At 34.0% G+C, this 72,089-nt stretch overlaps 2 protein-coding genes and 1 long non-coding RNA gene across 3 annotated transcripts; all 3 read left to right on the top strand.

The window, feature by feature from the left end:
* Positions 1-32,151: 32,151 nt before the first annotated feature.
* On the top strand, positions 32,152-35,224 carry LOC132615959 (uncharacterized). The gene is made up of 2 exons (XR_009572911.1): positions 32,152-33,843; positions 34,779-35,224. It is a non-coding gene; the product is annotated as an uncharacterized LOC132615959 (long non-coding RNA).
* A 7,833-nt stretch (positions 35,225-43,057) lies between these two features.
* Positions 43,058-44,638, top strand: LOC132615204 (F-box/kelch-repeat protein At3g23880-like). Its single transcript, XM_060329767.1, has 2 exons — positions 43,058-43,109; positions 43,261-44,638. Exon 2 carries the CDS (start codon positions 43,272-43,274, stop codon positions 44,328-44,330), a length of 1,059 nt encoding a protein of 352 aa, XP_060185750.1. The 5' UTR covers positions 43,058-43,109; positions 43,261-43,271; the 3' UTR covers positions 44,331-44,638.
* Positions 44,639-70,961: 26,323 nt separating this feature from the next.
* LOC132615203 (uncharacterized protein At1g43920, Chloroplastic-like) lies at positions 70,962-71,434 on the top strand. The gene is made up of 2 exons (XM_060329766.1): positions 70,962-71,081; positions 71,168-71,434. Exons 1-2 carry the CDS (start codon positions 70,962-70,964, stop codon positions 71,432-71,434), a joined length of 387 nt encoding a protein of 128 aa, XP_060185749.1.
* Positions 71,435-72,089: the final 655 nt, after the last annotated feature.

Raw genomic sequence — 72,089 nt, 5'->3', positions numbered from 1 at the left:
TGTGTATATAGAATCATATTTTTGTTTTATGCGTCTATATTAAAGCTAAACCCCCTTAACACAAAGTAAAATCTTAGTTCAATGTAAAAGAGGTGCAAATATTCACAAAGCTCGCTCATGATAGTTTCGTTAATTTTCTGAATTCTCTTAGCAAACATTTTATCTGTGTCACTAGAGCCAGTGTTCTCATTTGGGTTGGGGGTCAAGATATAAAAAAATAATCACGCGAAAAGTTTAAGAAAATTTAACATGTAGTATATATGCATAAAAATAAAATTTACCTATCTAAACATTGCAACTTTTCAGGTAAAGAAGATTGTTTTCGTTAGATTACTTTATTATGGATTTATAGTACAAAAGAAAAAGAAAGCGTCAGGACCCATCTAAATTTATCATCCAACGTCAGGTATAATGATGACCAAATCACCATCTTTTGATTAGAGTCCGAAACCAAAATGCCCAAAAAACTCATTTTAAATCAAAATATCTCAACAAATACAAAATTACTTTTAGCGCAGTATCTTAACCGTAACGATCCCGTTAAGTGCTTTAGCGTAGTAAAATACTATGTTATAGGACTCAACATTAAACCCGTCGGGTTCCACCACTGGTCCCTCCAGTGGCAAAAAAAAAAGTTGAAAAACGCCATTGGAGGCGAAACCGAGGTGGTCCCCCATCCAAAAACGTCATTTTCTATTAAATTTCTTCGGGAAAGTTTAGATTCTCGGTATATTCAAGTCAAGGAGCAAGATTCTAAGTTCGAATTTTGGGAAAAAGCGGCGTACAACTCGATTAAAATAACTCTACAAAAAATCTTCGATTAAAGTTTTCTACTATGAACTTTGTTATTATTTTGTTATATATATTATATTCTAAGCATGGTTAACATTTAATCCTTGCTCTTTTTCAAAAAAAAAAAAAAATCATTTTTGTTTTTGTTCTTGTTCGGACTAGACAGTGGCTTTTGCCACTGTTCCGAATTTTTTATTTTTTTTGTTTAATTCATTATTTGTTAAATGTTTATGAATTGTTAATTTATTAAATGCTTATGAATTGTTAATTTGTTATATGTTTATGAGTTGTTAATTTGTCAATTATTTATGAATTGTTAATGAATTATCATTTTGTTAATTGATTATTTGTTAAATATTGATTATAAATTTATTAGTTGTTAAATATTGTTTATGAATTGAAATAAGTTGATTGGTAATGAATTATTATTTTGTTAACACTTTGTTTGGATGATTGTTATGTATTGTTTCATAATGTATCGTATTGTGTTTGTTGTATTGTATAAGACCAAATCAGTGGTTACATAAAATAGGACCTTTCGTCGTTACATAACAATAAAATTAAAATAACAATCAAAGCAAACATTGTATTTAAACTAACAACATAATATAATACAATAGGTAATAACCATCCAAACAAGTTGTAAATGATTATGAATTGTTAATCTATATTATTTTAAAAGCATGAATATATATGTTAAATAAAAAAATATTATCTAAAAAAGAATAGTTAAAGTTCTTCTTTTCATAAATACATAAGTTAACGGAAAAATGTAAAGTTTGTAGGAAAATACGTGGTCGACGAATATACTCTTTTAGTCTAATTTTATCGTAGTTGTGTTGGCTATTTGGTCAACTAAAAATATATCACATATTCAAAATAGAGTTCTAAACAAATATTACTGCTGAATTTCGATTCCCAAACTAATTAACTTAAAAGTCTTTGTCATCACATATGTGTCCTTACTATCACATATTAAATTTACTGCATATCCCGTGTTAATTATTCACAAGATATAATACTATATAATTCGCATATTCCCTACAAATTATTAATTAGTTAATATAATTTATCTTTCATTTCAAGAATAATGACCAATTTATTTTGTACAGACCGGACTCTTTCATGGATCCGAATGTTCCCCCTGGGCCCGATGTTTCCCTGGGGCCCGATGATTACCCAGGGCCCGATGATCACCCGGGGCCTGCTGTTCACTCGGGGCCCGCTGATACATCAGTATTGTCTTTGCAAGGCAATCATAGGTCAAAGTTATTATGGGCCGGTACTATAGGGATATCTACTAGGCTCCGTCCCCGTAGGCTGCAGAGAGCGTGGACTCTTTTTCGGGAGCACCCCCCACACCTTCGCGTCTTGGAGATATTGTTTCGGGGCGGCATCTACCGTTGCGTGTCCGTTGGTTGGGTACAACATGATTGGGCGCTCATCACGGCCATGGTTGAGCGGTGGAGGCCAGAGACACATACCTTCCATCTTCGCACTCGTGAGGCCACAATTACACTTCAGGATGTGGAGGTCCTCTTTGGATTGCGGGTAGATAGAGAGCCACTATACACTCGGTACGAGCCTCCTCCTGGTCAGACGTGGGCGACAGAGTTGACTAGGCTCACCCACTTCGTGCCTGATGCCGAGGGCCAGATTTCGGGACAGAGTCGAGTTCAGATTAGTGCACTCTGCACTTATTTGGAGGGTCTGCATCCGATTGTGGACGACACCCCGCAGGACGATGTTGATCATCATTCCTGTTTGTACCTGCTTATTATATTCGGGGGCATCTTGTTCCCGAACTCATCGGGTGCCTTTGTCAGTTTACCTTATTTGGGTTTCTTGGAGCATCTGGACCGCTTGGGAGACTACAGCTGGGGCGGTGCTGTTTTGGCATATCTTTACAGATGCTTGTGCTGAGCGTCTATTGGTGTTGTCAGATTTGTATTTATATGGACGCCGTACGCTGCTATATTAGATGGTTTGCCGGCCTTTTGCAGGGCAGGTCAGGGGGTTTGGAGGTCGCGGTGTCCATTGATACACCTGGACATCGTAGGGGACCACATGCCCGAGCGTGTCTTACGACAGTTTGGGCATACATAGAGTATACCCCCTGACGTCCGTTATGAGCTCCGACACTACCAGCGGGACGATCGGGCTGCCGTTGATGATGATTTTCTGGCTTTCATGGATGTCTAGCTCCGCCGTTGGAAGAATAGGTTGGGCACTTTAGCGGTGGTCGGCCATTTGACTCCCATTGAGGATTACATGCGCTGGTATCATCAGATCACACGCCGATTGATCGGCAACCCAGCTTTGTGTCGCCCTAAGGATGTAGGATACTCTGCACTCGCGGGGCAGTACGAGGCATTGGTAAGTTTATCATATTTAGATTTATTTAATTGCATTAATTGTTACGTTTTTTTTTTTTTTTTACTGTTAAACACAAATGCAGCTGGTGGCCGTACGACGTTTACGCATCTTAGGGTTAGAGCATATGCCTTACCCTGGGCTTACGGGGCTTGTGTCGGAGATGGTACAGATATTCGAGGTTGGTATCCGGCAGGCAGGAGAGATTAGGCGCAGGGAGGAGCTTGTTCCGGAAGCTGAGTATCAAGCAGCGCCAGGAGGAGGATCGGGTGCTCCCAGAGGAGGAGGCCGTGCTGGCAGAGGATGCCGTGCTGCCAAAGGATGCCGTACGCGTAGAGGACGCAGTGTTGCTGCTAGAGGACCTGGTGGTGGAGGACACCATCTGGTAGAGGGAGCCAGAATTCTTGACTTCGATGAGTTTTTGATCCCGGTTAGTATTTAAAATACTTATTTGTTCATTTAAATTATTTATTTTAAATGTATATGTTACTCATTATTTAGTAATATTTTATATTTTAGGATTCGGCGCCAGCGGGTCCATCAGAGCCACCCACTCAGGCGTTTTCTCGTGGGTCTGCCGAGCCAGCGGTGTCTTCCCATGTGACTGTCGAGCCACAGGTAAGCTTTTTATTAAAATTTGTTTTATTCAATATAAGGCCAATATTTAATTTATATATTTGATTATTTAAAGTACTTATTTTAAATATGTATGTTACCTATTATTTCGTTTTTTTTTTCTTCATATTTTAGGATTCGGCGCCAGTGGGTCCACAGGAGCGACCCATTCAGGAGCATTCTCATCAGCCTGTCGAGGCAGAGGTGCCTTCTCATGGGACTACCGAGGCGCATGTAAGTTTTTTACTTAAAATTAATTTTATTCAATATAAGTTAAATATTTATTTAATTTTTATAACTTTTACTTGGACTTCGAACAACATCTCGTCCAGGAGACTGCCTCATATTCACCACCAGAACTATCCCAGGAGCCTCCAGACCCATCTCAGGAGCCTACTCAGGCGCCCGTTGACACACAGGTTTGATTATTCAACAAATGCTAATGTATTCAATATAAATAAGAAATGGTACTAATATTTATATACTTTTTAGGTTCATCCTTCGGTGCTTGCGGTGGTGACTCCCGACGAGGAAGAGTCTGAGTTTCCAGACCCAGGTCATGATGAGGTTCTGCCCGTGCTAGCGGGACTAGATCCCAAGAAGAAGCACATTCTAATCAAGGGCGCACGGGCCAGGGGAAGAGGAGATGATCATGACTTGGAGCGCTCGGTTATTAAGAGGAAAAAAGGCGATGGAGACGATGGCGAGGGCGGTGGGGATGGTATGAGCCTTAGGCCTAGGGATAGTCTCCGGCATACTACATGTGGGACCCATCCTCGATAGTGTATATACATTAGTGTTGTACAATTTATCGTAAATATTATATATTTTTTGCATATTTATAAATATTATCTTAGTCTTTATTATTTTTTATAGTGTCACATCCTAAATTGATAATAAAAAAAAACATGACACATTCGAAATAAAGTTAAGCATTAATTTAAAAATAAGACGGAACCCTAAAAGATAAATAACGTAAAGCTAATGACTACAAGTCTTCAAACAAAAAAGGACTTTGAGCACTTTTCAACCACTAAAGCGACAATCCAAAGTATTGCGTATTCTTGATGTATTGAGCCTATCTTATTAATTGTACAAATATAAGTAGGGTTATATATAAAATATTGAAGTTCCGGAGTCTCAAAGCATGATTAATATACGGCTAAACTACGTAAAAGGAGTGAAAATGTAATAAGAGGCTGTTTTTGGAAAATGGTGGTGTCCTATAGCGCAGTATTTTACTGCGCTATAAGTGAGAGAAAAATTCCTTTAGCGCAGTAAAATACTGCGCTAAAGCACTTAACGGCACCGTTACGGTTAAGTGCTTTGGCGCAGTATTTTACTACGCTAAAGGTAGTTTTGTAACATTTTTTTTTATTAGGATATTTTGATTCAAAATTTTTTTTTTTGGTCATTTTGGTTCCGGACTCTTTTGACTATTACTACCATCTTATCATTAACCTATAATAGTGAATTTAATTAATATTAGCACGTAATTGTCATCTCAAGTGCCATCACTTTCACCTTTATTTATTTTTCTTCCTTTTGTGGACGTGCAGAACACTTCCTTTTTTTCTTTTGTAATTTTGAGTCGTTCTTTTTTCTACTTTCACCTTTATTTATTTTTTCCTCCTTTTGTGGACGTGCAGAACAATCCTCCTTTTTTTCTTTTGTAATTTTGAGTCGTTCTTTTTTCTCCTTTTTACTTTTCAAGACCCTACGAGAATAATAATGAATATAAAAATGAAGCACAACTTGGTGTGATATGTCTGGTTTTCAACATTAAAGGATATAATTTATCAAATATTTGTTAGTTGAATTAGAACCACTAAGGGTGTGACGGGATGAACATGATGCTCTTAATAATCAGATATTTCGAGCTTGAGTTTTGAATATGGAGAAAATAGAGAGTGTTTCCCCCTTAAATGAACAATCCAGATTAGTCAGAGCTGCAATATAAATATCAAATACTGAATAGCGAATCAAACAAAAAATTAAGAAATGTTATTCAAGTTTGTTTACATTTGAAACTAAAACATGATATGATGAGATGGTCATGTTTGGATGTGCGCTAATGAACAACCCACTCTTATAAGATATTTTTGTTCCATATTAGCGTGACATCTTATAAAAAGTCTGTTTTACTTTTTAAACGTGCAGAAGACCATTTACTTCTCGGTCGGGAGCAGGGGCGGATGTAGATCATTTTATGGGAATTTCTGGGAACTCTGGTATATTCGCATGATTTACTATTTGTATTGAAAAATCCAATAAATAAATAAAAATCCAACTTGATAATTCATTAACAAAGTGTGATATTGATCTAGTGGCAAAGAAGGAACCCTTTAAGCTTTGCTGCTCTTGGTCAAGGGTTTTAGTCCCTTTGGTCACCATGTATGCCTTTGTTTTCACTCTTTTTACTTTTTAATTTGAGATGGACGAGAACTCACAAATTTCAAATTCTGGATCCGCCTCTAGTGGGGAGACCTTTAAGATGTAATATTCTCAAATTATACTTTACGTGAAATTATTTTGAACTGTTCAAATATAATATTGGTTAATTGCTTTATGAGCCATAACTAAATTGCATCTAATGCTCACTAGTCTTACTAATCGGGATTCGCGTTGTGCAGATATCACTAATTATAGGGCCAAGCGCACTTACAAAGAAATTATCTTTTTTTTCGGTGTGACCCGACTAATCGGGATTCACGTTGTGTAGCTTGTAGGGGTCATTTTATAGGGGCAAGCGCACTTACAAATAATTTCTTTTTGTTTTTGGTATGACCCGACTAGCTAATCGAAATTCACATTGTATAGGAGCGATTAAATGGGGAAGCTCTCCTATCATGAATTTCTCTTTCTTTTTCTTGTGTAGCCATCAGGTATCCGACACCTAATGACCTAAAAAACTTGTCATTTTAGGTCATCTAATCGAGATTCGTTCAAATGTTTGGTGCAAATGCTTATTACCTGGTAATACGTTCAAATTTTGTTGGGCCAAACAAGGATCATATCTTGGGCTCCTGTTTTGGGCCAGTTAAACAACAAAATGTAAATCAAAAGATCAGTACACATAACATATTTTGTTTTTCCTTTATAGTCTGAAAGCATTGATGATTTAAGATGCATATAGTATACACTAGATGGCATATGCCCGTGCTGCGCACGGGCCAGCACTTCGGATTATAGTGTATCTATATATATTTAATTGTATTTAGATAGTGATAATATATATATATATATATATATATATATATATATACTATGTTCAAAATACGATTAATATAACATTGTACTTTGTGCTTTGCATCTAAAACTTTATTATATTCGTGTTTGCTATGAAAATTTATTAATACTTTTTAAAAGAGAGGACTTGTTTAAAAGAAAACTATTTTCCTCTCTTTGAGATAAAATAATAGCAATATTTAAGCATCAGTTGATATTTTCAATTTTAATTCGATTAATTTAAAGGTGTAAAATACTTAGTATTTTTTATCAAATTTTGATTTGGATAATTCTAATTCAAATTATTAAATTAATTTTACATGTTTAAAACGAAACAAAGTAGAAATTAGTTTTCTATTTAAACGAAGAAATGCTATTTTTTAATTTTTGGTAAATATTCTCGGTTTAGCTCATTTTACTCGTCATGTTGTCTTTTGCATGATTTTTTAAAGGAAACGTGAATTAGAATTATAATTTGACTAATTTACCTTATTCATTATTTGATCTTCATTTGATATTAATCTCTTTTCACATTTATTAAAGTAAGAATAAAAATAAAAAAGTAATTAAATTGTATCATATTTTTTAAATATATATATTTTAAGTATATTTATTTTATAAGTATAACAAATAAATGACATGGCGGAATAGCAAATACATCAATTAAATATTTTGAAGAAAAGTAGTAATATGGGGTCCATGTTTTTTGCTGTGCAAATGAAATTATTGCACAACAAAAAATATGGACCCCATATTATTACTTTTCTTCAAAATATTTATTTGCTGTATTTGCTATTCCGTCATGTCATTTATTTGTTATGTTTACTAAAATAAATATACTTAAAATATATATATTTAACAAATAAGATACAATTTAATATATACTTAAAATATATTGTTTGATTTTTTAATATATGGGATGCAACTTTTTTTTTTTGACGTTGCTTTTTTTTTTTTGAAAATATGGGGTCCACTTTTTTTTCATGAGTTTAGAGAGGGTGGGGTCCACCTTTTTTTGGGTTAATATTGCTTGGCATTTTTAGTGTGGGTCCACTTTTTTTTTTTTTAAACAGTGACTGACGACGAAGCATGGGTAAACCGATGCTTCTATATAGTAGAAAAATAGAAATATAATAAAGAATTTCTGTCTACTTTTTAGAAGAGGTGGTAATATAAAGTATAAAACGTCTTTTTTTTGCCCTTAAATAAAAAAGTGGGACCGAACACGGACGACGATCTTGCCTCTATAAACCGGCTCTTCTATATGGTAGTAATAGTAAAGTAATACATATAATTTTTATCAAATTTTGATTTGGATAATTCTAATTCAAATTATTATATTAATTTTACATGTTTAAAATGAAATAAAGTAGAAATTTGATTTTCTATTTAAATGAAGAACTTCTATTTTTTAATTTTTAGTAAATATTTTTTGTTTAACTCATTTTACTTGTCATGTTGTTTTTTACACGGTTTTTTAAGGAAACGTCAATTAGAATTATAATTTCACTAATTTACCTTATTAATTATTTGATCTCCATTTAATATTATTTTTTCTTTTATGACATTAATCTCTTTTCACATTTATTAGAGTAAGGAAAAAAATGAAAAAGTAATTAAATTCTATCTTATTTTAATATATAAGTATTTTAAGTATGTTGCTGTGCAATAATTTCATTTGCTCGCACTAATGGGTTGATACGCATGTGACAATGAATCTATCATTATTGATTTCATTGCTTGATTTTTTTAATATAGGATGCACTTTTTTTTTAATCATTGTTTTTTTTTAAATATGGGATTCATTTTTTTTAATATTGCTTGATTTTGTTAATATGAGGTCCACTTTTTTTTTCCCGTGAGTTTGGAGATGGTGGGTTCCACTTGTTTTTTTTAATACTGGTTGGTGTTTAATATGGGGCCCACATTTTTTTAAATATTAGTTGTTGTTTAACATATATGGGGCCCTCAATTTAAAAAAAAAATTGGAATGGACTAGGAAAAAGTTGAGCCAATCGGCTCTTCTATATAGTACAAATATTACACAGAAGAACAACAACCCCCCCCCCCCCCCAACCCCAACCTACCAAAATAAAAAAAGCCAAGGCTCTTATGGTTTGGTTGGAAAAAGAAAATTTCAAAAACATTCTTATGTTTGATTACATTTGGTTTTAAAGTATACAGAGTTTGGACCATAATAAGTTGAAGTTGAAAAAAATAGTATTTGAATTTTAAAGTCAAAATGGAACTTGTCTATGCAGCCCTCTTTTGCAGAAATTTCACTTAGAAAAAAAAAAAGTTGGAGAGAGTTGAATATTTATGAGGAGAGTATTTCACTTGAAATATACCTTGAAATTAAGCACCTATAATCATTTTTATATATATTAGCACTTTCCCCCCTTTTTCATATAAAAATCTCCTTTTCTTTCTATTATTACTAGTTCATATGATGAATATTTACTAATTGAATACTAGCAACAAATTGTTAGAAATGATTTATACCATTTTCTAGTTTCATGCATTACTAATTGCATAGCGGGAGCTTAATGAATTGGCTTACCCTTTATGCATTACTAATTGCATGATAATAATGCCTATCCACCGTGGTTGGGCTAAATTTTTTAAAAATTGCATGATAATAAATTTCAACCTGTAGTAAAAGGTGATATAATTAACATAGCATGAGTTAAATATGTTATGCGTCTCATGATTTGACTAGTTATATAAGCACGAGCTGGCTTTCACCATATCGGAGGACATAATATTTGATGTTACGTCCATCAAATATATATCCTTTTTCTTAATTTCTATGTTCATGTCCACAAGCGCTTTCCTTTTTAATCTGTTTTAAAATAAAATGGTAACTTTCTATATTTAAAAATAATTTAATTTTACATAAATTGGAATGGAGGGAGTAAAAAGAAAAATCAAATAGCGGGGAAAGATTTTTCCATGGTGATGCATGAACCTTATTATACTAATTATTAGGTCATAAATTTGCTATTATCAAAAGACTTGACGCCAGACATGTATATGATTTCAGAACCCATTCATACATATACCTCCTAAGAGAAATATATAGCACTTGACAACTTTTCCAAGATATACATATAGAAGCATACAATTCCCCTTTTTTCTTTAATTTAAAAAAAAAAAAACATCTTCTCTAACAACTTATAATCAAGCTTTCAGATAAGATGATCGCATACACTTTATCAGCTGCCATATACAAAACTCTCTCTCTCTCTCACTCCATCTTTTTTTGGTTCAAAGATGAAGAGAAGTATCAACATCTGAATGTGAACCATCAAATTTGATCTTCATCAAGCTAGTAGTATTACAGACCCGCGACTTGTCCAAAGTTCGTGAATGAATTTCTGGCCAAAGGGAGAGAGAAAGTTGGGAAGATGATTCGGGAATTTGTGGGGATAATAATTTGTTATTATTGAGTACTGGCTGGTGATGATGATCATGATCAATGCTATGCTTTTGCATAGTAGTAGTATGATGGTATTGATCATAACTATGTGATAGCATTTTCAAGAGCTCTTTCTCTTGCCTCATCTCTTTCACTCTTTCCAATTGTTTAAACCTTTCTTGCAACAAAGCAATAGAGGAACAAACGGCCATTGTTGATTGTTAAAGAAAATCAAGATTATATTTGTGCTAGACTCAAAAAATATGGTAAGATGGGATATATTTTGTACGTGGGATGAAGTTTTAAGCTTGCATGGGTATTTATTTGGAAAGTGGGTAGGGATATTTTGGTCTTTTTACGAGTTGTTTTAGAGCCTAGTGTATGATTTAAATGAAGAAATTAAAAGAAGAATCATCAAAGAAAGCACAACGTCCAAAAGGAAAAAGATGTGAATCCAATCTAAGAAGTAATGCTTTTTCTTATGAGAGGCCAAAGTGGGAGCTAAAGAGGAAAAGAGTAAAAAGAAAACTCCAAAAAAACAGATAGAAAGTAGCACATGGAATTGTGTGTTTGGAGGAATATTAATAGGTTGTGTTGATGCTCTGTGTACATTGTCCCCCCAAAGGCCCCTCTTTTAGCTTTAGGAGAAGATGGTGCCCTCTTTTAGTGCCCTTTAATTTGGGCGCTCATCAAACCTTTACCCCCCCCCCCCCACCTCTCCCCCATACCCCACCAGCCACGTCTCGACGATGATGTAGATGTAGTTATAGTAGTCCTCTGATGAGAAATTTATCAAGATTAGTCCATGGTCTATGGGAGTGTTCGTTGTGTAATTTAGAATTCGTGCTATTGCTATTATTTAGGGGCGTTACGATTCATGCTAGTGCTATTGTTTAGGGGTTTTAGGATTGGTTTCTGTCTTTTTCTTTTAGAGAAAGAAGAGGTTACTGCTTGGTTCAATTTTATTTTTATTTTTTATTTTATTTCTATAGATGAAAACAATTTAGTTTTAAAATTTTTAGTTTGACTTTAAAAAAATAGTCTGATGCACAAAGCATCCTGCATTCATACGTACATGATATGTATACATAGAAGGGCCACACCCCAAAGGTGTCGATGTAAGCCTACTTACCATGATACAAGCATCAATAGTTGATTGCGTAGACCTATAGATTACACGGAGACGATTTCATCATTGCTCCAAGACTTCGCTTCACAAGTAATATTTTTTTTTTTCTAATTCCGCGTTTAATCAAACACTCCGCTCCATTATGAAAAAGGAAATGTACATGTATTATTATTTTTTTCTCTATGAAACTCTTTCTCGTTGTTGTTAGGTTGGAAGGTAGCGTTTGGATAGGAGGATGAGAGAAAAAGAAACCAAAAGAGGACAATCACATAGAAGTGGGAATAATCTTAGGAGGTCATGATTCTTTGATTGAACTATGACATAATCTTTTTCTTAAAAAAAAAAAAAATCTACCCCAAACATTCTCCTATATCTAGCGCTCCTCGATTTAACACAAAACCAAACCAACATTCTTTTGAATGTTAATAAATTTGTCTTCAAGTTATTGGATGAGAGTGGCATGCATATATAGATGAAAGCTGCAGATGCTGGTCATGTTGATGATAGAATGTTACTTAAAAACTTTTTGGTTTTTTATTTTCCTGTTCAATTGTCACGTTAGAAATGGCTCCATTATTAACGCTATTTTCTTGGAGCCTTTTGGCCTTGAAGAAAGTGTTCTGAAAAGTGTGTTGAGATAGACAACAATGAGGGTGTTTGAATTGACTTATTTTAAGTGTTTATTGACTTTTAAACTTTTTTCTACTTTTTATGGTGTTTGAGAAAAATAAAAATATTTTTACATACTTACTTTTAAGTAAAAAAGTGTACCAAAATAAGCCAAAAGCCAAAATTGGATATTCCCAATTTATGACTTTTAGTTTTTGGTTGATAAGCTATTTTTAAAAATTTAATCCAAACACCCTCTGTATGTATGTGCATTATCCGAGAAAATATATAATCAATTCCAACTTTATATGTAAAATTCTTTGTTGATAGAGAAATTCTCTAAATACATAGAAAATATAAATAGTAGTATAGGTAAAAAAAAAAATTACATATTGAAAATGTATATAGGGAGTGAAACAAAATTATGAATAAAGTCTTAACAATATTTATAAAATCATAATAAACAAACCATGGAATTTTTCAAATGGTAGAATATCATACTTATATATAACCATCCGACAGAATTTCATAATATTGCAAAAAATTTGAATTCGAAAAGATAATTTAGTTCACTATTTCTCACTTTATACATCTATCATTAATAAATTACTCATTTTTCTCGGTGTTGCAGCAACTTTGTTTTGATCGAGCAAAATCTCAAATAAATATACAATATATAATTTTTTTTTGGCTCATCAACTTTGGTTTGATCTAGTGTAATATGAGCAAAATATCAGATAAATATAAAATATATAATCTTTATTTTGCTCATCAATTTTGGTTTGATCTAGTGTAATGTTAGATAATTATACAATATATGTTGCTATATTCAAACGTCAAACGAAATAAATGAGAATTTCAAACTTACGTGAAGCTATTTAAATGAAATAAGGTAAATAAGAGAGATTATCGTTTGCACCGGAAAAAAATCACTCACCTATGCTATTATTGTTGGGTTAGCAACGCTTGAAGAGTTTGAAATGCAATGATTTAATTTTCAAGGTCGAAAGAATTGTGAACATATATACTTACAGAAAAGAATTCGTGATGATGTGAAGAGTAGTTATAAAATATCTGGCCAGAATAATTGAAAAAAAAGAAGTTGAAGAAAATATTCACACATAGATAAAAAGAAAGTTAAATTCAGAACAAAGACAATAATCACATAGGAAAGAGATACTTGAAGAAACTTAAAAGACTTAAGTCCAAAAAAAAGACAATATATGCAATCAAATATTCAGGTAATTCGGAAACAAACTATCTTGCCAATCTTTAAAACTCACCGGCGCTTTTCAAGTCAGTAGTACAATTTCTCAATTACAACTATTACCGGTCCAAAGTACTTTCTAATCCACCAACACAAGCTGAAAGCATCTCCTAAAATCATCTTAAACTGGGAAGACATTTAGAGAGAACAATTCTAGTGTAATATGAGCAAAATATCAGATAAATATACAATATCTAATCTTTTTTTTTGCTCATCAATTTTGATTTGATCTAGTGTAATGTCAGATAATTATACAATATATGTTGCTATATTCAAACGTCAAACGAAATAAATGAGAATTTCAAAATTACGTGAAGCTATTATTAAACGAAATAAGGTAAATAAGAGAGATTATCGTTTGCACCGGAAAAAAATCACTCACATATGCTATTATTGTTGGGTTAGCAACGCTTGATTTAATTTTCAAGGGTGAAAGAATTGTAAACATATATACCTGCAAAAAAGAATTTCCTAATAATGTGAAGAGTAGTTATAAAATATCTGGCCAGAATAATTGAAAAATAAAGAAGTTGAAGAAAATATTCACACATGTATAAAAAGAAAGTTAAATTCAGAACAAAGTCAATAGTCACATAGGAAAGAGATATTTGAAGAAACTTACAAGACTTAAGTCCAAAAAGAAGACAATATATATAATCAAATATTCAGGTAATTTGGAAACAAACTATCTTGCCAATCTTTAAAACTCACCAACGCTTTTCAAGTCTGTAGTACAATTTCTCAATTACAACAATTACCGGCCCAAAGTACTTTCTAATCCACCAACTCAAGGTGAAAGCATCTCCTAAAATCATCTTAAACTGGGAAGACATTTAGAGAGGACAATTCAAATTTTCACAGCACAAAAAACGTACAAATACATATATTTATAGCTAGATGGTAAGGGGAAGTTAAAACTGATAATTGGGGAATGCGAAAATGGTGGAAAACGTAAGTTCTTGGGGACAAAAGTTTTACTGCTAACTTATTATTGCTTGGATTTCAGGTAATTAAAATATTTACACGCATTAATGTAAATTTATTGTAGGGGAAAGGGTACCATTCCTTGCCTTTCTCGGTGCTTTTAGCCATTTGGAGTTCTTGACTCTCCAAATTCCTTGTAAACGGCAATAATATTATATCTTGATGTCAAGAAGAAGCAATTATTAAGTTAATAAACCAGCTATAATCTTCATTGTCTTCAGTTTCTTAATACATGGTTAAGGAAGAGTAATGTGTAATTAATGTAGCACATAAAATAAATGAATAAGAAAGAGAAAAATAGGAAAAAATGATGGGAAAAGGCCAAAAAAGGGAGAAAAATGATAAATAAGAATGGTGGCCATAGAGAGGTGTCACATCACTTTGTTTATGCCTAACTTTATATTAGATATAGATTGACAGCAATGAAGAGTCGGAAATTTAAATAAAAGAGATTCAAAAACTAATAAAAAAGTAAAAGGTATGTCACAATGAGATTTGAACCTTTGAGCGGAAACTTTTAACCCTCTTTGTCACTTCAGTCGGCTTTTCCTTACATCAAGGGATTTCAATAACTTTATCACATACATAATTAACATAATTAGCTTTCTATCTTGGTTCACCTTCATTATTATCTAACAAAATCATCGTTACGATACCGCTATAAGTAGGATGCATAGCGAAATGGATTGGGGCACGAGTATGTGGTAATATGGATAAAATAATCATAAGGGTCAAGATCATCATCAGCTTTGAAAAGCACTTAGATGCTAGAACATGGACATGAGTATAAAAGCATGATAGATACGTGAGACCTGAATGCGGTTTTTAACTTTAGACATGAGCACACCTGATGTGTGAAACATGAAAGGACATTCCCTTGCATAGCTTACTATCGTTTGAAGTCTTAATTCTTGTATCTTAAACGTGTAGTGTAAATCTCTAACATGGGCATGATATGGGTACAAAAGGCACGAGTAGAGTACGCCTAGGCATTAGTACCACATAATGCATGAATTACTCTGGAATTGGAACCGTTACACCCTTAAAACCCGCTATTCGATCTAGAACTTTATCTCATAATATAAGTACCTAGTACTTGATCTCAACGGGCATAACAAAAATCGCCTTTTTACGCACCTTATCTTGGCTACATGAAACTGTGATCCTCTGACATAATCTCCTTAACACCTATCAACTTACGCAACACATAATCTATATCGGCACCTTATCACACGATCTCCCCCTTAGTTCAAAAGCTAACGTTTAAAGCCTGTGGATCCCTTGAGTTAGCGATAAGTGGTCATTTAGTGGTTTCGTTAATTTCTTCTAGCATACTGACGACCCATTTGTTCGGCTTACTTTAAGCAAGTCTTACTTACTGGGAAAACTGGATTACTTAAATGAACGGGTTTCTAATGTACATAACTGGCATACTAGCTTTGTCAGTCTTGGGGAAAACTCTTTTCTAATAACTCTTAAAGACTCTTCTTCTGTAGCTTGCTCTCTTACTGGTTAGATGGTTTTCTTCTTTCACCAAATTCTATACCTCAAATTTAACTTAAACCCTTTGGGTTCTAACATGCCTTCGGTGTATTCAGACAGTTACCTTAGTAGTGCTAACTTGACTAAGTAACTCAAATCGTACTTCTACTAACTCTGCTGAAAATTTCTAATTCATTGTGTCTATTCAAACTTACTCACTATGCTTCTGTTAACCACTTGCTAGCATCATATTCTCTAATTCTTCTCTGAGTACTAAAGTGAAGCATAAGGTTATTTCTAACTTTTCCTCCTTATCTGACTCTATTCTGGGGTTGTATACTATCTTTCTGAACTATAGACATGAATCACACTTAGGAAACTTCATCTGTCTTAAACAAGGAATTGGAACAACTAACCCCAAACTCCCTATACACTTTCAAAATTATATCATACTATACACATGAGGGATAAATACTTAATCACATAACCTAAGAGGGAATTATCATATCTTTCATCTCATAGTAATACCTGCTTCTTGTAGTAACTTACTCACGTCATACTCTCTAGGTCTGATCTGAATAAGCTGAAATAATTTGAAACTAATACTTAAAAAAAAAATTCAATATCGTCTGCTTATGGTTTTCTTACCGCATCAGTCCCTTCCTAGTAATGTGCACAAATCATATGGAAAAAATATATATATATCCTTGAAAAAGTCGAGACTTTCTATTATTACAAGTGGTTGGCTCTTAGGCTATTCCCTTGCTCAAAACTACCGTGGACAATTTATGCCTGCTGCGGTTAACTTCGTAACATGCTACCTCGTGGGGACTTAAATATGAACCATCACCCTTATACTATAGCTTCATGATCAAAGAGTCCAAATAAACTTACCCTATAGGGTATATAACCTACGTGTGCTACCATACCGAAATTTGTCTTTCAAATGGTACTAACACCTGATAAGCACACCATGCACTATTTGGCAAGTCTTGGGTCTCGAATTTCCTTCTTGCCGCTTATACATTTGATACGTTCAGCATTCGATGGAAAAAGAATGTTACTTACTGCTCTAAGCTTCATGGCACGAATTAGAATAATTCCCGATGACTCCATTTGAAAGAAACACATCGATAATGATTAGATTTATATCTTCCTCATCCATTGAGATGAGGCGTATTCGGTAGAACGGGAAACAACACACAATTACGAGTGATTTCTGAGAACATAGCTCTATTGCACGATCTAGAGTTGGAAGAAGTAAGACAATCTTAAATGTCTTGGTGGTCAACTATGTATATGTGTGGACGCCACACACATATAAAAGTGACCCCACTGGACACGGTTTCATATACTCCCTAAGACACTTGAACCTAGGGCTCTGATACCAAGCTTTGTCACGCCCCGAACCATGACCTGGGTGAAACACGGCACTCGGTGCCTTACTGCATGTGACCGAGCGAACCACATGGCTTGCTGAATCATCACGAGGCATAACATGAGCGGAATATAACGTGAATGCATGATGAGCCTTTATAAAACGTAGTAAGTCATAATACTTAATAAAAATACTTGTTTAAACATGAGTGCAGAAATAACATAAATGAGCCAAAATGGCTATACGACTCCGAATGTCTGACATAACATAACTGACTTGTCTAGTCTATGAAACCTCTATCATAAGTCTGACTGGAAAACATACTTACTGGGACAAGGCTCCCAGCATACCTTAGATGTATAACTAATCATAAAACAAAAGTTGACTAAACCCCGAATGAGATGAGGCTCACCAATAAGCTGATACGAATGCTGTCCTATTGAACAGATGTGTCGTCCTGTATATCAGTACCTGCATCGTGAAATGCAGGCCCCCGGGCAATAAAAGGGGACGTCAGCACATTGAATGTACTGGTATGTAAAACAACTGGAAGAAATAACATGGGACATGGAATAACATGATAAGAACTGAAACTGGAAACCAGGACATGAACATGAGCATGAGCATAAGTACATATATATATATATATATATGACATAAGTAAAACATGATAAGTAGGGAGAGCATTTCATAAACCGACATGTGATATCACCACGTGGGTACGTGGAGTCTGGTACCTCGCCGGACCAGCAGAGCCCTTATATCTTGCCAGGGTATAAGGTGGTAACGTGCCTGATGGATCCATTCAGTGTAAAATTAAGGTATCGTCCTATCTAGGCGGAGCGATCCTTGTCCTACGGTGGCTACGTAGTTTCAGACTATTTGAGCCTTCTCGGTAATTCGTGCAACTCCCAAAAACATGAACATAATATAGTTGGCTAAGAAGCTCATGATTTTCGTGCATTAACTTGTACTTGTCTTATAATGATGATTTCACGAAATAACTTGTAAACATGGTTTCATGAAATAACTTGTAAATATGGTTTCATGAAATAACTTGTATTTAGTATGTATGTATCTTGTATCATAGCATGAAAATAATTATATAATATAGTTGCATGAAAACTTGTAGACATATAGGATATTCATGAAATAATCATTTTATTTAAAAACATGCATGCAAGAACCCATGGAATACAAGATATGGGTTTTCACGGATTATGGACGGATTCTCAATAATCATAAAGAAATATTAAGAATTCAATGATGGAATTATAACAATTCATACATAATATAATCATGGACATGGACCTAGGGTTATCATGAGCATGGTATAGAAACCGTAGTTTTAGTAGAGAATCATAATTTATGGATTATGAGGCGTGGGGAAGAACAATGATGTTCCCACACGTAGATAGTAACTCTACATACCTTAGTCGCTCCAAAACTTGAATTAAAGACTTGAACTTTGAAGAAGATTTCCAAAATCTAAGCAATAATTTCTTGCTTAGATTATTAGAGTATATGTTAGAATTGAGTTGGAATAATTAGAGTAGGCTTATCTTGGTGTTCTTGATGACGGAGGAGGGTAGGAGGTCATTCTAGGGCTTGAAGGAATGAAAAATAATGATGTGAACTGATACGGATGAATATATACTGTTCTGAAAAATTAAAATTTCCGCCCAGTTAAATATTGGCCGTATTTTGAAATACGGTCCGTACTTTAAAATACGGACTGCATTGCGTCTCTTCAGTAAAATGGCCATAATTCTTTGCACAGATGTCCGTTTGACCCCCATAATATACCGTTGGAAAGGTATTTTAAAGCTCTACAACTTTAATCTAGGAAGTTTTCCCAAATTTCAAATACGTTTTGAAATACTGGCCATATTTTGAAATACGATCCGTATTTAACGATGTAACCTCTAAGTGTCAAATTCCAGAATGCTCAGAAATCTTTGGTACCAGTTTATGACTTGAAATACGGGCCGTATACTGAAATACAGTCACAGTTCATGGGCGTAAACCACCATCTTACAACTGAAGAGGAAATCTCAAATTCCCACATTCTTTATCTGATTTTCTAAGTCTAGGATGATGGTCAATCCTTAGGTTAAAGGTACGGGGCGTTACACAGTTCAAGCAAGTCTTGGAGTCTATTGATGAAGAAAATTTGGCTGATTTTGTCTAAGATACTTATGAAAATGTTAAGGGAATTGGAGTTCCAGTCAAAGAGATATTCCAGCAAGTTGCTGTTGGAGAACCATCTGAGGTGGTCCAACCTGCACTCTCTACCATTGAGGACTTGGCTTTCAGCACCAAACTTGGATTCAGCAGGCTTGGCAACAACAACAGCAGGCATGGAAACAACAACAACAATCTTGGCAGATTTCCCTTGCCCAGCCTTGAGTTTATTTCTCAACAGCTCATTAGCATTCTTTTTTAGTTCATTAGCCGCCAACTCATAATGGATGGCTGCGACTGAGGCTTTGATAATATTAGCACTCAATTCATTCAACAAGGTCTGAGCCTGTTGAATGATAATATCAATGGTTTAAGGATGTGAATAGTAATTACCATGACAAAAAGAGAGAAGAAAAAATAACATATACACATCAAAAGTATTGCTTAATGAGGCTCACCTTAGGGGGTCGGGTTGGGCCTCAATACATGGAACTAGAGTCTCAACTAGGCCTGTCAAAGGGGTCGAGTCGAGTCTAACTCGACTTCCAAAGTTACATTGTTCGCATAGACCTTAGAATAATTATATTTAGAAATAAAATGTTGTACAAATAAATGTAACTTAATTTCTTTTAAAAACTATTCCTTATGTCACCTATTTTAATCTTTTCTGAATTGTTACTAAAACAACGGAAAAAGGTAAAAAATGCCCTTAACCAATGCGAAACTGAACAAAAATGTCATCAATTACTAGTTGAGATAATGGTTAAAAACACACCTCAAGTATCACATATTTTTTTAGTTTCATACCTGAACAATCAGGCGTTGAAAATTTGTGGTATCTCAAAAGATTATTTATATCAACTACAGATAGGATGCGGTATGGTAATAGGAATGAGTTTTCTTGATATGTATTTATCGTTTATAACTGAAGCTAGAAGATAATTCTAACAAGTTCATGTAGAAATAAGGTTTCAATACCTCGAATACAATAAGCTTATATCCATATTTATGATACGCGCAACCAACATGGTGAGTTAATACCAATATGAAAAACGGATAATCAGGTAATAGATAGTGATAAAATAGAACAGATAAACGACAAGACACTAGAAATAATAGAGAAATGTAACGAAGAGAATCCCTTAGTATTAGAGAACGAAGACGATATAATAAAAAGATAAAAATCAAGTTAAAAGATAGAGAACCAATAAAAATAAAAACTAATGCTTTACGGTGTAAAAAATGAAAAAGACTATAATATAAAATTGGAAGAACTTTTAAAGTATGACTTGATTAGAGAAAGTAGAAGTCCATATAATTGTGCAAGTTTTCTAGTATGAAATTGGAATAAAAAAAAAAGTGGTAAACCCAGGCCCCTCATAAATTACAAACCACTTCCTAAGAAAAGAGCTTACATTCGAAAAAAATAAAAGATAGTAACATACTTATATTCTAAGTTACATTGTAAATCAGGATTTTTCCAAATAGAACTAGAAGAAGATTATAAAGAATGTATCGCCTTTAGTGCACCCCAAGGACATTATGAATGGAAAGTTTTGCCTATGAGACTAAAAACAGCACCAAGTATATTTCAAGAAAAATTAGATTTGATATATAAGAAGTATAGTGATTTCACTTCCTCGAACGGTTTGGAACGAATAGTGAAATACAAGGAACGAACTTAAACGAAAAGGATTCTCAGAACAATAAGTTTAAATGGGGAAGTGTTTCTTATTAGCAACTGATGTTTCTTCAAGAAGATTCTGATGCCCTCTAATGGAGCCGATACATGCGTTTAATAGTATAAGTATCCTACTCAAACTAGGATACACAAATCATCATGTGGATAGAAGTGGTTCCGATTTTGTCGGACACGTCTGCTAGTGGTTTGATCCTCGACGATGAATCAGGGGAAGATAACCTTCCGTTGATTTTGATCTTATCCTTTCTTATACACCTCGGGTGAAGTATCGCGGACTTAGTGACTCGGACATTGCCCAACGTTCGCTTTCACGAACCAATATTAACGGACCTTCAACTTTCCCTAAGTTCTCACTGTACACAGTTTGCTTTGTCTAACATGCCTAATTTGGATCACAAAGAAATCAGCTGGCATTATAAAAAGTACATCGGGATAACATAATTAATCTACTATCTAGTTAAAAAAAAATCACGATGTGAAAATATCCTTTGGAAAAATAAACAAAATATCCAAAACAGTGACTCACCAAAACATCACAGAAATTAAACCAATTTCTACAGCCATCAGCAACACAGTAACACCACAAATCATAACAAAACTAGAAACTAGTAAACTGGTTAAACAATATCTAATAACAAAACAGTATCAACATAGAAAACAGAAACTTCCCATCATCAGCACTCACTTTCCATCATCAGAAGAAGCAAACTTGCCATGCTCTTCCACAACAGAAGGCTCTTCAACAGTTCCATCAGCAGCTTGCTCTACAACAGTTCCATCATCAGCAATAGCAGACATTCCCTTTCCCTGCTCTTCAAGACCGGCAGGCTCTTCAACAGTTCCATCATCAGCAGCAGTTGCCTTGCTTTGCTCTTCAACAACAACAAGCTCTACAATAGTTCAATCATCATCAATAGGCTCCACTTGCTCTACAACACCACTAGGCTCATCAACTGTAGCACCAGCACCAACACCAAAAAGTACTTTCTTTCTTAACTAATCTTTAACCTAAATTCTCAGATGATCTGCTGCCAACTCAAAGTGTATGGCATCTTATGAACCCTTGGTCCGAATAGCTTTCGCCTCTAGTTCCTTCAACACATTTTCTGCCTCTGGCAGAAAGGTAAAATCTTCCAGGTGTGTCACTTCAACAGCATGGACGGGCACATCAGCAACGTGGGCAGGCTCATCAGCAGCAGGGACAGGCTCATCAGCAACGTGAACTGGCTGCTTAGCAGCGTGGACTAGCTCATCAGCACTTTGCCTTTGTCTAGCTCTTTAGCTTGGCCAGGCCCTTTCCGAAATAAAATTTCTTCATAATTTTTTTTTATAAAATCTGCCTTTCCTTGATCCTGTACAGCTTCAAAAGCATTCTTAAATGCTATCAGTCCTCCAAAATGATCACAAAGAGAACGACCAACTTCGAGGTTGTCTTCGCTAATAAATTTGTGTAATGTACATGTCTTAGCATTACAAAAATCAAATGGACCCAAAATACTGCAAATGTCATATGGAGCCATGACCTAATTTGAAACATTCGACAACAATTAAATTACAACATTTGACAAATAGTAACCACAAAAAAAAAAAAAAAAAAAAACAGATCCTGATAGAATGTAGAGGAAGTAAGCATCCCAAATTAGCTAGACGACTAGGGTAGATAGATTACAATCCCTTCAAGTTTATTGGTGTTTGTTAGTTTGTTAGGTTGTTTACTATTCTGGTTGTTTTGGTTTCTACAGATAACACTTTAGTTAACAATATCCCACTTTGCGGAAAAAAAAAGACATACAAAACAATCCATTTACTTGCATTGTCAAAAATGCAATTCAATTACAAAACTAGTTACTTCTAAATGAATAAATTATGATACATTTCAATTTAACCAAACATACATAGTAAGCACTATTACATTTCAAGTTGTTAGGATGTTTACTATACTGGTTGTTTTGGTTTCTAAAGAAAACACTCTAGTAAATAAGATCCCTCTCTACCGAAAAAAATCATACAAAACAATCTATTGATTTGCATTGATAGGAATGCAATTCGATTACAAAACTAGTTTCTTCGAAATGAATAAATTATGATACATTTCAATTTAACCAAACACACACAGTAAGCACTATTACATTTCAATTTGTTAGGTTGTTTACTATACTTGTTGTTTTGGTTTCTACAGATACTCTAGTTAAAAAGATCCCTCTTTACCGAAAAAAATCATACACAACAATCCACTGATCTGCATTGTTAAAAATGCAATTCGATTACAAAACTAGTTTCTTCAAAATGAATAAATTATGATACATTTCAATTTAACCAAAACATACAAAGTAAGCAATATTACAACTCTAACCATCGATCAAGCATAAAAACTCAAACAAAATAAACCTATTGAATGAGAGTCAAATCTTCAATGTATGAAAGTGAAGGTTGATGGATCACCTAAGATGGCTCTCCAACTGCAACTTGATGGAATACCTCTTTGATTAGAACTCCAATTGCCTTAACATCTTCAAAAGTATCTTTGAGGAAATCAACCTTATTTTCATCCTCAATAGCCTCCAATGCTTGGTTGAATTGTTTCAAACCTCCATAGTGATCACGAAGAGTTCTACCAATTTCAATATTTTCTTCATTAATCCATCTTTATTTCTTATATTTCTTGCATTTATTTACTGAAGAAGAAAAGTTATATTAATCGTATATTAAGAGAAAATACTCAAAAGGTAAATTTTTTGGTAATATTACACTTTTGTAATGAAGTATTAAATTAATCTTCTCAAATGCCTTTCTTGCATAGATTTAATATATACACAAGTGTACATTTAACAGCTCAATTTTGTAAAGATGGACAATTGATATAGAGCTACTACAATGTTTCACGTTCTTTTAGAGAACTTTATGAAGAATTTAACAAGTATAACATATATTAGATAAGGTTGACAATGCTTTGAAATAATGAATTTTATTAAGTGCATTTATATTTTTTAGATTTTCAAAGTGCTATATGAATTTGATAGTGAATATTATGGATTTTGACAAATACATCGTGAAACATTATTATTGTCTCTTAATCATTTTTAGATTATCGTTCATTCACAAAGCTCGAATGGGAAATAACTGATTTAGGGTGAAATGATGCCTATTTCAATTTTTACAAGATAGGGTTAAGGTCTATAAGTACACACATACATGGGATTTTTGTTGGTTTTTCGTATTCTAAAGACTTCAAAAGCTATTCTGTTCCTTCCACTATTTCCTCAATTGAAGCTATCTGATAATGTTGAAAGCACCCAAATAGGTTCAGGTTAAACGCTTTCATGTGTAGACATTGTGTATGTGCCTAAGGTTACATGTGGGGACATTGGGTATGCACAGAAATCCTGAGTGCTATTATCTCAAGATGCAAACGCATATAAGCGAAAGAAGCTTGCAGATCTCACATACAGAGCCCATACAAGCAAAAGGAAACATACAACTATTCTGCATCAACACAGAGCCACTCACTGTATTTTCCCAGGGATGTGTAAAGCATTCATTCATCATAGAAATATCCACAAGTAGAATGACAATGATAATCCAAAATATACTTCATTCCAAGTTAACATATGTAGCAATTAGCAAAAACTTAAAAGTCCACATGCGTAACAAAAACTTTAAGAACACTTGAAAGAGTATCACAATCAGCACATCAGTTAAAACAAAGAGCAGGGAAAACAGTTTTCAGATCATTTTCAGAGCTCGATCTGCGTCATAAAAACGCAGATCAGCAACCGACTTTACTTGAGTCAAAAGCTGAAGGTAGTGGTAAAGCAACTCTGGAGTATCAAGCTGACCCAATTGCCTCCAAACAATCAACAATGGAAGACAAACGGCCTCAAGAACTTCTTTGCTCCAGCGCTGGACAAAATGAACCCGTTCTTCAATATCGAAATCCACTCCAGTAACAATAGCACCAAGGGGAGCCAGGCAGGCTCAGAGAGAAGGCACCATCTCTTGAAGCCCAGCCATAAGTACGGCATTGGTCACGGTCAACGACCCAACAGGAAGACCTTAGACAGCGCCCGGTAAGACCTCAAAGAGTCTAGGGAACAAAAGCAGCAATTGTTCCCTAATAGCTGGTTCAGCAGGCGGTGTTGCCACATCAGCAGGCGGTGCTGCCACATCAGCAGCTGCAAGTAAAGTAAAGACTTCTTTATAACATATCCACACATAACAAACAGTGCAAACTTCCATAGTGATCACGAAGAGTTCTACCAACTTCAATATTTTCTTCATTAATCCATCTTTATTTCTTAAATTTCTTGCATTTATTTACTAAAGAAGAAAAGTTATATTAATCGTATATTAAGAGAAAATACTCAAAAGGTAATTTTTTTGGTAATATTACACTTTTGTAATGAAGTATTAAATTAATCTACTAAAATGTTCTCAAATGCCTTTCTTGCATAGACTTAATATATACACAATTGTACATTTAACGGCTCAATTTTGTAAAGATAGACAATTGATATAGAGCTACTACAATGTTTCACGTTCTTTTAGAGAACTTTATGAAGAATTTAACAAGTATAACATATATTAGATAACGTTGACAATGCTATGAAATAATGAATTTTATTAAGTGCATTTATATTTTTTAGATTTTCAAAGTGCTATAAGAATTTGATAGTGAATATTATGGATTTTGACAAATACATCGTGAAACATTATTATTGTCTTATACGTTCATGCCTCTGTACATCAACAACATTCAACTTTTTTTATACTTGAAGAGTCAAATTATTTTTTCATTTGCTATAATTTTTGAAACTTTTCTGTCTTCTAAATATAATAATTAACCATTGAGATTTTGGTCTATTCCTATATATCCTTTAAATTGTTTTTTAGAAAAAAGTTAACAAATTCAAATGAACCCAAATATAGATAGTTGGAGTAATTTAATATTAATGGTTTAATGATGCGAATATTAAATTACCATGGCAAAAGAGAGGAAAAAATAACATATACATATCCAAAGTCTTGTTTAATGAGGCTCACCCTTAGGGGATCGGGTTGGGCCTCAATACTTGGAACTGAGATCTCAACTAGGCCTATCAAAGGGGTGGAGTTGAGCCTAACCCAACTTCTTAAGTTATGTTGTTCGCATAGGGCCAATTCGCAGGAATGCCCTTATTTTGGGTTGATCTTTAATTTCCTTTGCCTAATACCATAAGGTTTGGGGTTCGAACCCCACTTAGTTAAAAAACAAATCGCAAGGTAGAGTTTTGTAGCAAAAGTTAGGCCTATTCGGGAAACAATTAGGCCTCAGGCAGAATTTTGAATGCAAAACTCAACCTGCAAGCAGAGTTTTGCAAGACAAAGTTAGGCCTCAGACATAGTTTTGCAAGACAAAGTTAGGCCTCAGACATAGTTTTGCAAGCCATCTGGCATAATTTGCCTGCAAACTCTAAACTCTGTCTTGCGATTTTTTTTTGGTCTAAATGGGGATTCGAACCCGAAACCCATGAGTTTTTAGGCGAGGGACAAAACTAAAGATTTTAAATTTGAGGTTCTTTGAAGGGCAATCCGCACAAAAAAATGAACAAGAACAGGTCAAAACGTGAGACCCAAAAGAAAGTCCAATACAGCCCCATGGCCCAACATCTCCTCCAAACATAATGATCAAGTCAGGTCATTATTAGGTTTATGTGAGAGCTTTTACAATCAGTATCTCCAACATCTTCTCTATTTATTAGCTATGACTTACCTTCGAGTTCCTTGTCAAGAAATTCCTTATGTTTTGAGTGAGATATTTAACCCAAAGGATTTGGCTCGAGACTTTGTTGATCTGGTGACCAAGCAGGGATTGGTTTATGTTAGAGATAATCTTCTGCAATATTGGATTATGTTAGAGATAATCCTCTGCCATTGTCAGCTGATTTTAGAAATGCTTGGATCGAAGATCAACTGAATTTGATTAGGTCAAATACCGTGCATTTCGGTAGGAGCATTTGCCAGCACAGTAATGAAGAAGAGAGGGAAAAAAAGATAACGTAAAAAGAGGGTATTGCGAACCTAAGCCTGATTTTGCTTAATCATTGATAAATAATGTAATACAGTTTTAAGATATACAATAAAAAAGGATTTTCACTCATTTATGTATGAATATATACAAATTATTGAACTTGTAGAGGTGTTAATATTAATATATAAAATGATGAAAATGTAGATTTGGCCCAATTACTTATTAGCATGTCGGCTGAAGTATTTTTATTACACTTTAAACTTGAGCTCTTTCATATAGAAACTTTTGAAATTTCAAATAAAATGGAAACAACCATTTGGTGGACTTTACTAATGAAAACAAACAGTTCATATATTACTGAAATTTGAAACGATTGTTAGTTCCCACTAATGAAATTAGATACCATAATTCTTTTATGGAAAAAAATTGCCAACATTTTTTTTTTTTTTGTGTTAGACTATTAGCTAATAATACAGTTGTGTTATTTGGAGTATCTACTTCAATGAAATTTATGTATTTTTTGTATAAGTTTTAAAGAGCACTAAAAAAGGTAAAATTAAAACTAAAATTTTGTAGATTTCATTTTATGGCTATATTAACTGTACAAATAAAAACACTCAATTCAATTTTAGTTGTATATTTAGAAATACAACTTAATTTTACTGATATAATCTGTTAATGCTAAAATCTTTTAGCATGCAAAAATAATGGCAATAAAAAAAATTATCAGCTAATTTATGTAGACAATCCTTTGACAGTTTATCACATATTCAATAATCACCTACTAAACAAAACAAAGAATTAGTTATGCAGTGAAAAAAAAATGAACAAAGAGGATATCAAGTCAGTTTTTTTTTTTTAAAAGACCAACAAACCGTAAGTATGAATAAAATCAAGTCATCTAACAATCCATATTATGAGAAAATTAGATACATTGCATGTGATGCAAAAGAGATCATCAAATAACTTATTTTGCAAAGTCAAGTTTAACAAAAAAAAAAAAAAAATTGTCCTTGGCCTCAAATCTTCCTGTAGTGATTTTCTAGTTTTCTTTTCATATGTCCATCATTGATCTTCTTCTTTTTCCGAAATAATATATTTCAAAAATCGATGAACTACGAATAAGAATAATAAGAAGATATCGAAAAGTAATTAATTTAATTTACTCAATGAGAATTTTAACACATAAGAACATACATGAAATATTATTAATGCAATAAAAAAAGAACAACACAAGAACAATAAGAGGATATATATAGGGGGGAAAAATACAGTTGAATATCAAATGGCAGAGGAATGAATTGTCATTTTAATTATCAGTCATTAATTATGGAGGAAAAAATGACTTTAGGCTTGATTATGAATAAATATTACTATTACGTGGAAATGGATCAAACAGAGGGTTACTTGATTACGTGTTGGTTAGACTTGATATGCCTTATTTTTCTGGATTACTGTTATGTAATTCGTTCTTGAAAACCTCCCAACATATGAATTTGGTTTTGACAGTATTTTTCGAAACTTATACTAATGATTTTTGTAATGGGGCTAAGATGATGCCATACATTACCAAATTGGTATCTGAATATTGTTTACACGATATAGTTATGATAAGATTTAGGCTGAAGTGGTTACAACACTCCTAAACTTGGAGCGGATTTTTACTTTAGTCCTCGAATTATGCCTAGTATTAAAAACACCCGCAAACTTGGCTAAATGAGTTTAAAACACCCCCGAGCTGCCACATGGCATAGCAAGCGGTCTTAGTCTCTTCTACGCGTGTGAGATTGTAAAAACATGCCACTTAAGCAGCCAAAACGACAAACCCCCCCCCCCCCCCCCCCCCCATTTTTTTACATTTCTCTTTATTTTTAATTCCAAAAGCTAAAAAGAACCTTCTTCTTTATTTAAATGTTCCTCCACTAAAACACACCCCAAGTTCAACTAAAAAATTTTCTTGACCTTCTTGTCTAATTGCTAAAGTTCTTAGTTATATTTGGAGGTTTCTCTCTCAATTCTCTACATAAGTACTAAAGTTTAAGATAGAAGGAAAAAATAGGTGGGCATTGAAGTTACCATCCAAAAAAGATGGCGCAATTGAAAAGGGTAGGTAAATGCGTCTAAGAGCTGATTAAAACACCAAATTTTTGCAAGTGATACAGTTGAGAAGAAAAAAAAATTGAGTTGAGTATTTGAAGAAGACAAATATAATGGCTAATTAATCCATGAACTTGGACCCATCCACACTTAATAAACCCAAGAACCAATAAAATAGGACCCTTACAAGTAATGTTTATCGAGATTTCTTGGCTAAAACACTAAGATTTCCATGAAAATCAAAGGTGACGGTTTTTCAATTTGAGAGAGTACTTCTGTGAGAGAGGAAGATCTCTAGAGGGTTTTTCGGTCAATATATGCAATCAGACTTTTGCAATTTGAAACAATACAAATATGCAATCAGGTTTCAATGATCAAATTCAACTTTATTCATAATTTTTTTATGCTACATAAACATACTATAAAAAGCTTATTACTTTTTCCAAAAATGAATCTACAAAACAACCTAAATTATATGATGAAAGAAGCTCAGCTATTGAGTTCTTTTTAGAGTTTACGCACTAGCAAATTACTGTTGGAATTACTGCATCCAAGCTAATATTAAATGTTTAAGACAGAAAAAGTTGATGGGCATGCTAGCGGTATATATATGGGTTATAACGAGGAGTGGGCCTTTATTCAATAAATAATTTGCCATTCGGAAAATACCGAATACCGAATACCAAACGGTATTAATATCTCGTACCAAACCCGGACTCGGAATTACCAAAATTGCTTGTTCGGTTCCGTAATTCGGGTTTCAGTAATTTATGCCCAGTCCTAGTTTTCACCCATTTTTATACAAAAATCGACCTTTCCCCCTTTTACATACAAAAATCGCATTTTCTTTCAATTATTACAAGTTAAAATGGACACACAGCAAAAGATATAGATCTCTATATGTTTAAATCATCTCGATAGGCTAGCTATTCTACGTAAGGAGAAATAGAGTTTTTGACACCGCATATGGATGCCAGTATTGATGAAGCAACAGATTCAGACAATGGCGGGGACATCCCTCATCAATTTATGTGTGATAAAATTGGTAAAGGATTCAAAATTTGGAGAACATAGTGGTTATTCTTGTTACTTTACTCCATAAATAAGAAGGTAACATATGCAAGTTGTTGGGCGCCAATTGCTTTCACGAGGACACAATAATGTGTTCAATTTAATAAACAAAGTTACTCGTTGGGTAGGTAGTCTGCCAACATGATAAGATATATATAAATATTAAACGGAAAAGGGCCAAAATTACCCCTGAACTTTGGGAAATAGTTCATTCATACTCTTCGTTATACTTTAGGGTCAATTATACCCTTACCGTTATACTATGGGGTCAATTATACCCTTATGTCTAACAGCTGCCACGTGGCATCATCCTAGCCCTTCAAAATTATTTTTCCCTCAAATAATTTTTTACCCACTAAAATAACCCAACCCGACCCGAATTTTTTTCCAGCCAATTAAGGGGTAATGGGTTGGGTCCGTATCACTTTGGTTGGAAAAACAAAATCGGGTCGGGTCGGGTCGGATTGGGTTATTTTAGTGGGTAAAAAGTTATTTCAGGGGAAAATAATTTTGAAGGGCTGCGATGATGTCACATGGTAGTTGTTAGACATAAGGGTATAATTGACCCTATAGTATAACGATAAGGGTATAATTGACCCTAAAGTATAACGAAGGGTATGAATGAACTATTTCGCAAAGTTCAGGGGTAATTTTGGCCCTTTTCCCGAATATTAAATATACTCAAGTCTAAGCATTATCAACAACATGATAGATTTAAAATAGACAGTGAACATAACATAAAGTCTAAGAATTATCAATAACATTGAGTTAAAATAGACAGTGAACATAACATAAAGAGTAATAGACAGTGAGCACAGCATAAAGGCTGATTGTAGGTCTCCGCTTGAGAGCGCTAAATCTCGCGTTGAGAAGGCTAAAAGTCGACTATTCAAGAGGAATCTCTCTATTAACTTGTTTGAGCTTAATCTCTCTATTTTTGGGTTGCTAGTAAATCCGGTTTTGCTGTCACTTTAGTTCTGAAAATCAATATTAACGACGATGAGTAAAAATATGTGTTAAAACTAATTCAGTTCTGCCTATGTGCGAAGCCATTACGCCACTCACTTTACTCTTTTTTTTTCTTGAGATTAAGGCAAGACTTAGGTCTGCTAATTTGAGTTAATAAGCAAGAATTAAAGTAAAAAAGGGTTTGTGCTCTTTGTTTGTTATTTGTGCCCGTATACTGAAAGTGCAAGAGAGGGGGGGGGGGGGGGGGGGGATTGTTAAAAATTTTCGATTTGTTAGTCGACTAGGTTAAGCCAGCAGTCGACTATCTACTCAGTGAGTAAGGTGCAGAAAATAAACGACACACGTATTTTATACTGGTTCAGATTCAATGTGAATCCTAGTCCAGTCCCCTTGGGTTGCAAGGGTGATCTCTGCAGCTCTTTTATAAGGTTTGGTACAATGAAGGTTTTGAATGAAGTTCCTACGTCTACACTCAAAACACTCTTATTATTTTTGATACAAAGCCTCACAAACTATAACTCTCCTTTCTCTCTTATTACACTATGAATCACTCAGACTAACAATGTTTATTAAAAGTAAAGCAGAGCAATGGAGGTAATGAGACTGTTGCATGAATCTTGTGTTTGTGAAGCAGCCCCTTTTATAGAGTTTTAGGCTCTTCACGCAGAGAGATCAACCCAAGGGATTTGATCCTTGGAAATGGAATTAAAGATCCTATTTCCAAGAATAAGACTGAGCTTTTGCTGCTTTCCTTTTGCGTCGAGGCAGCATCAGATGTTACATACCGTATTTTTATACATTGGGACATCCCGGATTAACTATGACAATTAAGGGCCAAAACTATTCCGGGATTTGACGTCGGGACTTTTGACCATTTGATTTTATTTTGAGACATAAGTTGAATATGAAATTGATGGCATTGGACACTTAGGAAAAATTGGGACCACAATTCATAAAATTGGAATTTAAAAGTCTTGCACCAAAAGCCATGGTGGCCGTGTGGACTTGAAATGGTCCCACACATTGTGTGGCCAATTTTAATTGGTCCAACACATGTGTGGGCCATAAACAAAGGGAGATATTTGTGGATACAAAAAAAAAAAAAAAGACTAAGTCATCTTTCTCATTTCCCACTTCTACACTTAGAGAAAAATAACAAGACTTGGAGAGCCTCCACTCCCCCATGGTTCTCGGCCACAACCAAGAAAAATCAAGTCCCATTTTTGCCTCTCTAAAATTATTTCTTTGGTATAAACCCACTATTTGGAGGTCCCTAAGTAGCGTGGAAGTATTGTTTGGGTCATTCAACCACTCATTTTTCCCATTTACAAACCCTAGCCTATTGGTGGATTGAAGAATAAAGGTGAGTTCTAATCTTGTTTTTGGAGTTATAAATGTTGTATGCATATTGTAGTATGCTAAAATGGATAAAAATCATGAAATATGGAATGTTGAAGTTGGGTCTTGTGTTGGGTGTGTTGACCGTGTGAAGTATATGTGTGTGGTGTGGTATTGGGTTGATGAATTAATTGCTTGTAGCATATTGATTGTCGTAGAGTGGAGAAGAGAATAAAAATCATCGATACATGTATATGTGTAGTGTAGCCGTGTATATAGCCTCCAAATGGTAGCAAAGAATGAATTAATATCGCTTAGCGTCGTAATGGTTGTTGTGATGATTTGTATGTTGGAAATGAGAGTTAAATGTCCCGAATTGATATAGTAAGCGTTGCGGACTGATTTGGAGAACTTTGTGCATTTAATGCAATCCTTATATATGAGAACCATTAACATATGAATATGTGTAGTGTGAATGAATGTGAGTCATAGATTATGCCGAATATCGCATTATTATCGCTTAAGCGCTTTCGTGTCGTCGTTACGAATTTTAGTTTGGAATTGAGCATTTAATGACTTAAGATTGATGTTGAGATTGTACGGGCTGATTTGAGGGTTATTGTGCGTTGATGTAATTTGTATATTTTATGAAAATGGTATCGTTATATTGTGAATTGTGATACAAAACATGAATTGAAAGTCGGAAGTGTGCCCAGTGGGCTGCTCACGGGTAGGGGCTGTTTTCGGCCAAAAATTTGGAGAAATTGTGGATTGTTGGAAAAATTATGTGAATTTTTTAGAATGTTCTTGAATGTTGTTAGTATGGGTTTGGGTTAATAATCGAATGTACGAACGATATTGTGGCTTGAAAGTAAGCCATTGAATTGAATAATTGGAAAGTTGTCGAATGGTGTAAAAGAGAGCTACTATTATTATTTTGCCTTTCGAATTGATTATCGATGTTGCTAGGTTGGTTATTGTGGTTGTTGTTGTTGATTTTGAGCGAGTTAAATTCTCGGGATGGCCTATTTATAGGGGAAATGCTGCCGAATTTTCTGTAGAATTTAATGTTAGTTGGAATAAATGGCTTAAGTGCCTATGTTTAATATTGGATATTCGTTGGCATATTTGTAGACCTTGGGGAGCCCGAGGCGTAGATTGGAATTTACTTTATATTGGCCATCTTGGAGTGCGTACGAGGTATGTAAAGCAACCTCCCTTCTTTTTGGCATGTCTTAGTTTTACATAGGCTAGATTAGAGCCTTAAGGAAATTCCAAATCCGAAATCCGAGCATGATATGATCTATATATGTTCCTTGGCACTCTTATGTATGATTTGATGAAATATGAACCTTTATGTATTTGAAATAATCGCTTTCCAAACTTTGCGCAAAAAGGTTTCACTTTAAAGAACTTCGAAATTTCTGAATGCCATACATTTCACATAAATGCTCGGATTACTCCAATATTTTTATAAAAGTTTGCATTATGTATGATACGTATGTTTTTCATAGGCGGGCCCGACTTGGGTAAATACCCGTCCGTGGGTCCCGCGACTTTCCTTTATGTAATTCAGAGAATCTTTGAAAGAATTTGGTATGATTATTATTCCGATTTCAAATATGATCATTTTACTTATGTTTGAATTTATGATAATGATTTTATGCATATGACTACTCACGACTCTACTCGTGCATTCTGTTATTCCTTTCGCCGAGTCCCGGGCCGGTTCTGTTGCCGTGCGCATTTTGATATACTCCGGAGTTATGCTGTGTTTATGGTTCACCGAGCTACTCGCAAAAGAGGGTCGGGTTCCACCTATATTTGGTGTTATGCTGTGTATGGCGTTATGTTGTGATGTGATATGTGACGGTGATACGGAGATTTGAAACTTTCTGGTGTTATGCTGTGTTATGGCGCCATCGACGGGTGGGCGACCATATTCTTCTGTACCCTATGCATTACTTACATATTTTTGAAAGTAAGCAAATTTTGATATGTTGGATTTGCACTTATGTTTGGTACTTCCATTTCGTTTATGTCTCAGATTTGCTTTCTGTATATTCTGCTTTGCATACTTAGTACATATTTCGTACTGACCCCCTTTCTTCGGGGGCTGCGTTTCATGCCCGCAGGTACAGACGCACAGTTTGGTGATCTACCCATTTAGGACACCCTATTCTGCTGTTTGGAGTGCTCTTCTCATTTCAGAGCACACATTTTGGTATATATTCGTTCGCCATGTATATATGTATTTGTTCAGGGGCACGGCGGGGCCCTGTCCCGCCATATGATTCGGTTTGTCTGTTTAGAGGTCTGTAGACGTATTTGTGGGTGTGTGTGCCTACTTCTGTACGGATGTGTTTGCATGACTCTATTCGTTATGGCAGCCTCGTCGGCGTGCATTTTGTATATGTTTGTGGCAGCCTTGTCGGCGTGCATTTGTATATGCGTTTTGGGCCGTTGTGCCATTTGACAGCCTTGTCGGCTTTTGACATATTTGATAGCCTTGCCGGCTTTTTGATATATGTGCATATGTTCGGCGATGTATATTCCGCCGCCTCTTCTGATTCTGATATAATGTTTTGTACGCGCAATCGCGCAAGATAATATTCGTTCTCAACTCTGTTTAAAAATGATGATTTAGTTTGTATGTCCGTTTGGGTGTCCAAGTAGGGCACCAGTCGCGGCCCACGGGGCTGGGTCGTGACAAGAATTATTATGCTTCTCGCGATACGCCTCTTAATATTGGAGATGGCTTTTCCTTCTTTGAAACGATTTGATGCTGTTGGAATATTGCTTCGTGATTGAACAGATATGTTTCCCTTTCTGAAAGATCTTGTACTGTTGCTGGAATATTGCTTCGTTATTTAGCAGATATCTTTTCCTTTTTGAAAGATCTTGTACTGTTGTTTGCATTGTTAGGGCTGAGAATGCAGTCTTCTCGCGTGAGCCCAGCTCGTTTGGGTTTGTTCTGTGGGATTCCATTTTGTTGGAGTTGTTTTGTGGGCTCCCATATATTCCTTGTGTGATTTAATCACTATCCTTGCACAAGTAAAATTGTCATCATAAAAACTTGACACTAACATATACATGCGATCACCACATTTTTTTCACACGAACTTATGGTCATTTGCATATTTTTTTTAGGGAAGGTTAATGAGAACTTTGTAATACGTAGGAACTGCTTTTGGTCACTGCTTTGCTATAATCAGTTTTGAATAGCCTTGGAGGTAGAGAAAAAATTGCAGTTTTGATTTTTTTTTCAAAAAAAAAAGGTTATTATTTTGATTAATAAGTAACTGTTTTGATTTAAAAAAAGAAAGAAAAAAAAAGGTTACTCAGTTTTAATTAGGGAAAAAGTTACTTTTTTTCTTTGAAGGAAAAGTTACTAGTTCTTTGAAGTATAACAAAATCTGATGAACATGTAGTTGTTGAATAACTTAATCGCTCATTTAAATACTGTGTTAAAGTGTTGATTTGAATCTATTTTTACTACTCTTTCTTGGTTAAAAAGTCGCCATGTAAACATACCTTGGGAGTTATAGCCTAAAAAGTTACTATTTGGATTAGAAATATTACTGTTTTGATTTTTTTGGGACATGTTAGCTAGAAGCAACTTTGAAGGACCATTCCCTTGTGTATTTTCTGGACTATTTGGAGAGAAAGGAACACTGCTTGCTTTGAGAATAAAAAGAATCATATTTCTAGAATTAAGAACCTTTGTCTGCTCAATCTGTTTGTATGATGTAAGAAGAGCATTTTAGAGAACATGGATCAGTATATGGGCTTTTTGGATTCTCTTGGAAATTTGTAATCTGTTACTCTTGCAGGGCCTGTCTGTTTCTGATGTAGTTTGGTGTACCTTCTTAGTACCCTTCCTTCAATAATACTTTTACCTTATCAAAAAAAAAAAAGCATCTTTTGTTTAAATCTATTTACACCAAAAACCAAAAAGTAGAATAATCTTGTGCACTCTATTGCTACTATCCTCAAAACATCTGGAGTTCCTTTATATAGATTCTCTTTATGTTTCTTACAATCCATAACCTTCTGGTATCTTTTCTCATGCAATCTCAAGGAATCATATGTCCTATTTGTAGTGTATGGCATTAGTAAATATGTAAAGCTTCTCTCTTTATCAGGTAAAGCTTAATCATAGAAAGCCGCTTGATGGTATGTTAGCTATATGCGGGGTGCCACAAGAGAAGTTCAGAACCATTTGTTCAAGCATTGACAAGCTAGATAAACGGTCCTTTGAGCAGATTAAAAAAGAAATGGTGAGGCATAATCTCCAATGAGTCCTTACTAACTATCGATCTCATGTTCCGAAGAGCCAATCAATTCAATATCTGTAATACTTTCATGTGACCTTCAACCTCATTGTAAGTGATAGAGCCCGGTTCAAACTAAAATTATGAGTTGAAATGAGTAACTCCGAAAGTATAAAGTTTAAATTTGCTCTTCATTTCTTTTATCGACTAAATAACTTCTACTTCCTTAGTCCAAAAAAAAAATTAAGAGAAGAATCTAATGAGGTAAAATATAAGAAATGAAATCTGTGGCTGATCAATTCGATTATATGAATCACATATCTTCCTAACGTGACATGAATTTGATATATAATTAAAATCCACTTTCTTGGGATAAAAAAATCAGGAAAAAGAAATTTCATGTGTATAAGCTGTGCAAATGCATGTTCCTGGATGGACGAACTCAATTTATGTCTATATAGTCTGCCAGTACTTTAATCTTGTTGCTGCCTATATAGCCTGCCAGTACTTGAACTTAATTCCACTGGAATTCGGAAAAAACAAATATAAGAGAAGAATCTGCATATATGTTCTTTAACCTATTTAGTTAGAAAATCACAAAAAGCAGTGCGATAAAATTAATCACCTTCCAAGTAGACGAACCCCACTATTAATCTATAAGTCAAAGTACAAAAAACTATATATAATCACTTGTCTTGAGAGAAAACTGACCAAATCATTATTAAAATGCCAGAAATCCTTTCTGTAAGAGGCTCCATATTTGACCATTCATTTCTTCCTGAATGATAGTCCCTTGAAATAAGAGAAAGTCTTCTTTTGGTTGTTTACTGATTTTCACACTTGAACTTTGTATTCTGCCTTTGTAACTCAAGTGGAAATGAACGAATTCTACCACTATATTGTACACTAAATTATACTTTAAAACTCTACCTTTTCATCATAAAGAGAAAAGAAACGGAGCAAAGTAACAGATTCTTTTACTAAATACTTAAATTACAGTTTTCTCAAATAGTCCAATTCCATCTCTAAATTATAGAAGAGCCGCCAATTGGGAAAATGATTAAAGGAGAAGGGAAAAAAGTTATAGAAAACTCAAGAGACTCAAGCCATTATGTATGTAGAATTTAGCCCCCATTTGGCATTATTCACTTTATTCCGAAATTTTTTTCACTTTTTTTTGGAATCGGCATTTGGCCATGAGAATTCCGAATACAACTTGAAGTTGTATTGCGGAATACCAAAAACTCAAAAAACTTGTTTTTCAAAAAAATTTCACTTTTTTCACTTTTTCACAACTACATTTCACCAAAAACTACAATTTCAAAACTATGGCCAAATACAAATCCAACTCTAAAATTTCAAAAAAAAAAAAAAGTGATTTTTTTTTATATCTATGGACAAACGGGGCCTTAGTGTCATTTAAAACTTATAATGAAGCATTTGTAACTAAAAATTTAATAAAAAATTATGTGAAGGCTTGAAAACTAACGTCTTTAGTTTTCTTCTATCATTCTTTGAGTAACTACCATCCCCTAATTAATTGAGTAAATATTTAGGCACTTTAGACTTTTTAAATTAAGATAAACCAAAAAATAATGAGAAATAGGCCAAAAAAAAAAGGAGAAAAAAGATAAATGTGTTTCTAGGTCATAGAGAGGTGTCACATCACCTTATTGCCTAGCTTTATATTATATATAAATTTTTTGTTACAATTGAAGACTAACTTTTGTAACTGACAAAGCCATTTCAAGGCTATTCACTAATGGGTAATTGCTTGAAGCAAGGGTGTGTTACTGCTTTACAAAGTAACGTTTGATTAATTGATTTTCCCACAATTTTTTTTGAGATATTAACAATATTTTTTCACTCCTAACATGCATTAGCATGCTTTGTATTTAGATGTTGCGTGAGTATGAAAATTGCCCAACAAAAAATCTAGGGTTCAGTAGAGGTTGAATAATCTTCTAGGATAATAGAATCCAAATCTAATTTTGTTTTGCACACAAACTGAGCCAGACTCTTAAGCATTCACCTAGCGGAACACAGTGTCTAACCTATAGAATCAGATCTTTCAGTAGTCACCTAGGAGAACAAAGTATCTAAGTTTTAACCTGTGGAATCAGATTATCTAACATACTAAAAAAAAAGATACTATAGTGAAGTATCTAAGTATCTGAATCTTAAGAGAACATATCCACCATATCCACCATATATATATATATATATATATATATATAAAGGACACAAATATGATACCTCCAGTAAAAAGGGCATGAATTAGAAGGGTAATAAGTAAAATGTCAATCGCAAATGGAGTTAGATTTTGGCTACTAAAACCATATTCCATCATAAGTTGTATAAATAATTCTAATGATGGATTAGAAAATAAATTCTTCACATGGCTAGCTATGATCATGTTTGTGGTGACCACTACCAGGATCCCTGCGCTAAGATGAACATTCTCACTGGCTTACTAAGATTGAAAAAAGAAAACAATTACTAATGCAATGCTCGCGTTTAATTCCTTCCTTGGCAGTACGGAAAGTATGCATCTAGAAAGAAGTCTCGGAATTAAACGAGTCGGTGTTTGACATATATTGAGATTTTTTTTTTTTTAATTTACCCCTCCCCTAGGAGCTTCCCATTTTGCTTTTGGGTGACTTGAACCCATATCCTTCAAATAGGAGGGGAGGAAACTTGACATGCTTTTTTTTTGAATAATTTTTTTTCATATACAACTAACCAAAAAAACAGAAATTAGCAACGAATAAAATGCATTGCTACAGAGTAAGTACTAAAAATCCATCATCATTTCTATTAGCAACGTATTAGCCACAGATTTTAAAAGAATACATTTAAGAATGGATTCATAGCTAAAGCTTTTTATGGAAACTTAATTAAATGGCAGACTAAAAAATCATTGTCCACCCAATTTGAATCCGCGCTGCTATAGAAGGCTCATTTAAGGGAAACCGCTCTCAATGAGTTTTTTATTTTATTTTTAGGTTTCGCACCCAAAATCTCTGGTTAAATATGAAGGAATTTCATTCATCCTAGGGATGTCAAATGGGCGGGTTGGGCAGAAATTGACCCAATCAAAATGGGTTGAGTTAGTAAATGGGTTGGGCTAACATTGGCCCAAAAGTTACTTGGGCTAAAATGGATTGGGTTGAAATGGGCTGGGTCATGACCCGCCCAACTTGACCCATTTTTTTTTAAGGGTCTATTTTCTAGAAAAAGATTTTTCCCGAAAAATATTTTCAAGGATTTTCGTGAAAAATATTTTCGCGGATTTTTCGTGAAAAATATTTTTGAGGAAAACATTTTCCGTGGTAAATATTTTCGAGGAAAACATTTTTCGTGAAAAATATTTCCCTTCATATTAAACATATTTTCGTGAAAATTATTTCTCTTCATATTAAACATACCACAAACTTATAAGATACATGATACAAGAAAAGTGTGTACATAAAAATAAAAATAAAAAGTAAATCTCAAGCAATAAATCCAAATTTAAGTAAAATCTTAAAAATGCGCTAGTATTGGGCTAAGTTGGATTGGGCTAAAATCAGCCCAATATGAAAATATCTTGAGCCCAACCCATAAAATTTTGGGCGGATTGAGCGGACCATCACCTTTTGGGCCAAATTTGACACCCCTAATTCATCCCATCACATCTTTTAAGTGATTATTCCAAATACTATTACCAGTTCGAAGTATGAAGGTCAATGTGTCAAAAAATATTATTCTGAATTTTGATATATTATCTTTTTTATTTCACAATTACATAAAGTGCCATAATTAAAAGATTTTAGTAGTACATAAAAATATATTCATTACGTAATTAATAGTAACGTTTTTCATTTTTAGACGGGGAATTGCTAAATTAGAAAGAGATAAGTTGAGTATTTATAACTTGGCCTATTTATTTTTTTTAACTTCCTATGGAAGATTCATACATATATACCTTTGACTTTAGTTACCCATAATGTCTTCACATATAGTAGAAAATTTGAAAAGAACCCGAATTTAATGCATCTTCATTCCCACAGAACCTTGAATTTTTCTATTGATAATAATAACCATTAAATCAACTGGAAAATAATGCTACTTTAAATGAGAAGAAAATAGTCTTGATTTGTGTCACTTTCATATTTAGATGAAAGTCCTTTGTAAATCGGCCATAAGTGTTTGCACAAAACTTCATTGATGTGAGCCTTATATGGATGGAAAGGTATTTCAATGGGCTAAAACTTTCATGTTTTGAGTTTTTTCCAATTCTCAATGGATTTTTACGAAATCAGGCTGGAAGACAGACCTGCCGTAAGCTTAGCCGATTCTATTGAATCTTAAGCATCTTACTATTGGCCACCTTACGACGATCACATCTCCTTGCTACGATCTTTGATTGGCCTGATCCTTATATGCCTGGAAAGGTACTTTCACGTACTACAACTTTCATTAAGGAACCATTTCAAAATTCTCAACAAATTAAGGGGTTATGGTTGCCCGAAGTAGGTACTTACACGTCCAAACCTTCAAATTTCCACTAAAACTCTAACGATACGAGTCTAACCTTTTGTAAGATGTGGCGTGTAACAACGACAATACACTTGAAAGAGGAAATAATTATAGAGACCCACAACAGGCTACCCGTGCAGTCTCTACTTCGATTCAAACGTGTTTCCAAATTTTGGGAGGCATTAATCTCTGATCCTTACTTTAAGATGAAGCATCTCAACTGTGCCAAGAATGGCCAAGATTCCCAAAAGCTTCTTATTAGCCAAAGGTGCCCTTAGGATGGACTATTTTTCATATATTGTTGTCCTTTGTCGTCTCTTCAAGTGGTTCAGGATGTGCAAAAACTTGTTTGCCCTTTAAACCCTAAACCAACCTGATTTGCAATCCACTGTTGTTATGATGGATTCATTGTTATCGAGGTTCTGGATGATTTGAATGGTTACTACCCCACTTTTTTGTTGTGGAACCCCTCCACAAGAGAATCAATAGTACTTCTCGCTCAAGAATTTGAGCCGAACGATAGATCTCGTTTTGGAATGGGTTATGACTCAAACAGTGGTAAGTATAAGATCCTTCATGTGTGCCAGGACTATCCTAGTAGTAGTCCAGACCTTGTGAAATTCTCGCGTTGAAAGGTGGCCCCTGGAGAAGAATTGTTAAGCATTCTCGTGGCTTTTTCAATGTGTTGTTTGCTATGCAGTTTTTGGCATTTTTACATGCGGCATTTTATTGGGTCGGTCTTTCAAGAAAAAGATATTTTTGTGGTTGTTTCATTTAGTATTTCAAATGAAGTGTACGAAGAGATACTCTTGCCAGAGGAAATGTTAAGCTTGAGGGGCCACACCCATTATGGCGTTTCAGCATTGGAAGGAATGCTTTGTGTTCATTCTTATACTCATCATCAGGGGAAGTATTAAGTTATGGGTATTGAAAGACTATGCTGTCGAGGAATCTTGGATTCCATTGTTTGCTATAGAAGATCCTTCGATTTTTAATGCCGTATCGAAAAATATGTTTGCGAATGGGAAGCGCTATTCCTTTGAAGGCTTTCTGGAAGTGCTGAGAGGGTGTTAAGGACACCTAGTGGACCGTTTGTAAAATAAAAAGAAGAAAGAAAAAAGGAAAAGAGTTTTAAATAATAAAAAGAAGAAAGAAGGCTAGAAGGCTAGAAGCACACAATTATGGGGCCCAATCTGTGAATCCTTTCCCTAATCCAATTCGGAAATAAATCAATTGAATTTTTTGAGTTATATAAGCAACCAGAGAGAGGAACCGTAGAATTCTATCTTTTCAATTAAAGATGGAAACTTTATGCTATAATTTATCAAGACGATGAAGAACAAGTTGAAGAATGGGCGTGAGCTAAAATTATTAATAGCAAATAGAGAAGCCAATATGAAGAAATCCATTGCAAATACAAAAAGGAGTACTCTTTTCAATCAAATTCTTATTACCAATGGAAAAATTTCCAAAGACCAACAGCAGCAGCAGCAGAAGAAGAAGAAGAAGAAATAATCAGATCAAATTTGAAAACGTATCTCTTTGTTTTAGTTTTTGTTAGCACACGTCACAACTAGTATTCTGATTTTTTTTTTAATTATTGTTATTATTATTATTTCAGGGAAGAGCAAATCAAATAATGGTAGTAGAGAGCAGATGGATATTGATCAGGTGAGTGTTGTTGTTGCTTGGATGTAGATTCTATTTCTAGGTGTTAAAGATGAAAATTTGAGTGTTTGATATTTGAATGCCTTTTGATATTTGAATGCCTTGTCTAATCACATTTTCTTTTCTATCTAGCCCGTGGCAACTCACTTCAAAGAGGAAATAATTATGGAGATCCTCAGCAGGTTACCCGTGCGGTCTATTCTCCGATTTAAATGTGTTTCAAAACCTTGGGGAACATTGATCTCCGGACCTTACTTTAAGATGACGCATCTCAATCATGCCAAGAATGACCAAAATTCCAAAAAACTTCTTATTTCCCAACGTTGCCCTGAAACTAATATATATTCCATTTATTGTCTTCTTTTATCATCGCCGGTTCAACCAGTTGAGAATGTACAAAAGCTTGATTTCCCTTTAATCTCTAGACCATTCAGATGCGCAATCCAGGGTTCCTGTGATGGCTTGGTTATTATCTGTGTTAATGAAAATATTGATGTTGGACGCAACATACGTTTGCTATGGAACCCCTCCATTGGAGAATCAGTAGTACTTCCCCATCCAGAGCTTCCAATGAATGAAGGATCTCATTTGGGATTTGTTTATGACTCAACTTTTGGTGACTATAAGATCCTTAAAATTCACACTGGCATAGATAGTCCTGTTGAAATTCTTGCATTGAAAAGTGGTTCCTGGAGAATTATTGATAAACATCCTCGTGGCATTCACAATGTGATATCTAATACGGAGTCTTTGCCATTTGTAAACGAGGCATTTCATTGGATCGGTTTTTCAAGAGAAAAGTATTTTGTGGTTTCATTCAGTATTTCAAATGAAACGTACGGAGAGATACCCTTGCCAGACCAAATGTTATGCTTGAGGCGCAACATCTATATTGGCGTTTCAGTATTGGAAGGTATGTTTTGTGTTCATTCTTCTCCTTATGATCAGAGGAACGCCTATTTTAAATTATGGGTATTGAAAGACTATGGTGTCAAGGAATCTTGGAATGCATTGTTTATTCTAGAAGATCCCTGTCTTGTTGGCACCATACCAATTTATAGGTTTGAGGATGGTGAAGTGCTATTTTGGGGCTTGAATGTTGATTTTGCTGCGTATTCTTTTAGGACATCCACAGGACCATTTGCATTATGGCCTCGATGTGATACCGTTCATACTGGAATCGCTTTCACGGGAAGCTTGATCTCTCCAAAATCACAAATTTAGTGTTTGCTTATGTATGATTGAGCCGAGGGTCTATAGTAAACAGAGTCTCTCTACCTCTCAAGGTAGGGTTAAGGTTTGTGTACACTCTACCCTCTCATAGCAAGTAAGTAATATTTTATCATCCAAGTCATGTTTTCCAAGACCGATTTTAGAAGTTGTTTCTGCTTAACTTTTGTTGGGCAGCAAGGTGAGCCGACCTTTTCTTTATTTTAATAATTGTGCATAATCGAAGTTGTAACTTGATTTATGTACAATATCGACCGAATACTATTTTATATCAATGGCATACTAAAAGAACGTTGTAACAACAGAGCTGAAAACTACCTTTTATCGTCGAAGTTGGTAGTTGGTGTACTTTTAAAACACCTGAAAGTTAAAGTGCAAAAGACTTTATTTCAATATTGCCAATTGCACAAATCAGACGAAATTCTAATGTAGCGAGAATAACTTCAAAAACAAAGGCCAACAAGAATTTCGACATAAAGTTTGATTGTAATTCTCAAACGACTTGTTGGGTTAGGCATACACTAAATAACAAATAAGACCAGATTGATTTCTACACAACAAGGAATATAAATGAAGGGCGAGCAGCTACGCATCTCCTGTGTTCTTTCTTGAACCTAAACCAAAAGAACCAAGACAACTTAAATTTACCTTTTCTACGTGACTACCCCCAAATTCGCTGATGCGCCTTGCCTTTCCCATATCTGCATGAACAGTACATGGAATAGAAAGAAAAAACAAATTGAATAGAAATATACCCCAGCAGAAATTTAGAGGTAAACACAATCAAACCAAGAAAGTACCCAAATAATTGTAGAAATAAGTGGATATACAACAATGGATACCAAATTCAAACAGTCACCTCACGAGAGAAGAAGCTCCAAAAATTTCCTAATATCACATAGAAGAAGCTCGGAAAAATAGAGTAGAATCACAGGAAAATCGAGAACACAGAACGGAGAGAGAAGAAAAGCAGATGAGGACTCCGTTTGTATATTAGGATTTGCCTGAAGACAATATCTGTGGACAACTATTCACACCCGTTGAGATGGCCGAAATGCCCTTGGTCGGTAAGCTAGCATGACGACCTTGAGCTGCTTTAGGGCTCTTCTATATACTAGGAATAAAAAAAATTAAAAAAAAAAAAAGGAAAAGAGTTTTAAATAATAAAAAGAAGAAAGAAGGCTAGAAGCACATAGATATGGGGCCCAATCAGTCACTCCTTTCCCTAATATAATTCGGAAATCTATCAGTTGAATGAGTTATATAAGCAACCAGAGACAGAGGGGAACCCCAGAAAGCATCTCCAAAATCGAAACTTTGTCCTATCAGATGAAGAAGAAGAACAACAAGAAGTCGAATGGGCATGAGCTAAAATTATTATTAATACCAAATAGAGAATCCAATCTTTTCAAATCGAAGAAATCTCTTGCAAATAATACAAAAGGCAATGGAGAAGAAAAAGCAACACAAAGGTTAAATCTTTACAATCAGAATGGACAAGAAAAGTTCAATCTTTACGAATGTCAACAGAAGAAGAAGAAGAAGAAGAAATCAGGTAGTTCTTTCTTTCTAATCTTTGTTTCTTTGTGTGTGTGCGCGCTCGTGCTGCTACCCCCTAACTCTCTTCTAACCAACCAATTTCAGAGTCAAATAGTAGTAATAATTATACAGCAGAGCAGATGGATGTTGATCAGGTGAGTTCTTGATTTCAGGGTGCTGGTCTATTACTTACTTAGTTACATTTGAGTTTTCTTAATTGCTGGTTGCACCTGCTTCTATTCATAACATTAATAAAGATCACATTTTTCAATGAAGATATTACTACTACCTAACATTAACAACCCCAATTCACAAAAAAAATGACTTCTTTATTGTCTGTTCACTAGTTCCTATCATGATTCAGAAATCACTGGAATGGTTGAGTTCAGGATGTTACTTACAACAATTGAGTTTAATTGTTGTTGCTTCGAATTAGATTCTACATGTGTTTGCATGGCTAAGAGGTGTATTCCCGTGTTTAATTGTTTTCAGACCCCAGTGGGAACATCCTGGTGCGGTGTTTGGTTGGTGGTAAATAGAAAAAATGGAAATAATGGTGTAATTTTTTCCTAACAGTGCTCGCTGGTCCGTTCACTCGAGCACATGTGAGACAAAGACCAAACACCAAAGCCGACAAATCATTACTGGTGTCAATCATCTAACTTTTGTGTCAGACGTCCAATTTATGCCTTTTATTCACACACAAGTATATGCCTATTTTCTCAAACTAGACAACACAACTATAGCCAAAGCGTCAAACATGTTGGATTGCTTTCATCTGCTTCAAATTTTCTACTTTATTACATTACCAGTTTTCCAAAAGACAAAAAAAACAAAAAAAAAAATCTACTTTATTACACTTGTTAGTAAATACTAGTAGAGATTGAAAAAGTCATGACATTTCCAGGTTTATCTTTTCTAAGCTCTTGGTTGAATTTTTTTTTTTAAGAAGAAATATTCTCTACGCTGTGAATTGCACGAACTCAAAGTGAGTGTAAGTTGACTTACGTATTTAGAAGAAAATAGTACTCCCTTTTTCTTGTATCATCCCCATTTTATCGGATGTCCCGAAGAGACAAAAATAGTGCTCACTTCAGTTAAGTTTATTTGTTGTCATTACTAAAAATAAATGATTTAAAATAGTTGTCATTTTAGGAAATTAAGATATAATTAATTATATTTTTCGTCTCATGTCGTGTGATCAAATCTCAATATCTATTTAATTAGAGACGGTTTAGTCATTTTACCTATTATTTCTAGGAGTTAGTATTTTCGTAAGGGATACGAGTTAGTATTTTCGTAAGGGTGTGCAAATGACTAAGTGAACACTTTTTTTATGCGGATATTGTATTAATTATGAGGGATATTTGACTTACTTTACTCTTATTTATGTCTAAGCTATAATCTCTTTTCATTAAATGTTTACCCTATTTATGTGTCATCTCATTAATGACAAATTCTACTAAGATTAAAATGGAGAAAAAATAATTAATTATGACTTGAATTTTCAAAACGATAAATAATTTGAGACACCTATTTTTAATAACCACGCAAATAATTGGAGATGGATGAAGTAATTTGTTTCCCCTTTACCCTTCCTAAATAAATGTATGAAAACGGGATTAGTATTAAATTGAGATTAAAAGATAAATAAGTATAATTTAGAAAAAATATCCTTTTAGTTAATGTTTTCTAAAACGGCATGAAAGAAAAAACATGACAAGTAAATGAACCGGAGGAGTAAGTTGAAGCTATGTTTGAACATATATTTCATTTGAAAACAAAAATTAAAATTTCTCTTAGTGAAATATTTTCCACTTGTAACTAAAAAAAACTTTTAATGTGTAACCTAACATTATTTTAGAATATTTATTCAAGAAAAGGAAAAAAGACCGCGGGGGCTCCGCTTTTGGATTTTTTTTACCTTGTAAATACTAATTTTGAGAAAGATGGTGGTCTTTGTATCTTTCCTCAATGTTGAATGAAATTATCAGACTCTGTTTAGTTTAGTTTTTTCCTGTAGGCTTCACTTTAAAAATAAAAAATAAAAAAACACTTTCTACTATAAATGTCTTCATTTTTTAAGATTTTAACTCAAGAAATCCAATTAAGAATGGTGAATCCCTCACCCAATCACATTCTTTTATGGTGAAAAAGACTGTTGGATTTAAGTCCTTATCAACCAAAAGCAGTGTAAAAGAATATTTTTTTTCTTCATGAATGACATATAGTTCATTTAATCTCTCCTGTATCACTTCATTTATTTATCCTTCGCCTAAAAATTCATGTGTTCCGGATTTGAAGCCGCGCTCAATCAAAAGTTAAAAAAAAAAAATCACAAGACAGAGTTTTGAATTCGTCAGGCAAAATAGGTAGAGTTTAAGTCTTATAAGGCAAAGTTCGGGCAAAAGTTTGCCTTAAGGCCTAACTTTTGCCCGAATAGACCTAATTTTGGACAAAAGTTAGGCCTTAAAGTATAAGTTTGGATTAAGGCCTAATTTTGAAAGTTTATCTTAAGGCAAACCTCTGTATTATAGCCTAACTTTTGCACAAATAGGCTTAAATTTACTCCAAACCTCTACCTTGCGATTTTTTTTTTAATGAGCCAGGATTCGAACCCAGAACCTCAGGGTACTAGGCGAAGGGCAAAAATTAAAGGTCAGTGCCTTTGAAGGCAAACCGTGCAAATGTCACATTGGACCAAAAAATGCGTCAAATTACATTCCACGACGTTCAAGATACATTCATTTATTATACGGTAAAAAATTATTTTTACTTGATAGTTACATCAGAACTAGTTAATGTAAGAAACGCGTCTTTCATAAATATGTTTGTTACTTAACCATGGCTACTTAGGTGATTTATGATCTTACTTTCATTTTAATTGCTAACGTTAATTTGTTTGATTTAAATATAAATATCAAGTGTGAATAAGTATTTCTTTCCATTGTATGATCTCCGCATGCTTATCCGATTACCATAAACTGATTACCAATGTATTCGGAATATGGATGAGCCAAAAGAGGTAAAAATGATTACCAATGAGTTCAGAACATGGATGAGATAAAAGAGGTTATTATCAGAGATACGATAGAATTGCAAAGATTAAAATGATATAACGCCAAATAAATTACTTTGACTAATAACGAATTTTGAGACACGAAATGAATTGAGGAACTAAGAACGTCTGAACGAATCTTTTCTTCATGATAAAATAAAACATGGGATTATGTCATAAATCGCGTTAAAGACAATGAAAATTTAGTTCGAATAGAGAGAGAAATTTGAAGTCAAACGGTTCAGATTAGAAGGTGTTTAAAGCTCAAATTATTTCCTCTTATTCCAACTCAAATTAACGTCATCAATATATTTTTGTCACCATTTTGACATCGAGATGTTATTTTCACATTACTTACAATCTCTATTGATACATGATTTTCGTTACATCATTTAATTGTACACTAAAAATGAATCAAAAGATTCCTCAACAAGCTGCTAGATAAGATAATCGGACTGGGATGAAACAAAATTCTACAAGTTTATTTGTTTTGGCATAACAAAAATTCATAACGAGTCAATCTCACCATTTTTGAACGAGTCATACATTTTACTTCCTCCATTCCATAATACGTGACTTTTTAGGCTTTTCATTTTGTTTCAAAATAAGTAGTGCTTTAGTATTTCAAAAAGAAATTGATTTTCTTCTTCCAAAATGATCTCTATTTACATAATCAAAAATCACTAAGCTTTTCTTTTTCTAGGCATTTAATAAGGGGTAAGTTAGTAAAAACACTCCTAATTTTCTAGGAGTGAGCACTTTATTAAGGGGTGTACATAAGCCTAAAAAGTCACTTATTATGGAATGGTCCCTCAAATCACTCTAATTAATGAGACAAAAACTATGATACAACTTCGTCAGATAATTCCATTTATTGCAAGTAAATTTTAGATATTCTTTTTCAAAGTCTACATTTTTGGCCAAATTCTTTCACTGATATGTTATTTTTATAAGAATATCATGTATGTGCAATACTAATTTAACAAATGTATAATGTTGTTTCGAATACAATTTATAAGTTGATCGGAAAAGGGTCAAATATACTCTTGTACTATTAGAAAATGGCCAAATATATCTCTCGTTATACTTTGGGTCCAAATATACTTTTCCCGTTATACTTTAGGTTTAAATATACCCCTCCTACGTTAAGTTGTCCAAAGTAGACATCTACTCACACGTGGCTTGGTGAGGTGGACGCCACGTGCCATGGTGGTCTTGACTCCCTGCAGAGGTACGAAATGCCGCCATACAACAATAATAAGAAAAAATAAAATGGGTACTAAACTCATTAAGCTTCTTCAACACTAATTTTTTTTAATATAGTTATACAACAATGAAACCATACTGGGTTGTCGAAAAGAAATCTCAAATGCACAGTATCGATGAACATAATAAAAAAGTTGCTAGGTTTACGGGACACCCAATTAATTAAAACCATTAATCTCAACCAAAAAAAACAAAGAGAGAGAGAAAGAGAGAAAAGTATGAGATAAAGGACTGAGTAGGAAGTAAAATTAGTTGGGATGTGAGGTGGCATGCTACGTGGCGTCAACCTCACCAAGCCACGTGTGAATAGAATGTCCATTTTGGACAACTTAACGAATGAGGTGTATATTTAAACCTAAAGTACAACGGAAAAAGTATATAATGAAGAATATGTTTGACACTTTTCCAATAGTAAAAGTGTATATTTGACCCTTTTCCTTAAGTTGATTTATGAGTGTGAATGGCAACACGAGTGAATAAGAGATGTAAAGAAGGGCAATGCATTGTGGGCCCGAAAGACCGCGTTTTTTCGGGAAGGTGTCTTTACGCTAAATATTTCCCATATGCTTTTTAAGTTGTAATTAATTCTACAAAATGTATTATTCAATCATTTGTTAATCGTTTAACAAAACGAGTAGCATTTTTCTTTTTGGACAAGCAGTAGAGCTATTACTATATTTAAAGATCAATTAATGCTAATTAAAACTTCTAACACATAACAACCAAAAAAAAAAAAAAAAACATCAACAGTAAATTGGACATAAACTTTCACCTTGAATGTAAGGTAGGAGTTTTACGAATGAAATATTGCATAATTGTCAATTGTGGAAGTTCTCATATAACAACTTATATTTAGACACAGCACGCACATACTTGTTATCCTGAGATTAAGAGATATTTATCTTAATTATGCTTCTACATTGAATCGAGAATGTCATATGGATAAAATAAAAGCTTCACATCTTCAATGTCAAAATTTACTTTATTTTCTCTTCATAAAGGACATCCCCACTACAAGCTATTTTTGTTCAAGTTATAATGTTCCAACTAAATAACTGCTAGTGGATCATCCTTAGTTTTTATATATACTAGATGATAAAAGTCCGTGCAGCACAAAAAATAGTGTCACACTTGTCTTTTTAGTCTTTCTTAAAAAAATATATATAATTTTATGTTTAGAGATCATTTAACTTGAAACTTCCCTTTTTACTTTTAATGAAATGATATGAAACCACACAAATATCTATAACTTATTTTAGACCACAAGTTTCGAAGATCTTTCTTCATTTTTTTTTTTTAAACTTCCTGCTAATTAAATTATGTCACAAAAAATAGGACAGAGAGCGTATCTTTTAGTAATATAATTATGGAATTTTTATTGTACAAAGTATTATAATTCAATTAATTGAAAATATCAATAAATTATTTACTTAGTCCGCTTCTTCGATATATGACTTTCCTGGCTTAGTTCTCCAATTGAAAGATTTGAAATACACCTTCTCTTGTCGAGTTTCATGCCATCATCTCTTTCTACTCAATAACACTGAAAAGCGTTTTCATGTGTTAGCATCTGTTATAGTCTTAAATTTTTAAGTATAGACCAATTTCATCATTTTAAGAAAATATGTGTATACGTTTCTAGCCGTATATATTTCGTCTTCTTGATGTTATTTCACATTATTTGTGTGAGACGTATGTGTCTAAACTTACCCAAAGGTATAAGTTTTAAATCTTTTGATTTTATGATTTCTTTAGCGATTTTTGTGTTCAATTTAAATTGTTATTTCTTTTTTCATGAATTTCTCTTCTTTAAAATTTCTATAAGCGTACCTTTACCATTTTCTGAACTTATTATCATTATTTAATTATCCTTTTTTTTTCCTTACAATTGTCTCCTACTTCTTCACGTGAACCCCATCTCAATTTTTTTTATCTTTTTTGCAGTTGTATCCTAATTGTTCACGTGAACCCCACCTTAAATTTTTTTTAACTTCTACTATTGTAAAAAAGAATGGATCCCACCTTAATTTTTTTTATTTTAACTATATTAGAAAAATGAGTGGAGGACGATCCAACCGACTCCTAATATAGTGGAAATGTGACATTCTATATCAATCTGTTTTGAGGTCTAATTAATTCGGATTCGAGGTGGCTGATACGCTCAAATTACACCTATTAATGGCGTAAAGCGGACGTTGTCAAATATAGTAACCCAACAAGGTTGGGGTCGAATCCCACATGGAATATGGAGAGAAAAGATTACTAATCGTATGCGATACCGGTCTTTAGATGCTTTAATCCTATTCCGGATAGTTTGAATTGATTGTTGAATAATGTAATTTAATACTTTGACTTAGAATGTAATTAATGTGAGAGAGAGACTAAGGTTGTGTTCCCCAATTTGATTAGATATTATGCTTCAGGTTTCAAAGTGATATACTTCTAATGGTTGTTCTATGAATATGCACTTGGTCTCTTAAAGACTTCTTAATGTTTCCCAACAGTTAAGCAGTATTTCCTCTTTATGATTCTTCCGAATATAAAAGAGTTACAATCGAAGAGCGACCAATGATGCCAATTTAGACTTATTCTTATTCCTAAGTTAATCTATTAAACGAGGGTTAACGCCTCGAGTCATTGTTATTCAATCTTACCAATATTGACTCTCTTTCCCAAGAAAAGTCAATATAATGGCTTCGGCTAATGCTTGCAATCATTACCCAACGTTACAACTCAAAGATAGAATAAATAACAACAACCATTATGCATATATCAATAATAGAAACCCATTCACATAATACCCATCATGGGATTCACAACCTTAGAATTGAAATTAGCTACTCATAATGTTTCTTGATAGAAAAAGCTTAAAGATTAACATAATACACTTACAATACTAATACAAGATGGAATGAGAGTGAAGTTGTTGCCTTAAATGCTCCAATCACTTCAAGATTAAAAACCTAGGGTTTATGCCTCTAAAATAAAATCTGAATGTTGAATTAAAACCCTACATTATGTATTTATAGAGCCAAAAATCGCGCCAAGTTTCTGGACAAAAATGCCCTTACGCCGCATTGTTACGGACCGTAACTCAGGTTACGGTCCGTCCTTCATTTCGTCATTTGACCACTTTGACGTTACGGCCACCATGCGACGGACCGTACCCTGTGTTACGGTCCGTCCTTCTGAAGCGTAAGTGGTGACAATTACTTGGCACTCTCTGGAATTTTGGATGATATTACGGTGAAGGGTTACGGACCGTAACATGCGTTACGGACCGTAACACTAAACCGTAACACTGAAGGTTTTATTGAAACTCTCTGGAAATTTAGCTCATGTTACGGTGACATGTTACGGACCGTAACATGAGTTACGGACCGTAACACTCCACCGTAACACTGATGGTTTCAATGAAACTTTCTGGAAATTCAGGCCCTGTTACGGTTCAAAGGTACGGACCGTAACATGAGTTACGGACCCTGTTACGGTCCGTAACATGAGTTACGGAGCGTCGCTTAGCTCCAATTTGTCCCTTTTTTTAGCATTACTTCTCATTTCCAATCCTTAGTTAATCAACCCTATAAAACACAAAAATAACATAAGAAACAATGTAAAAACACTTAAAATCACGCAACATGTCTAGTTACAAAGGCATAAAATGTGCTAAAATTTACGGCACATCAGTGGCAAGCCTCACGATAGCAGTAAATCGATCCCTACTAAAAACAATTTCATTAATATCTCTCTCTCTCTGCGTGTGCGCTCATATATATTATAGTATTATTTTTCTCTATTTCTTTCTGAAAAATGAGAGTTACATAAATTTGACTATATTGTAGAATATATTTTGTTGAAATTGGAAGCAATTACTAATTCATGATCTGGCATGTAAGAAAGAAAACTTCATTCTCGATTCTACGAAACTTTTATGAAAGCCTTTCATCTGTTTCTCTAAACGAACCAGAGCCAATCCGAGTATTATTTTTCTCTATTTCATTCTGAATAATCAGACTTACATAAGGTTGACAATAATATTCCGTACAAATTCAAAAACGGATAGAAAGGGCCAACTCACATAGAAAGGGCAATTCCATTGACAGACTCAAAATAGGGAACGAAGTAATTGAAGATAAAGAAAAGATCAAGTATGGTATTCTAGAGTACTATCAACAAATCTACAAAGAGATTGAATCTTGGAGACCCTCAACTGTCTTTGAAGGTCTGCCAAGTCTCAACATAGTTGATAAAGAGGACCTTAAACTTCTTTTCACCGAATTGGAGATCTCAAAAGTTCTCACGACTTGTGCCCCCGACAAAGCTCCAGGCCCTAATGGTTTCACTACGGACTTCTGCTCCAGGCCCTAAAGGTTACACTACGGACTTCTTCCAGAAATCATGGAACTTCATCAAAGCAGACCTGTTAGCAACTTTTAATTTCTTTCATCAGAATTGCCAAATGGTGAGATCATGCAATGCCTCATCCATTGCTCTTATCCTAAAGAAAAACGGTGCCGTAAAACTTAGAGATTATAAGCGTCTAAGTCTTATAGGCAGTGTATACAAATTGCTGGCCAAAATTCTAGCTAAAAGATTAAAAAAATTGGTGGATTCCTTAGCTTCTGGACAACAGAGTGCTTTTTTAAAGAATAGGCAGATCACTTATGCATCCATGATTGTCAATGAAGTGCTAGACTGGAAAATTAAAAGTGAAGAGACTGGGATCCTATGCAAAATGGATATTGAGAAAGCTTTTGAGCTTATTTAGTCAACATTTTGAAGCAAATGGGTTTTGGGGAAAGATGGATAAAGTGGATTTATTTCTATAATTCGACAGGGAAGTTCTCAATTCTGGTGAACAGAAGTTCAGTTGGGTTTTTCTCTTCTCAAAAGGGCGGCAGGGGGACCCACTGTCCCCCTTCCTCTTTATCATTGCCATGAAAGGATTATCTCAGTTATCAGCAAAGGCCAAAGAACTTCAGTGGATTCAAGGGTTCTAAGTGGGAACAAATTGTCACGACCCAACCTCATGGTGCATGCTTAGTGCCCGAACTGGACAGACTGAAATTAAGGACAGTATGGAGACTAGTAAAAGCAACCGAAAGATTCATAACACCATATATCATAAACCTGAAGAGTCACAGCTGATCAAACCATAATACGATACGCAAGCCGACAAGGCTGCCACTACATATAAATACAATACGCAACTCGACAAGGCTGCCACAACAGACGGGAATATCCACAGCAAACTGTATTGACACAGCTGATCATAACCCATATACAACCCACATATCTACAGACCTCTAAGAGTACCATAGTGAAACATGACGAGACAGGACCCCGCTGTACCCCTGGATATACATACATAAGCCCATACCAAAAGATCTGTATCAAAATGATTTAGGCTCCGAAACAATGAAGCTCTCCAAACAGCTGAGCAGAAGTCTTAGGCTGGAGGGTCACCAAACCAAGTATATGTAGCTGCGGGCATGAAACGCAGCCCCCCAAATAAAGAGGGTCAGTACGAGATATGTACTAAGTATATATAAAGCATGAAGTACTATAAAGATGATCATGGCTGAGTAAAAGATTACAGGAGACAAGTATGATAATCAAAGATACCAATACACTTATCTTATGAAATGTAAATCATGTATATCAATATCATATATCATACCCGGCCCATAATGGGACTCGATGAACAAAGTCATCATATTCATCCCGTCATGGGGCTCGGCGCCATCATCACATCATCATCATCATCATCATATATATATATATATATATATATATATATATATATATATATATATATATATATATACCGTATCCGGCCCTCTAGTGAGGAACTCGGTGAACAATGCAGTGAAACTGTGCATGAAAACCTATCCTAGCCCGGGACTCAATGAAAGGTACATTGAGGCATGCACAAGCAGAGTAGTGAGCAACCACATGCAAACTAAATTATTATCCGAGACTTAATAGAATAATCAAAATGAACCATCATTTAAAAATCAAGACAGTAGTCATATCAAGTACCCTTCGAATGTCACTATGGATTGTACCAAAATATGAATTACACCAAAATAGGACGGCTGAAATCACACATGTATCAAGACATAATAATATAAGTTCTGGGAATCAAGAACATTAGTCATCCTAGTGTCTCTAAGAAAAAGAGCTTCTTTGAATTCATATACTCGTCGTTTGTTTGTTTCATAAAGATCATGCCAAAAAGAAAGAAGGGTTAGCTTTACATATCTTGAACTCTATCTAAATGTCCAACGACTACTTTTCGAGGTCTAAATTAAGATAACTTAGGCCACAGTTAGATTATCCACATCACTTGCTAACCAATCCAAGTACGAATGAAACTTAACAAAATTCGGACAGCAATTCCCCTGCAAACTTAATAATCCTCAAAATTTCAATTTAGCCAAACATCAATCAAAATAACAACAACAACAATTTCATATCAAACTAGAATTAAATTCATCCTTAACTTACTTCCAAAACAGCCCAATATACATTCGGATGCTAATTTTGTATACACTTCTTTATTTCCGTATATCTATAGTATAACAACTACCGCCAATCCCCCGATATTCCAGCCCACAAAACAGTTCATAACAACCACCAAACAGTCCCCAAAATATCATCGCAAAATAGCCACAAATATCATACCAAATAGCCCTAAAATATCGTCCCTAAACAGCCACGAAAATCATATAAAACAGCCCCAAAATATTGTCACAAAACAGCCACGAAAATCATATAAAACAACCACGAATATTGTCACAAAACAGCCCAGTATACGCTTTGTATACAATATCTTCATACACTTTATTCTCCCAAATTCAAGAACAACTTATCAACAATTATTATACATCATAACTCAGCTAATTCCATCCATTTAATCCACCTAAAACAGCCCCTTAATCCATAAATCTCAACAAAATAACAAACGAGTTTATAACGCTATTTTCTCCGTTCTAATCTGTTAAAACTCTAAATAAACTTGATAACAATGAAAAAGAGACCTTAATCTTACCTTAAATATGCAGCAACCACATCAATACTCTTCTTCTTGCTGATTTTTAGCTCAAATTGAAGGCAACACGACGTACAACACTTTTCTCTTTTTCTCTCTAAGGTTCTTCTCCCTCTCTCTCTAGAATTTTCTGGATTTTTTGGTCTGAAAATGAGGAAAGAAAACTGAAAAATTCCCTTAAATGGCATGGGTAATGAGCCTGACCCGACTTAGAATCGGGTTGGGCCGAACCACTGCCCAGCTCGACCTTTCTGCCTTAAAACGTCGATATCTCCTTATCCCGAATTCACATGCAGACTCACGACCTATGGTTGAAAAGGTATTTCAATTATCTACAACTTTCATTTTAGAGGTTTTCCCAAATTCCCAAATACTGATGGGGTTATGGCCTCCCGAAGTCAGATCTCCCAAAAACGTAACTTAAAACATTTTTTTTGGAGGGCTTCCACTTTGATTTGGCTCAAGAGTCTTTCTTGAGTTGTGTTTAACTTCACATATATTATCCATATAACTTGTCATATGTCTTTAAAAAAATCTCGACATGTGGACCCCACCTCAGCTTACGAATAATCCAACTTACAAAAATACAGTCCTTCTTGAGTTGTGTTTAACTTCATATATATTATTCATATAACTTGTCATATGTCTTAACAAAAATCTCGACATGTGAACCCCACCTCAGCTTACGAATAAACCAATGTACAAAAATACGAGGTATAACATCGACGTTTTAAGGCAGAAAGGTCGAGCTGGACAGTGGGTTCGGCCCAACCCGATTCCAAGTCGGGTCAGGCCCATTACCCATGTCATTTAAGGAAATTTATCAGCTTTCTCTCCTCATTTTCAGACCAAAAGCCATTTTGACAAAAATCTGAGCCCCAAATCTCATGAAGAGAAAAGTGTTGTACGTCACATTGCCTTCAATTTGAGCTAAAAATCAGCCAAGAAGAAAAGTATTGACGTGGTTGCTGCATACTTAAGGTAAGATTAAGGTCATTTTTCATTGTTAACAAGTTTATTTAGAGTTTTAACGGATTAGAACGGAGAAAATAGCGTTATAAACTCGTTTGTTGTTTTGTTAAGATTTATGGATTAAGAGGTTGTTTTAGGTGGATTAAATGGATGGAATTAGCTGAATTATGATGTATAATAATTGTTGATGTTGTTGATAAATTGTTGTTATTCAATTTGGGAGAATAAAGTGTATGAAGATATTGTATACAAAGCATATACCGGGCTGTTTTGTGACAATATTTTGGGGCTGTTTTATATGATTTTCGTGGCTATTTTGTGAAAATATTTTGGGACTGTTTTATATGATTTTCGTGGCTGTTTTGTGACGATATTTTGGGGTTGTTTGGTATGATATTTGTGGCTGTTTTGCAATGATTTTTTGGGGACTGTTTGGTGGTTGTTATGAACTGTTTTGTGGGCTGAAATATCGGGGGATTGGCGGTAGATGTTGTTGCTGTTATATTATGAATATACGGAAATAAAGAAGTATATACAAGCATTGGCATCCGAATGTATATTGGCTGTTTTGGAAGTAATTTAAGGATGGATTTAATTCTAGTTTGATATGAAATTGTTGGTATTGTTGGGCGTATTATACTTTGATCAACTGTGACTCCTCAGGAGGCAGGTTTATGACATATGGTGTTATGAATCTTTCGGTTGCTTTTACAAGTCTCCATACTGTCCTTAATTTCAGTCTGTCCAGTTCGGGCACTAAGCATGGCCCATGAGGTTGGGTCGTGACAATTTGTGCCCACTTAAAACCCTTGAATCCACTGAAGTTCTTTGGCCTTTGCTGACAACTGAGATAATCCTTTCATGGGTCGTGACTAGTTACGGCCCATGGGGTTGGGTCATGACAGAAATCCTTCCATCTCAGTCTTGGTTTCTCATCTGCTATATGACACCCTTATGTTTTGTGGAGCTGATTGTCAACAGGTCTCTAATCTCAACACCACCCTCATGATCTTTGCGGCCATTTCTGGACTTCATATCAATATGCTTAAGAGCACTATATATCCAGTGAATGAAGTGGCCAACCTAGAAGCTCTTGTTGACATTCTTAGCTGCAAAACAGGCTCCTTTCCCACCACCTATTTGGGACTTCCTTTGGGTGCTAAATTCAAATCATCTGGACATGGAGTAGGGTCATTGAAAGAACGGAGAAAAGACTAGTCACTTGGCAAATGCAATACCACTCATTGGGCGGTGGACTCACCCTCATCATCAGTGTCCTAGACAGCATTCCCACTTACTGTATGTCACTTTTCCCTATGCCAAGCTCAGTTTTAAAGCAAATTGACAAGCTTAGAAGGAAATTCTAATGGGAAGGTAACAGTGCTACAAGTTTGATTTAAGCCTTTGTTTTGTGTGTACTTGAGATGATACAGTATGTTATTTGTTCATTATTTTTGTGTGGTAATTGGAGAGAAAAGATTTGCATATTATGTTATTTCAATGTTATATATTGATTATTATACTCCCTCCGTCCCAACATGAAGTAGAACAGTTTGTTCTTTGTTTGTGTGGTAGAGCGGAAAGTTAATTTGTCCAAAATCTATTATGACTTTCCATTTTACATACATCTAAGTAGGTGTTAAGAAGTGTATATTGGGTGAAATTTTAGACAAGAAACGGAGAATAAAGTTGTAGATTTTAAGTCCATTGTTATGATTCATTTCTGCTAATTAAAGATTTAAGTACGTACAAGTTTGTTATATGTGGATATGTTATAAAGAAATCTTTTACTCCGTGGTTATGTTTCATTTCTGTTGATTTAAGTACCTATAAGTTTGCATTGTTTGTTATGTGTGGATATGTTATAAAGAAGTCTTTACGTTACTTGCAGCTGCTGATGTGGCAGCACCGCCTGCTGATGTGGCTGCACTAGCTATTAGGGAACAATTGCTGCTTTGTTCCCTAGACTCTTTGAGTTCTTACCGGGCGCTGTCCAAGGTCTTCCTGCTGGGTTGTTGATCGTGACCAATGTCGTACTTATGGCTGAGCTTCAAGATATGGTGCCTTCTCTCCGAACCTGTCTGGTTCCCCTTGGTGCTATTGTTACTGGAGTGGATTTCGATATTGAAGAACGGGTTTGTTTTGTCCAGTGCTGGACCAAAGAAGTTCTTGAGGCCATTTGTCTTCCATTGTTGATTGTTCGGAGGCAATTGGGTCAACCTGATGCTCCAGAGTTGCTTTACCACTACCTTCAGCTTTTTACTCAAGTAAAGTCGGTTGCTGATTTGCGTCTTTATGACGCGGATCGAGCTCTGAAAATGATCTGAAAACTGTTTTCTTACTCTTTGTTTTAACTGATGTGCTGACTGTGATACTCTTTCAAGTGTTCTTAAAGTTTTTTTTACGCATGTTTACTTGTAAGTTTTTACTAATTGCTACATATGTTGACTTGAAATGAAATACGTTTTGGATTATCATTCCACTTGTGGATACTTCTATAATGAATGAATGCTTCACACATCCCTGGAAAAATACGAATAGCTCTGTGTTGACGCAGAATAGTTGTATGTTTCCTTTTGCTTGCATGCGTCAACACAGAGCCACTCAATGTATTTTTCCAGAGATGTGTAAAACATTCATTCATCATAGAAGTATCCACAAGTAGAATGATAATCAAAAACGTATTTCATTCCAAGTCAACATATGTAGCAATTAGCAAAAACTTACAAGTCCAAATGCGTAACAAAAACTTTAAGAACACTTGAAAGAGTATCAGAGTCAGCACATCAGTTAAAACAAAGAGCAAGAAAACAATTTTCAAATCATTTACAGAGCTCGATCTCAGCAACAAACTTTACTTGAGTCAAAAGTTAAAGGTAGTGGTAAAGCAACTCTGGAGCATCAGGTTGACCCAATTGCCTCCGAACAATCAACAATGGAAGACAAATGGCCTCAAGAACTTCTTTGGTCCAGCACTGGACAAAACAAACCCGTTCTTCAATATCAAAATCCACTCCAGTAACAATAGCACCAAGGGAAACCAGACAGGCTCAGGCTCGGAGAGCAGGCACCATATCTTGAAGCTCAGCCATAAATACAGCATTCGTCACGATCAACGACCCAGCAGGAAGACCTTGGACAGCGCCCGATAAGAACTCAAAGAGTCTAGGGAACAAAGCAGCAATTGTTCTATAATAGCTGGTGCAGCCACATCAGCATGCAGTGCTGCCACATCAGCAACTGCAAGTAAAGTAAGGACTTCTTTATAACATATCCACACATAACAAACAGTGCAAACTTATAGGTACTTAAATCTTCAATCAACAGAAATGAATCATAACCATGGACTCAAAATCTACAACTTTATTCTCCGTTTCTCGTCTAAAATTCAAGCCAATATACACTTCTTAACACCCACTTAGATGTGTAAAATGGAAAGTCATGATAGATTTTGGACAAATTTAACTCTCCGCTCTACCACACACAAACAAAGAACAAACTGATTTACTTAGTATTGGAGCAAAGGGAGTATAATAATCAGTATCTAACATTGAAATAACATAATATGTAAATCTTATCTCTCCGCTCTACCACACAAAAACAATGAACAAACAACATACAGTATCATCTCAAGTACACACAAAACAAAGGCTTAAATCAAACTATTAGTAAATCACACAAAACGAAGGCTTAAATAAAACTACAAATAAATCAACAAATAAAGATTACAAGTTTAGCCTCAACTATGAAACCACTCATCTTAGAAAATAACAAAATAACAACATCCAACGAACAACCACACAATCATACCTTCAAGAAATTTTTCCCCACACATCAAAGTCGGTACCAAAAGGAATGATATATTACCTTATTTAGCACAAATTTAACTTTAAGCTATACTATTGAAAGTTAATGACTTGAGCTAGTTCATATTCAAACACAACATTGAAATACCATAATATGCCGATCTTATCTCAGTATCTAAAAACAATTCTCCGCTCTACCACACACAAGCGATGAACAAACATAGATACAGCATCATCTCAAATAAAAAAATAACCACAGCTTATATCAAACTACTAGTAAATCAACAGCCTCAACTTTGAAATCATCCATCTTAGAACATAACAAAATAAGAACATTCAACTAACAACCATAAAATCATACCTTCAACAACTTTTTCGCCAAAAGTCATAAGAATACCAACTGACTTCGTGCATTTCTCACTGCATGAACAAGAAATCGAGGTTATCAGAAACATAGCACTGCTAATACAACACAGCACAAAATGAATAGCAAGATAAAACATAAAATCAAATAATCAAACAACTTACAGCAGAGCATCCTCAATAAAAGTCTGCCTTTCATCTGGCAGTACAGCATTAATTGCATCAGTCAATTCACCTTTCCCTCCAAACTGCAACATCAAATAGTCCACATCTTACTCGTGCTTCTCTTTCAATGGCGGTACAAACAGCACAACGGTTCGCCATTCTTGGGAGAGGATTTGAAAGTTAGGTTGTAGAGTAGGTTTCGAAAGAGCGGCCGAGAAATTATACAATAGAGTTACCAATATACTTAAAAGGGTTGCGTTACTAGCATTTGGGCTGACGGGACAAGATGGGTTAACTTTCAAAACCCAACGGTCTAGCTTAAATGCCTTTGATTTTTATAATTATATAATTGTGAATATTTCATTGTATGGGTTGTGGGATGTTTGGGTTAAGCTGATCGGGTTGGGTTTAATCCACTTTTTAACCCAGCTTGACCCAGCCCATTTTGACCCAAGTGTATTTGGGTTGGGTTATGACCCATTCATTGAATTAACTCATTTCTCTCATTTTTTGCGAATAGGCCTTCTTGTTCCGCTCAGTACCCAAAAAAAACTCAGATCTAAGAGAATTGAATAAGATTAGGAATGAACAAAAAAACTTGAAAAAATCAAAACTTTATTTATTTAGGTAATGAATTTAGTATACCTCAAATCTACCATAATCGCTAACAAAAAACGGATTAAAAAGAATAGAAAAGGAAAAAAAATATGAATTGACGCATCACATAAAAAGATTTAATAGCAAAATCAAAACTTTATTGATTTAGCAGATGAATTTAATATGTCTCAGATCTAATAAAATCGCCAACAGAAAAAGGATTATAAAAGAATGAAAAAGAAAAAACATGAGTTGATGCATCACATAAACTTTTAATAGCAAAAAAAATCTAAACTTTATTGATTTTAACTTGAGTTGAAGCATCAAAGAAAAGACTTAAAAGCAAAAAAACTCAAAACTTTGATTGATTTAGCAGATGAATTTAGTATAGATCTAAAATAATCGCTAACAAAAAACGAATAATAAATGAATGAAAAAGAAAAAACATGAATTGATCCATCACATAAAGCAGATCAACTAGCATAAACATGAATTGACAGAATAATGAAAACTGGGAAGAACAGATAGAAAGAGAAGCTGAAAAGTAGGAAGTACAAAAAACAGGGAAGTGAAAGTACATGGGTAGATACGTGGTTATAAAGGATTGGCAACTAGGGTTTCTGGATGTGTGTGAAGTTTAATGCTCCACGTCAGCATCTAGTTTTTCTTTTTCTTTTTCTTTTTCTTTTTTCCTTTTATTATCTCTCCTCAAACTTTTGTTGTGATAGCTTACCAAAAAAATAAAAAATCTACTACCGTGACATTTTATTTATTACGTAGTAATTTTAAAATTCATAAGTACTCTTATGAGTCATTTGGTGCATGATATAAGTTAAAATATCTCAACATTAATTTTTTGTATCATGTTTGATAGAAAACATAAATTTATGCCTCTACCAAATAAGGTATAAAATGCATCCCAACTTAAAAGATGAGATATCCCTTCTTATCCCACTTATTCTGGGATTATTTTATACCATCTAAAAGATGGAATAAATTAGTCTCGAGATTATAATTCCAAGATAATTTTGACTACCTACCAAACGACCCCTTAGATCATGCTTACCATATTAATAGTAATTTTTAAAAATAATACTTTTAAAGTTCATAAAATACGTAGTAATTTTAGAGTATCCTGCTTACCATATTATCACCAATTGTTTGAACTTACTTGAATTAAGCAAAATATTTTTAGCCTTTTTTGTACCAGAAAAAAACATTTTAAGCAAAATATTTCTAACCTTTTTTGTCCAAAAGAAATCCATATTCAAGAAACATGCAAAGTATTATGATCTGTATTTTCGTTACAATTAGCTATTAGTAACGAATAATAAGAAACGAAAGAAGCTCCCCAGTCCCTCTACTTCCATGTGGCCTCCACATAAGGTAACAAAAGTAGCATGTGTTACCCCCATTTTCTTATTTAAAAAATAGCATATCTCAACAATCAAATCCGAAATCCAAGGCTCATTCTCCTCCCATTAATGCAATACAGTAAATATATATTACATTTAAAAACGTGTCGTCACTACTGCTTAAGCGGTGGCATCCGGGGACCACATTAATGCCCTTTCATTATTTCATTTCTAAATCTAAATGGATGAAAAGAATTTACACCTTACTTTTTTTTACTTTAAAACCCAATTTAACACGTTAATTACATAACTTTTAGTACGCGTTTGGCTATGAATACCAAATTTTTTTTGACTTTATTTGGTATTTTGGATTTAGAATTGAAGTTGGAGTTGAAGATGAAGTTGTATTTGGTTATAATTTTTGCAAAGAATATTTAATTGTTTGAATGTATTGAAAGTGGAAAAAAGTAAAAATAAGTTTCTAGTTGTTTTTAAAATGCAAATACAACTTAAGTTGTATTTGAAATTTTTATGACTAAATACCATAAAGTGAAAAAGTATTTCAAAAAAAAAATGAATAATTCGCATCACCAAACGGTCCTTAAAAAATTCGTAGGATTCTCCTTTCTTTACTCATTTTAAGTAGGCGCTCGGCCATCACTTTTGAAATCATGATTTCAAACCAGAGTTTGGTCATCAATTTTCAGTCATGGTTTGAAATCTGGTTTGAAACCATAGTTTGAACCCAAATCATCCAAAAAGCATGATTTCGCGTTTGAAATCATGGTTTCAACTTTTTTAATTACAAAATTTAACTAATAAGTTAATATTTTATAAAAAAAGATCCATAAGTTGGTAAATATTTTTAACAATTACCTCCATCAATCATTTATCAATCTCATTAACTTCTACCAACCTTTATTTATGTCTATCAACCTTTAATTTATGTGGAAAGATTATATTAAATAGTAGTTATATTACTATTCTTGTTAAATTTTCGATTTTATTGAAGTAAAGTTTGGTTAGAATTGAAGTTGGAGTTGAAGATGAAGTTGTATTTGGTTATAGTTTTTGCAAAGAATATTTAATTGTTTGAATGTATTGAAAGTGGAAAAAAGTAAAAATAAGTTTCTAATTGTTTTTAAAATGCAAATACAACTTAAGTTGTATTTAAAAATTTTATGACTAAATACCATAAAGTGAAAAAGTATTTCAAAAAAAAAATGAATAATTCGCATCACCAAACGGTCCTTAAAAAATTCCTAGGATTCTCCTTTCTTTACTCATTTTAAGTAGGCGCTCGGCCATCACTTTTGAAATCATGATTTCAAATCAGCATTTGGTCATCAATTTTTAGTCATGGTTTGAAATCTGGTTTGAAACCATACTTTGAACCCAAATCATCCAAAAAGCATGATTTCGCGTTTGAAATCATGGTTTCAACTTTTTTAATTATAAAATTTAACGAATAAGTTAATATTTTATAAAAAAAGATCCATAAGTTGGTAAATATTTTTAACAATTACCTCCATCAATCATTTGTCAATCTCATTAACTTTTACCAACCTTTATTTATGTCTATCAACCTTTAATTTATGTGGAAAGATTATATTAAATAGTAGTTATATTACTATTCTTGTTAAATTTTCGATTTTATTGAAGTAAAGTTTGGTTAATTAATGTTGCATTTTTTAGAAAAATCTTCTAGTAGTGTACTAATCTATATATAATATAAAGTTAGGAATAGACAATCTTATGTGGCACCTCTCTATGGCCTTCATTGACATTTATCTTTTTTCTCAATTTTTTGACATTTTTATCTTCATTTCTCTATTTTACCAAATGGAATAAAATATTAAAAATGTCATCCATCCACCCATAATAAAGACTCACTCACTATTTAATAGCATTATAAATGTCATTACTTCCCCTATAATTATTGTGATTAATTTGTATTAAATTTATTAGTAAAAATAATTTATCTTTTTTTATTCATTCTTTGGTTTATTATTGTATTAAAGAAAGACAATCCTATGTGACACCTCTCTATGACCTCCATTGACATTTATCTTTTTTCTCAATTTTTTGACATTTTTCTCTTCATTTCTCTATTTTACCAAATAAAATAAAATATTAAAAAGTTCATCCCTCCCCCCATAATGAAGACTCGCTCACCATTTAATAGCATTATATTTGTCATTACTTCCCCTATAATTATTGCAATTACTTTGTATTAAATTTATTAGTAAAAATAATTTATCTTTTTTTAAATTCATTCTTTGGTTTATTATTGTATTAAAGAAAAACAGTGGAAAATTGTAAGAAACTTTTAATGAAAATACATAACCCCCCCCCCCCCCCCCACCACCACCACCACCAACGTATAGCCAGATTAATTATGACGCACCCAACCTTTTCCGGTGACCTATTACCCCCCTTCCCCCGTCTTAATTTTTCAGTATTTTAGTACCATTTCGACTGACGTGGCAAAAATAAATAAATAAATTATGGCGAGTGAATTGAAAAAAATGAAATGTTGCAACTCAAATGCTTAAAATTGAGAAAGAAGACATTGAAAACACCTTCCCTCCCTCTCTTCCACATTTCAATTGTTGAATGCAATTAATTTTTCTCTTTCTTCTTCTTTCTCCTTTTTCTCTTTCTTCTTCTTTCTCCTCAACCATCGCCACTGCCGCTATACCGCCGCCGCCGCCACCACATCGCCTCCTCCGCAGCAGCAGCAACAACAACGCAACAGCAGCAGCAACAAGAGGTACAAAAAATATTAAAAATGGGTTAAAGAAAATGCTTAAAAATATTTTGGTGTTTGATTTGCCTTCAAATGAATGTGTGTGTTAACGAAGGAAGAAAATGGGTTGAATGTGTGTGTGTGTGTTAATGGAGGAAGAAAATAGGTTGAAGGACATGGGTTGAATGTTTCTTGAAAATAAGCTCTTTATGATTGATGATTAAATTGAATGTGTGTGTTAATGGAAGAAAAAAATGGGTTGAATGTGTGTGTGTGTTAATAGAGGAAGAAAATGGGTTGAAGAAAATGGGTTTTAATGGAGGAAGAAAATGGGTTGAAGGAAATGGGTTGAATGTTTCTTGAAAATAAGCTCTTTATGATTGATGATTAAATTGAATGTGTGTGTTAATGGAGGAAGAAAATGGGTTGAATGTGTGTGTGTGTGTGTGTGTTAATGGAGGAAGAAAATGGGTTGAGTGTGTGTGCGCTAATGGAGGAAGAAAATGAATTGATGGATTTCTTGAAATGAAGAAGAAGAAGGGTTTAGTGATGAAGAAGAAGGGTTTAGTGATGAAGAAGAAGAGTTTAGTGATAATGAAGACAAAATTAATGGTTTAATAGTTAATTAGAGGTTAATTAATGTAAATATAATTAATAAAAGAAAAATCAAATGAAAAAAAAAAGGAAAGGTGGCAGTGACGTGACAGTGACGTGGCAGCAGCGTGGCACCAATGTGGCGGAGAGTGTGCAATAGTCTCCACTGTGCAACTGGGCTTCAATTTTTTTTTGCCACGTTAGTCAGAAGATGGTACTAAAATACTGAAAAATTAAGACTGGGGGGTAATGGGTTGCCCGCTAATGTTGGGTGCGTCATAATTAATCTGGCTATACGTTGGGGGGGGGGGGGTTATGTATTTTCCCAAACTTTTAAAATTCCATCAGTCACCTTATTTCTTTTTTAACAGAAATCCCATCATCAATTGCCTCATTTATTTATAAGTAATTACACCTTAAATATCATTTGTAACCTCCACACCCAAATACAATCCTCTATTAATAACTCTTACGAGTTTTGACCGGACCTTTCCCTCTTCATATTACCCCTCCATTTTCTTAAAAGTTTCCAGCTTTTGAAATTGTGATTTAATGTTGTCATTCTATCTATATGTTAGGTAGATTTATATATACTTTGATTTGTATTTGGGGACTTTTTCCAAATGCCTAACGTTAGAATAATAATAATCAGTCTTTCCTGTTTTTGTCACCTATATTAATTGATATTAGCTTGAAATGTTGTGCTTTAATTTTTGTTTGTGGCGTTTTATGTTTGAATTACTGAAAATTGAAAATCAAAGGTGATGAAAGTCTTAGTTTCCTGTATTTCTTTCTTCCCGTTATGGTTTAAAATTTTACATATTTTGTTAATTTTAGGCTTCTTATTTTCTACAGGGATCGACGTGTGAATTTATGGATTTGGACTATTTTGGTTTTGAAGATATTGTTAAAGTTGTTTTTAAGAGCCAACCATTTACGTGGAAGATTATTTGTGGGAGACGGAGTCGCTCTTCAAGTTTCGACTACCCATTCCTATGAAGGCGGAGCTTCATTTCTCAATGTTGCAAAGGTCATAATATGGCCTCCTTACAAGCTCTCAAAATGTAAGTAAAACTTGATGATTTCATGCTAACGACTTCAATATATAGTAGAGAGAGAGAGAGAGAGAGAGAGAGAGAGAGAGAGAGAGAGAGAGAGAACGGAAGGAGATGAAGGTCAGAATTCTACCACGAAACATCTTTCAGTGGCAACAAAGGGACAAGAAATGAAATTGGGTTTCATTTCTATTTTTGAGCTGGAAAACAAAGAGCTTGACGGCTTGAGGTGCTTTTTATCTTTATATCTTCGTTGTTTTCTTTTGGTGGATTTTCTCATGAGCAAATATTTTTTAGGCAATGAAAGTATGAAGTTTATGAAGACTATTTTAATTTCTGGTCAATTCAAAAAATTATTCAGTAAGATTAAAAAGGAATATGACCGATGTATTATTTTATTATAAGTATTATCTAAAAAAAATCATTTTGATCAATTTCAAGAATTTTGTCTTTAGTTATTATGTGATAATTATCTTTGGAATTTAGAAAAAAATAAAAAGATAAGGCGACAAAAAAACACGAAAGTTGAAGTCCATTTTATATTATCAGTGACTTAACTACTTTCACATTTTAATTACTTAAATTTCCACATCATGTTAATATAGCTGGCTAAACTAACCATTTTTTTAGAAGTTTAAATTAATATAGTTTATATAATAATAGCTTTTTCTTTGTGGTATAGTCTCCCTATTTTCATAAGGTTATATTTGCCATTATCGACCTACAAAAACTTTTAGCATTTCATAGGGTTATATTTTTCATTATTCACTTACTCATTTTTGTTTACTTAAAATTTTATATTTAAATTTCTAGACAATTTTAGACTTAATTCAATTGGATTACAGATATAATTATCTTCAGTTTGCTAGGGATTAATGTACATGCTTACCTACTATGTATGAACGTTTTGAATTTTTATCTACATAATCTTCTCTTTTTGTCAATACCTTTTTTTTTTTAAAACTGGTAATGTTGATTCTAATTTTGGGCAAAAGTTAGGCAGATTTGCTTTGTCATTTGTTTGACTATGAAAGTGGGAGAGTTAAAAGATTAGATATAACTTCGATCTTCCTTATAAGAATTAAGGTAACTTTACTGTATGTAATTTTCAATTGTTAGCAAATTGTACTTTTACATGTTCTATCTCTAGACCAAGAGTTTATAGATTTTTTTTTTTAATTAGATTGCTTATTTGATTACTGATTAGTTTATGTCGTCAAGAAAACAGAAGGTGTTACTCACCACATTATGTAATAAGAAATATTATTGAAACTAAGATTTTGATTATAGAAGCTACTCTAATACATAGATTATTTAATTTAAAAAAAATCAACCGCAGACTTATTCACTAGTTTGTTATAAACTATGATTTGCTCATTTGGTAAGATTGTATAAGAATTGAGAATGTTTTGATAGTTTTCACAATTTGTGAGCTTTTTATATCTATAAGAGAAAATACAACTTAAAATATCCAAATTGTATGTCCAAACATGGTTTGAAATCAGGTTTCAAACCATATCCAAACGGGGCGTAAAGATAGCATCTCAGTGGTGATCCGACGGCCATCATCAGATCTCCAAAATCCAGGCTCAATTCCCTACCACTAATATAATACAGGAAATATAACTTTTATAGCAAACCGCATTCATTCCTCCTTCATTGATTATTTTATTATTTCGATTCTGAATGTTTTGAAAATAATTCATACCTTTAATTCATAAAAGGGAAAAGGGCCTGATTTACCCCTCTACTTTGGGAAAAGGTTCGTATTTACCCCTCGTTATACTATCAGTCCATTTATACCCCTACCGTTACAATAGTTGAAACATTTGCCCCTATTTTTAACCCCCTGTCCACCGTGGTCAATGGCTTTTTAAATAAATGCCACGGTGAAAATTTTATGCCACATAAGAGGCCATGTCACCCATATAATTAAATGGGTCTGTGCAATCTTCAGAACCAAACGATGCTTCTTCTTCACCATCAAAAGCTAGGGTTTTTTTGCTCTCTTATATTCTTCTCTCCTCTCTTCCATCGTTTTTGTCTTGAAAAATGTCAGAAAATAGTTCCTCATCGCAGTTGAAGTGCCATTGTGGTTTGATAGCTAGCCATTTAACTTCAAAAACTCCTTCAAACCCTGGAAGGAAGTTCTTTAAGTGTCCTAAGCCTAAGGTTAGTTATTGTTGTTATTCATATTTTGATTGGTAAAGTGCATTATTTAGGTGTTAATTTAATTTTAATTTTAATTTTTTGGACAGATTAATTCTTGTGGTTATTGGAAATGGGAAGATGAAGTATTTTCGGATACTCCATTGACTGAAGTCAGAGAGTTAGTGGCTGCTTTGGATGCTCTTAAGGTTGAAATAGACAATTTGAGGAAAGAAGTAGCCAAATTGGAGGCTATAAGTCATTCTCAAGTGATTAAAGTGTCAACTTTGGAAGACAAAGTAACAAAGATGTGGATGGTAATTATAGTTTCATTGGCACTTTTCGTGGGTTTCATTACAGCTCCAATGATGAAGTGATTGCCCTTACGAGACTAGTATTTATGTTTTTGGTGTAACTTGAAAAATATTATCATGAAGTTGTTTTAAATGCCTTTGTTTGGATGAATGTAATGTAATGGCCTTGTTTGGATAAATTGTTGTTATAATATGTCCATTGTAAAACCTTCTTTTGGATGAAGCAATGTCTTACTTTTACAAAATAAATGCATGAGCTGCTATAGAATCTGGTCTTAGATTGTTGGATTTTCTTCCAATAGCTACAGCTAATATATCTCTTGCAGTATTGAACTATTAGAAAGAACAAGTGGTTGGAATTTTCATCGTCTGAATGGCATAAATACTTGTTACAAAGTGGAACAACACTTATGACTCCCAAAGAAAGGAGCAAAGTTAGTAAACTTGAGGAAGCAGTAGTATTGCAAGAAGCATGAACTGCCTAGCGTGTCATAATTCCAAACCTTGTGTAGAAGGAAAAGAAAACCCTTGATCAATGACTATTCCCCATTCCAGTTAAGAATAATTGGCACTAACATATAATGAGTTAAAAACAATTTACTGAAGAAGTGAAAGGGAAAGGGAACAACAACAAAAATGATGGAAATGACAATATTATTGAAAAACTTCAGCACAAAGACTGCTGGAATACATGTTTACAGAATTACAGTTCATAGTC

This window comes from Lycium barbarum, chromosome 10, assembly GCF_019175385.1.
Source record: "Lycium barbarum isolate Lr01 chromosome 10, ASM1917538v2, whole genome shotgun sequence".
Classification (NCBI taxonomy): Eukaryota; Viridiplantae; Streptophyta; class Magnoliopsida; order Solanales; family Solanaceae; genus Lycium; species Lycium barbarum.
Note: the sequence above shows the minus strand (reverse complement) of the source record. Positions and strands in the feature narration are given on the sequence as shown.

Bases quoted from the DNA above. Each gene is read 5' to 3' on its own strand.
- LOC132615203 (XM_060329766.1), top strand. From the start codon at position 70,962: ATGTCAGAAAATAGTTCCTCATCGCAGTTGAAGTGCCATTGTGGTTTG. The intron at 71,082-71,167 runs GTTAGTTATTGT...TTTTTTGGACAG, and splicing joins TTAAGTGTCCTAAGCCTAAG to ATTAATTCTTGTGGTTATTG.
- LOC132615204 (XM_060329767.1), top strand. From the start codon at position 43,272: ATGGAGATCCTCAGCAGGTTACCCGTGCGGTCTATTCTCCGATTTAAA.